The sequence below is a fragment of the Balaenoptera physalus genome (assembly GCF_965194825.1).
Source record: "Balaenoptera physalus genome assembly, chromosome: 16".
Lineage (NCBI taxonomy): Eukaryota > Metazoa > Chordata > Mammalia > Artiodactyla > Balaenopteridae > Balaenoptera > Balaenoptera physalus.
The window spans coordinates 50312039-50383080 of NC_138898.1; the positions used below are offsets into that span (position 1 = coordinate 50312039).

The 71042-nt window shown below is 51.1% G+C and overlaps 3 long non-coding RNA genes across 7 annotated transcripts; 1 reads left to right on the forward strand and 2 right to left on the reverse strand.

Annotated features, from left to right (window-relative positions):
• Positions 1-21201: 21201 nt before the first annotated feature.
• Positions 21202-24880, reverse strand: LOC309645918. The gene is made up of 2 exons (XR_014255123.1): positions 24744-24880; positions 21202-21998 (listed from the first exon to the last, which is right to left on the reverse strand). It is a non-coding gene; the product is annotated as an uncharacterized lncRNA (long non-coding RNA).
• LOC309645911 lies at positions 21486-26873 on the forward strand. The gene is made up of 3 exons (XR_014255104.1): positions 21486-21615; positions 24714-24877; positions 26804-26873. It is a non-coding gene; the product is annotated as an uncharacterized lncRNA (long non-coding RNA).
• A 21498-nt stretch (positions 26874-48371) lies between these two features.
• Positions 48372-64717, reverse strand: LOC309645915. Of its 5 annotated transcripts, none has more exons than XR_014255115.1 (3): positions 63999-64717; positions 55655-55754; positions 48372-55015 (listed from the first exon to the last, which is right to left on the reverse strand). It is a non-coding gene; the product is annotated as an uncharacterized lncRNA (long non-coding RNA). The 5 variants fall into 5 exon arrangements; XR_014255116.1 differs by having other exon boundaries at positions 48372-54595; positions 54897-55754; XR_014255117.1 differs by having other exon boundaries at positions 48372-51274; positions 54420-55754.
• Positions 64718-71042: the final 6325 nt, after the last annotated feature.

The window sequence follows — 71042 nt, forward strand, 5'->3', positions numbered from 1 at the left end:
AACACCTTAATTGGTTCCCTCATTAATGAATGAGTTAAACAGAACCTTTATATTTTGATGAGAGTCATAATTTTACCTTTTTACTCCTCAAATTATTGGTTGACATTATTTAACTCTTGAAGTAAGAAAGAATGGTTTGGGGACTTCCCTGGTGGCACAGTGGTTAAGAATCCGCCTGCTAATGCAGGGGACACGGGTTCAACCCCTGGTCCGGGAAGATCCCACATGCCACGGAGCAACGAAGCCCGAGCGCCACAACTGCTGAGCATGTGCTCTAGAGCCCACGAGTCACAACTACTGAGCCCGCGTGCCACGACTACTGAAGCCCACACGCCTAGAGCCTGTGCTCCGCAACAAGAGAAGCCACCGCAATGAGAAGCCTGCGCACCGCAGCAAAGGCCACGTGCAGCAGAGAAGACATGATGCAGCCAAAAAAAAAAAAAAAAAGGAAGAATGGTTTGGCTTCCTATCAGTCAGTGTTTTGGGGGAACAAGCCACAAAAATCAACTGTAGCTAAACTCGAAGCAAGAAACAAATCTATTGAGTTTATTGGGCAGCCTGCAGGATCTACAAAGAGTCCGAAGTTGTGGGCCTGGAGAGTGGACTGGAGCCATGGGTGGTTTGGTGGTAGGACTCCAGGCAAAGGCATGGGATGGGCTGGCTTGGCAACCACTCCTGGACACTGGCACTGCTGGATGTCACTGCTGATAGCCTCTGGCTTCTGCCTGGGCCACCAGCTGCTGCTGCTGCCACAAAATGAACACTAACTGGTTCCTGCATGTTTTCACCTCTTGCTCCACATTTGGAGTCCTGGGCAGGGGTGTCCCGTCGTCTGGGCCAAGGCCGATGTCCTTCCCCAGCCTCTGGACTAGGAGGCGGGGCCTCCCGTTCACCAAGGTCCACACAATGGGCGCACCTCCCCCCCCATAAGAAAAGGGCTGCCAAAAATGACAGCTGTCTTCCAGTCTCTTCTTGAGACTAAATTGTGAGGTCTGTAAGTGCTCTCACCACAAAGTACACACGTTCCTTTTTTAAACAGTTGGGGGACCACTCAGGGGTCCAGTGGAGTGGCTGGGAGACTATGGAATTAGAGCGCGTCCCAGCTAGACAGGTCACAGAAGCCACCAGAGGAGCATAGGCCCCTCTGGTCCCTCCTGAGGTCACTGGGCTGCCTGAGACAGAGGTTCTGTGTGGCCGTGGATGATCTCAGCCTCAAGCTTTGGGGATTGTCTGTTAAATGTTCATGAACTGGGGCACACCTGCTCCCCCCCCCAAATCTGGTCATTGTCACCGGTGGGAGGGGACAGCCGTTGGCTAATTTAAAACAGAGCATCCTGAGTCGCCTTTGGCCCCATGGCCGCAGACTTCTCTTCCGCGGTGTGTTTTGCTGACGTGGCTGTTGCGGGCAGCCGGGAGGCACGATTTTCTGAGGATCCGTTTGCGAACCTGAACCCTGCCCTTGAGAACCCTCTGCACATCGCGGCTGTGAGGAGATGTGAGAGCAAGGCCGAGGGTGGCCTTCCGGCGGGATCGCCAGCATCCCCGGGAGGCCCCAGCTTTGTCCAGGAACCGGCGGCTGTGGCTGCACCGTGTCCCCCTTTGGGGGAAAGCAGGTCCCTGTCTTCTCTTCGCTGGGGCTCCATTCTCCCGCTCCCGTTTCTTCCTCTTCTCTTTTTTCATCCTGATTTCTAGAAAGGAAGAAACACACCTGGGACTCAGGGGTGCACGTGCGGCTACTGGGCTTCCTCGACCCCCCTGCTTGGGGAGACGACGGTGCCCACACATGGCAGTCGGCTCCAGGCCTGGACCTGGGTAGTCTCCAGCGGGCTCAGGGGGGTCCTGGGAGACAAGGAGCCCTTGGGGTTCAGTGGAGGTGCCCCTGATGGGCGAGGGAAAGTGTCTGGGTCCATTAGTGTCAAGGCAGCTTTCTCCTCTCCATCCAGGCCCCCTCCCAACTCCAGAGGGACCCAGCCCCCTGGCAGCCCTCCCCCGCTCCTGTCTTCAGTCAGACCCTGGTTCAAATCGCCCCTCTGCCACTTCCTATGTGACCTCGGGCAACTCCCTCCCATCTCTGAGCCTTAGTTACTCCATCTGTAAAATGGGGACGATCCCAGAACCAACCTCATGGGGCGTGGTTGCGAGGGTTAGATGAGTTTATGCCTAGAACCACCAAAACTCTACTCTGTTTGGATACACTGTGAATTTCCCCTCTCCCCAAATGACTCTCGGAACAAGAGGCTATTTATTTTCAAGGAAGACTGCACACATTCTTTCGTGTAGTGGAGGGCTCTCAGTTATTATATTTTGAACCACCAAAACTCTACTCTATTTGGATACACTGTGAATTTCCCCTCTCCCCAAATGACTCTCGGAACAAGAGGCTGTTTATTTTCAAGGAAGGCTGCACACATTCTTTCGTGTAGTGGAGGGCTCTCAGTTATTATTTTTTGAACCACCATGTGCTGTTTGGGTGAGATACATTGCCTGATACATTTATGGCCATTTACGGAGGTCATCTGAGGAACTGCTTAAAAGGAGGCTAGGAAGTTTAATCCAGATTTGGAACCAATGCTGTGGCGTCATAGTTTGCAGTGTGAGTGTGAACAGATCTTTTGAGGACACTTAAGAACCCATAGTCAGTGGTTACAGGATGAGGATGAGGCACAGACACCTCTGGATGAGTGGGACCACCAGCTGCCCTAATGTTATGTAAATAGGTGCTGGAGGCTTGGGATAAAAACGCCAGTGAAAGCGTCCTACAGATTCCAAAAATGCTGCATCGCTGAGAACCAAGAGGGGAGGGAAGAAGATGTGCTTAGCAAACTCAGATGACTCAAAAGGTGCCTTTGATGATGGCAGAGACCCTGAGCCCACAGATGCGTTGGAAGGGGTGGCAAGAAACTGAGTCACGGACTGAGGGTGAGAGGAATCTTCTAAAGTAACATCGTTACATGTAACCTGTGATCGTGGGCATGGATGGCAAGTAAGTTACTTGTTATAAATAGATGATTAAATAGTCCAGCTATTTAAAAAGAAAGATTATACATTCAATTATGTCACACATCCTTTGGATCTTTTGAGTGGGGAAATAGGGACTCATCATATTTTGGAGTTTGTTATTTGGGTGCTATTGGTGCCCCTTCACCCCACACATTCCCTTTCCAGAAAGCCCCACTCTGTCTCTTGTGACCCTTTGCCCAGGGCTTCCTCTGGCTGCCTGCACTGGGGGAGGCTGCAGGTGCCGGGGAATTGACCCCCCCCAGGAGCAGCCCTCACGCCGTGACTGATGGGCTGGGGTATACATTCGCCAGCTCCCTTGTCCCACGGTTCCCGGGGAGAGTAAGTGCCGGGCGCCCCAGTGATAACGTGCTTGATAACACACCCTTTATTGGCTGACTTCCAATCTCTGACTCACTTTCCCTATCCCTTCCTGGTGCCTCCAGGATTCCCTCCAAATAAAGTAGGTTGACTAGATACTTGTCTCAGGGTCTGTTTCTGGGGAAATCCAACATACAGCAAGCACATATGATGAAGGAGAGCAGTTGTTATTATTCACACATCATTATTTTGATAAAGATCAAGAAAATGCAGTTCCTGCTTTGTGCCCTCCTTTCCCAGAGCTGGGGGAGACAGGAGAGGTGTCTGTTTTAGGTCTGATCAGGAAGGGGGAGGTCTGACTATATATTTATCTCAAAGTAATCTCAAAGTGATTCATTCTCTCTCTTTCTCTCTGTCTCTCCCTCAATTATATGCTTGAGCAGCTAAGCCAAAAATCGGTCCATCCAGAGCAATTAAAAGCTTCCTTTGCCAAACCTTGGGGATTTCTCTCTGATCAATGAGAAGAACACCGTGGCTGGAAAACAGCCAAAACCAAGAACAGGGCAATTGTGTCCTGTTCAGATGAGCTAGACCACTATTAAAATTTGTTTTTAAAAGATCCTTTTATTTTCCAATATGGGGTGGGGGGAGGGATGTCATACAAATGACCAGAAATTTCTCATTAGTTTTCCAGCCCGTCTGTCCCCAAATGGAATTTATTTGTGAAAACCTGTATTGGGCCCGTGAGCCATGGTATTATTATATTTATTATAATATATATGAAATTTATATAATTATATTTATAAACATTATATTCATACTTATATTTATAATGAATCATACAGTAATAGCAGCAGGAATCATTTCACTCGTAGTTACAATGTGCTGGTCACCATGCTAAGAATGTCACGTGTTTTATCTCAGCTGACTCTAATGATACTATGAAGCCAACACTGTTATTGCTATTTATTGATGCAGAACTCAGGCTCAGAGAGGTTGAGTAACTTGCCTGAGACCACACAGCCAGGAAGTAGCAGAGTGGAGTTACCAACCCAGGCAGTCCAGCTTCAAAGCCTGGGTTCTTCACCATGAAAAAAGCAATCTGGTTTTCACACCGGAAGGAGAGAAGGGACCAGCTGGCTAGGCTGACTTCATTGCCAAGGCCAGGCTCACTCTGACTTGCCTTCCCCAGGGAGCTGAAACAAGGTGGGGTTTGATTCTCATGCCATTCCTCCCTGCTGCTCTCTATCAATGAAAAGTCAGAGAGTTTTGTAAACCAGCTTTCCCCAGGTCCCAGCTGCCTGTGGCTGCAGAAGGAGTCCCTAGGAGACAACTCTGTGTCCACAAACAAGCCGGTTCACACTGGAGCCCATGCTGTGCCGGGAACAGCAGAGCGATTGCTTGTCTAGAAAGACAGGGTGAATGCAGAAAACACACGCACTAGCCAAGCACCATCGTAGGTGGTCCACTTTCAAGAGGGGATCCCGGGAGACTCTGGGGTGCCCATGGAACGGGGAGTGGATGAGGGACAAGGAAAGCTTCTGAGGGACGTGTTGGTATGCTACAGGGAATAGAGTGGTGCCAGTGTCACTGGTCATCATACACTCTGTGACTTTGGCCACATCACCTCTCTGCTCTGTTTCCTCCTCAGTGAAATGGGTGGATGGTTCAGAGGAGCCCCGAGACCCCTCTTACTCTCTGTGAGCATCAGTTCCCGCGGGCAGCTGGGACCCCACTCTTTGCTCCATGCGCCTCTGCTCCCTCCACGTCCTTGTGCCAGTTTGCACGGTTATGTGTCCACCTGAGGGTCCAGCTGGACCACCGTAGACTTGTGAGGTCAGTGAATGGGAAATTCTTTGTCTTTGGATTTGCAGAGGAGGTTTGGCACAGTGGTTCCCAATCAGAGGTGATTTTGCCCCTTGCCACCCTCCCCCGGGACATTTGGGAATATCTTTGGTTGTCACAACGAAAGGGAGGACGCTCCTGGCATCAGGTGGGCAGAAGCCAGGGATGTTGCTACACATCCTACAGTGCACAGGATGGCCTCCCACAGGAAAGAACGATCTGGTCCATAGTGTCAGTGGGGCGAGGCTGAGGAGTCCTGGACCAGAGGAGGCTGGATGGCCCATGGGCTGCAGGCACCATGGGCTGTGAACACCTTGGTTTTCCCTCCTTTTCAAATTCCTTTCCCCCAACAGCCAGGAGAAGACCACCAAATAACTATGGCTACGACAAGTCATAGTTATTCCTTTTAGAAAATAAGTAATACATGTGCGTGGTAAGAAATCCTACAAAATGGTTCAAAACAGCACATGATGAAGAATAATCATCTCACACACCCGTGTATCCTGGTCTCCCAGTTCCCCTTCCCCACAGGTAACAATTGCTCACCTGTTTCTTGTGTTATGTTCATCCTTCCAGGCCAGAGTTTCTCAATCTCAGCCCTAGTGGCATTTCAGACCAAATCATTCTATGTTGTAGGTACAGTCCTGTGCACTGTAGGATACGTAGCAGCAACCCTGGCCTCTACCCACTAGATGCCAAAAATATCTCCAGACATTAACAAATGTCCCCAGGGACCCTGGTTGAGGACCGCTGTTCTGGAAATAGCCTTTGCATATTCTCACATATATTGATACGTATTCATGAAAGCATGTCTTTTGGTGCTGGGCGCATACTAGATGCTCCCTGGATATTTATCAAAAGAATGGATAACTGAGAATAAAGCAACTTAAATAATAAATCAAATCGTATCTTAAATGGCAGGTTACATGTATCCCATCACAAGTGCAGGATATGAAACCATTTTTTCCTGATTTTCACTTATCAGTTTTGCTCTAAAGAGGACCATCTCGTGAGGCTCCCTAAACTCTATTTATCTCACTGCTAAAGGCTGGGATTTGGGGGATGAGTCCCAGAAGCCTTAGCAGCCCGTTCTCAGGAGCAGCTGGGCTGCCCTCAATAATGAGGATGACTTACTACCTGCACGTGAGGGCCACCTTCCCCTCCCCCGACTGACAGGCTGGGGAGGCACTGGGGAGGTGCCTCGTCTACCCCAGGGGCCCCTCCCACCCATCTGTCCTGCTCTGCCAACATTTGGCTTTCGTGACAAGGTGTGGCCTTGGTTCGGAAAAGAGTGCCCTTTCTAAGCAGGTGGGGGCATCAGTCCAGCTTGGGCGCTCAGCCCAAAGTCCATTTTGTGTAATTCTGGGCAGCCTGCCCAGTCTCTTCCTGGAGTGCAGCTGGGCCCGGGATGGTCTCTGGATTTTCCATGTTTCCTGGAGTGGAGTAGGTGGGGGTCTGGGAGCTGGCAGGTGACCTGTGCCCACGACCACTGGGACCTGCTCAGGGTGGGTACCCCGCCGAGGGCCTGCTTGCTTATCACTTACTCTGGGCCCCGGATGGGGGAATAACGCCAGCCTTCCCAGGGAATGCTCGGTGGGGAAGGGGAACGGGCAGGACCTTGTGATCCACCCCAGGAACAAGGCAGACCACAGTCAAGAGCCTTGGCGAGAGGCGCGGCATGGATGTGTTGGCTGGGAGCTCAGCTGAGGCTGGGCCGAGGGTCTCTCTTTGTGGTGGTTTTAGGTTAATCAGACTTATTATATGGTGATCCAGGGCTTCAAAGACACATGTCTCCAGAGACAGAAACCTTCGGAAGCTGCATGGCCCTGTCCAACCGTGAGGTCCAACCACGAGGATGAGGTCACCTGCCGTGGTTGATGCCAGACTCTACTAGTTGAGTCACAAAGGCCACCAGGTTCAGGGTGGAGGGACACAGGCTTCACCTCTTGATGGCAGTGTGTCAAGGTCCCATCGTGGAAGAGCACATGGGATGGGAGATACTGTGTGGCGGTTTTTAGAAAATGCCATCCACCACAGGGCTGTAACGGGTTCCGGCCCCGGAGGAAAGGGTGAGAGCAGGACGCTCCACGTGTAACCGGGCGTCCTCAGCTCCTGAGCTCCCGCGAGGTTTCCATTTTAAGCTTCTCTCAACAGCTAGTTCAAGGCCAAGGACCTGCATGTGTTCCGCACCCAAGTCCCTTCTTTCCTCAGCTCCTCCTGTGCCTGCCCACGTTCTGCCGAGGGGAGGGTTGGGACAGGCAGGGCTGGGAATGTTCCGGTGAGTTTGCTGGGTCTGTGCTTTTAGGCCATCCCAGAATCTCCTCCGCCCACTCTGGGGCCCGCCCTCTTTTTCCCCCTCCTCCCTTCCTCGCCATCATGTCCGTTCTCAGCATCGCCCCAGGTTCCTCCTTGAAGGGTGGTTGGTACCCACATGCAGCCTCTCGCTGACTTGGAATCCGCAACGACTCTGCGATTGCGCTCACGTGGTCACCGGCGGCCCCCTCATCGCCACAGCCTTTCGGTCCTTGTCTTGTTTGCTTGGCCTTCCTTCCTTCCAGAACTCTTTCTCTGGCACCCCCTCCCCTCTCTTCTCCTACCTCTCAGAGGGGCTCCTTCTTTCCAGGCGCATCCTTGGTTCTCGTCTGTCATTTACCCTCATGACTTCGTCTGCCCTCTATTAGCACTGACTGCAGAGTCTACTCCCTTGTTCTCTATTCATCTCAGGAGCTCTGAATCTCACAATTCCAACTGCCCACTAGATATCCCGACCTGGCTGATCCTAACCATCTCAGATCCACTCGACCAAAGCTAACCTCAGTGACTACTTCCCATCTTGACCTACCCCTTCCCAAGGAGATGCTGAGCACCACCACGAAATCTATCAAGACCAACCTCAGCATATCAGCAACGCAGCCGTCTTCTGCTGCTACATTTTAATTGTATGGAGTTCAAGCAAGTCTATTGCCAGAATTTCTTAAACCCATTCATTCATCCATTCATTCTTGTAGTTAGCAAATATTTATTGAGCATGTACTATACTCCAGGCACTGTTTGTTTGTTTGTTTGTTTTTTCAGGCACTGTTTTAGTGGCTGGAGATACAGCAGTAAGCCAAACAAAGTCCTTACATTCTGTGAGGGAGAGAAAGACAATTATGTTTGCCGATAAACAGGCAAACACAGAGCATGACCAATGGTGGTCAGGGCTGTGAGACAATAAGGCTGGGTGCGGAGTTGGGAGAAGAAACAGGTGGTCATTTTATGTCAGGTGGACAGGGAGAGCCTTACTGATCAGGTGACACTTGACTAGACAGCCAGGTGGCTATCGGGTCTTTCTTCTCCATCCCCATGGCCACAGCCCTTCATCCTCTCCCCTGGAACCATGGCAACCACCTTCCCAAAGGGCAATGACCTGTGCCTCTGCTCTCATTCTTCCCTCCCATCCCCTTTCAGTGGCGTTCTGTCTCCCACAGAATCAAGGGCCTTCTCAACTGGGCTGTAACCCTGTTTTCCAGCTAAGTCTTACTGTGGTCAGCAGAATTCTACGATGGCCCCATGATTTCCACTCCCTATATTTAATCGCCGGCACCCCCAACCCCGGCCCCGTATGATCCCCTCCCCCAGTGTGGACGAACTGTGACTGGCTGCTTGACAACAGAATATGGCAAAGGCAGAGGGATGTTGCCCCTGATCAGGTTACCTTATACAGGATTCTGTCTTGGCCAATTTATGGAGTGAGAAGGCCACGGGGAGGGGGCCGGGGGCAGCCTCTGGGAACTGCGGAGGCCTCTAGGAGCCCATGGCAGCCTCCAGCCCACAGGCAGTAGGAGTTGCAAGGCAGGGAATTCTGCCAATCCCCTGGATGACCTGGGAGGCAGATTTCCTGCCTTGAAGCCTCAGGCGTGGGGTGGGGGGGGGGGTGTCACAGCCCCAGCTGAGAACCCAGTTCGTGAGAGGAGAACCCAGCAGAGCTGTGCTCGCTCCTGACTCACGGAAACTGTGAGATAATTAGCGTGTGTTGCTTGTTACACAGCAATGGAAAACCAGCACACTCGCCCTTCATACCCTGTACAAGTCTTTTGGCCACCCCTGCTCCCAAACAAGGCTGCTTTTTCACGCCCTGCTGTGAACACAAGTTCTCTGAGCCTGCATTTTCTCTCTGGTTAAATCCTGTCTGTCCTTCAAAACCCCATTCTAACGCACCCTCTCCCCCTCCACACACGTTTGTCCCGGCGCCTCCTCCCCTCCGCAGTCCCATAGCCCTTGGTCCTCACCCCACCGCCCCGCACTCGCGCCATTGGCTGGTGTTCGTCTGCGTGCCACTCCGCCATCTTCCATCTCAGGGTGTAGCTCAGGGCCCGGCTTCCAGAACATGGAGGGCTCCTCACTTGGGGGTGCTTGTGGGGAGTCCTGGATGGGGTTCAGGCCATCCGTACATTCCCTCGAATTGCTTGGAGGATATTGCCCTGGAGCCAGCGCTCTCATCAGATGCTCACAGAGGCTTGAGGTCCTGAGAAGATGCAGATGGACTGAGGCAGCTTGTCTTGAATTTAAGCCACTGGGTTGTCACCCACTAAGGGAGTTTCCATTTGAAGCCTGGGTGCTAACTGCGGTTTTGCTAGAGGAATGTGAGGCTTCCGGGGCGTTCTGCAGGAGAGCTGCTGTTCTGACACGTGTCAGAGCACAGTCGTGTAGGCAACCCCAGGCTCCGGCCAGACGGGGATGGAAGTGGTCCAGCCTGGGGAAGGAGAAAGGAAGCAGGGGCACAGCAGGGGTGCAGGGAGGCTTCGCTTGCAGACCAAGTGGGCAGGTGGCGGGGTGCCCAGGAGGCTGGCTTATTCTGAGCTGAAGGAGTGACTGCGTTTCTCCTTTTAATTGTGCCAGGTGTCGGATCACCGCTCCCACTGCCGGCTCCCCTGGGCTCTCAAGGGCTGCCTTGGCAGCGCCAGGGTATTTTTAGCCTCCAGGAAGTGGAACAAAGCACCCAGAGAGGCAGTGCTGCGCTCTTGGCTCTTGGCTGGGGCCACGCTCAGCAGCTTTCTGAGAAAGCGCAGGACGCCCTCTCCAGCCGCAGGGGACGCTGGGGACGCAGGGGGCGTGGGTGCAGCTCCTTCGCCTCCCTCCGAGGCTGTCTCCCTCAGGGGTTTGGAGAGGGACATCCTCACCAGCTGGAGGGGTCCGGGGTGTGTGCTGGAGTGGTCTGGGGGAGGGCGAGCCAGCCGGCCTTTCTGCTGGAGGGACAGATGCTTGGCTCCCCCAGCGGCTCACTCTGGGGGAGAAACTGATTTGTCCAGGGACCACCCGGGATGAGGTGGGCAAGGCAGAAGCTGTAGGCGGGGGGCTGGGAAGACGGGTGGGCCCCTGCCCCCAGCTAGAAATACCTATCCCTGTAATGAGGGGAGGCGTGGGGGAGAGCAGCCTGATACCACTTCCGAGGACGCAGTGATGGACTGTCAAGGTCAGCCTTGAGCACTGATATGCCAAATATTTGCTTGGATCACTGACCTGGCTGACCTGGCGCCCTCATGTGCGGCCGGCTTGTTCCTGGGCCCTGTCCCAACCAGATACCCCGCCCCTTGTCCCTGGAGGGGTTGGTGCTGTTTCCTGAAGAGGTCTCTCCGGGCAGGTGTGGCTGGCACAGTCCCCTCATGGGGGGCCTGGGCTGCGGGCAAAGATGGACAGGCTGGGGGCTGGGGCCAGGCGTCGCCACGGACCCTTTGTCTGAAGTGGCTACATCAGCGAAGCTGGATTGAAGTGGCCAAGGTTCAGCGCAGCTGCCCACCTAGAACCAACCAACACACGGCCAGGCCACCCAGGCCTTCTCCCCACCCACCCAAGCCTGGGGAGGAGAGCGGCCTCACCTCCCAGAGCAGATGGAGGAGGCCAAGAGGGGGTTGGCCAGGGCCTAGAAAGAAGGAAAAAACTAATCTGTCTGTCTGTCTGTCTGTCTGTCTCTCTCTCTCACACACACACACACACACACACACACACACACTCCCCACCCCCAGTGAGACACACACACACACCCCACCCCGAGTGAGACACACACACACACACACACACACACACACACACACACACACTCCCCACCCCGAGTGTCCACACCTCAGGGTCAGCCACCGTGCTACACAGGCACCACCCCCGAATCCTGGTGACACTGCAATTACTTTCGCTCTGTTTTACTGACATGGAAACCAGGACTCAGAAAGATGAAGCAACTTGTCTGAGTGCACACAGCCAGGTGTCAAATCCGGGGTGGTGGATAGACCACCTGCTGCTGCTGCCGAGAAGGGGAGGGAGAGGGAGAAGGTCTTGCAGCTGTTCTCTGAGATTCTAGAACAGGGTGGGGGAAGGGCAGGTAGGGGGCAGGGCCATGTGCCTGCCTGGACCACTTACTTCCCAAGATGGAGATGGGGATAATTAAACTTCTGACCTCGCTGGAAGCCAAACTCAGACTAAACACTACGGTGTGATCTCAGCCCCGCTCTCCGCCTTTGCCTGTGCTGCCGCCTCGCCTCTGCTTATTTATCCTTCCAGGCCCAGCTAAAAGGCCACCTCCTCCACGATGACTTAGCTAATCCCCACCTCTCGGGAACTATGAGTTCCTTTCTCTCTGACTCTCTGGTCTCTCCATTTCTTTCCCGTACTGCACTCATCATGTTCTGATTAGTGTGTTATACTCTTTCACTGTGTATCTGTCCATCTTACTCATTAGATTGGAAGAGAAAGTGTTTGTTTTGGCCTAAGGGCAGTGGTGCCCTGCTAAGCCAGCTCTCTGATTTGTAGTGCTTGCCAATTCCCAGGGTGTAAATACTCCCACCGTGGCCAATTTCAAGCAATGGTGGTTTAACAAGGGGCTCACAAAATTCCGGAGTATTTAAGAGTTGGCTGTCGTGCACCAGCATTCATGGGCTCTAGCTCACCACTGCTAAGGCTTAAGGTTTGCACTTCGCAGGTGCACGTCAGGCTGGTGCCACAGAACCCTTGCTTGGATGGACTATTCGATTCCACATTTTTGTTTTCGTCTGGAGCCCCTACTTTGTTCCTAGAAGAATTTAGAAAGGGCATCTGGGAAGATGGTGACAGTCCTTCTCTCCTCCCTGTATCCATGCCCCTTTGTGATGTGACTTTGCAGCTTCTCCCGTGAACAGCTAGAGCCAGTTTCTCAATCCTCAATTCAGGCCTGGCCTTGTGACTTGACTTAGCCATTGGAAATATGGTCAAAGTGACTTTATGACCTTGAGTACTTCTGCTCTTGTCTTGGGATCCTGCCAGCTACCAGGTATAAAGCCCAGGCTTCCCTGCTGAGGATGAGGCCACACAGAGCCGGGGCACGCCACCTTGGCCGAGCCCTCCTAGATCAGCCAGGCCCGGCAAACCCTGCCACTGGCCAAAGATGTAGGAGTGAGCCCAGCTGGGGCCAAAAGAATCACCCAGTTGAGCCCACCCCAAATTGCTAACCTGTAGAATCATGAGCTAAATAAATGGTTGTTGTTTTAAACCACCGAGTTTTGGGGTGGTTTGTTATGCAGCAAAAGCTCACTGATGTAATACCATCCTTGATATCTTACCATCCTTCAGAAGTAGCTTAGCTTCCAACTGGACTGTCCATCTCTGAGTGAGGTAGAAATGGCCTCCTGCTCCCTGCAGCTCATTAGCCATGAACTCAGGTATCAGCACTGCTGACCCCACAGCTCATGAGTTCTGGCAGACTATTAATCCTCCTAGAGGGACCTGGAAGATGTGGACCCCTGGGTCCCAGATGGAACGATTGGACGAGAGGCCTGGATTCTGTGGCCTTGGACCTGAGCTGAGCTTTCTTCTCGTTTGCCTTTGTCTCAGGCAGCCACTGGGCTGGGAGCTGCCCTCTTCCTATTGAGCAGTGAAGATTTAATTGTCTTTTTTTTGGGAAACGTCCCACTAGGAATGGGAAAACTCACAAATTCCTCTTTTCTGCCCTGTAGAATAATTTTGGGGGTGGGGTGGGTGGGGAAAAAAGATCCTAATGTGTTTGGAGTGGGGAGGACGGAGAGAGCTGTGCCTTAAACCATACTTAATAAATTCCTACTTTCTGTTCAAGAGTAAAATCTTGTCTGTAACCTGTGAAGGAGTTTGTGAAAAAACCAACCCAACCCATTCTGCCCTCTAGGTTTGAACCACTGAAACTCTAGCAGCAAAGGGACATTCCAGAGAAGGAGAGAGGAAGCAGGCCATGAAACGGGTTTGCAGCTGCATGTGTGGTCCATGGTTCTCCTCCAGCCAGCTGTGTGACCTTGGGCAAGTCACCCAACGCCTCTGGGCCTGCCTAGGGTAAGGGAGACTGGAATGCTCCACAGCCCCTTCTTACTGGCTTAAAGGGAAAAGCCAGGGAGGGCCAGAGAGGCTTCCGAGAGCTGACTGTTCATTCTACCACCGGGAGAGCGTACTGACCACGTTCTGTTTGCACACAATGTACTCACTGTGATGACGTGGAGGCGGTGGTGGCATCACACTCTGGTGTCTCCCCCAGTTTGTATTTGGCCTTGGGATGCTGTCAGAACGTACACCCCTTCCCTGCCCACCTCGGCTCAGTGCCAGGAGCCTTGAACCTGACTTGACACGTGGGGAAATGTCAGTAGTGGGGGGTTAACTAGCAGCTACTCCATCACGGAGTCTCTCATTGATAAGCTGTGTGACCCTGGGCAGGTTATTCCACCTTTCTGATCCTTCATTTCTTCCTCTAAAGTATGATGTCATGTGAAACATTTACAATGTTGAATCACGATAAATACTGAATGAAAACAGAGGTGGTGCTGATGCAGGCTTTGTTACATAGAACATATGCAGAAGTGAACATTTTTCTATCTACTTAATAGAAAACTATGTTGACCCCAAGGTCTAGTTTGGCCTCAAGCAGTCACACCACATGTGCTCAGACCTTCTGGGAGGTTCCCCTTTTTCAGTTTCAGGACTTTGACTTTGCTCATTTATTTGTGTACACGTGGGACTCACTTTTTAATTTTTTTTGATTATAATAATTTTTTTCCTGGGTTTTATGGGGACACACTTGGTGTGTATTAGAGGTTGTTAAAAGAATGAAATGATACAGCCCACCTAGAGCATGAAGCTTAGCGCCTAGACTCCTAATTGCTTCACCAACAGCAACTGCTGCTCTTATCCCACCCCCCACCCCCCGCCCCCAATGCTGCCGGCGCTCTGCTAAGGTGGAGTCAGGTGCCCAGCTCTGGCCGGCAGGGCCGCTCAGGAGCCACCGTACAGGAAGGTCAAGGGTTGGGATCCAGCGCGCTGGCTCCCCAGACCTCGGGTCAAGGGACCTACAGTGCTCACAAGGTCATTCTCCCACTCTCCCTCCGGATGGTGCAGGGTGACAGCGGCTTCTCCCCCAAGACTCACCCTCCACCGCTGGGTGGATCAGAGGAACCCCGAAGGTGTCAGCAGAGGCCACCTCCTGCCTTCAGGCAGGCACAGCGGCCCTTCTCCGCCCCACCGTACAGCTGAGGTATCAGCTACAGCCATCCGGTCCCCCCTCACCCTCCCCTGCTCCGCGGCGCTGCGGGTCTCGACCCCATGGACCACATTTCCCAGGGTCCCTTGCACGCCGGCTTCCTGTAGGTGCAGCCAATGGGAAGCGGGGAGGGAGGCTGGCGCCGTGGGGGAGGGGAGAAGCGGGTGGGGCTCCTTCCCGTCCCCCTGCCCTGAGTGGTGTCTCCAGAGCGGGCTGTGTTGCTCCGTGGTTCCAGCTCCTGAGAGCACCCTCTCTTCTTCTGTCCCTCCAGCCCTAGGGAAGCAGCGATTTCTTGCAGCTTCTAATGTAGGTTGCTTCACTGCCCCTATTAGGGTTTCAGCTACTTCCTTACATTAATTCACGATTAATCACTTGGCCTGGGCTCTGTTTTCCGGTTGGGACCCTGGCCGCTGCAGCTACCCGGGTAGACATCTTGCAGACAGCGGCCCCGGGCCACCCCTGGAGTCTGGGGATGCTACCCTAGAAGAAGGGGGTGTGTGGGATCGTCTAGCTGGGCATGTCCCCTTGGCCTCACCAACTCCTCACCCTGTAGGGAGGAACGTGGCCCAGAAGAGCCAGGGTTGGGGCTCTCACCAGGGTCAAAGGACAGCACTGCTCTGGGCACCCTGAGTTACCCTTTCCCTCTGGGCCCACTCCCTACTCCTTGGACCGTCGGGGGCTCATCCCCTCTTCCAAGGGATGCCAAGTTCAGGTCATTTCAAGCTAATGTCCAGTCTTCACCCATCTTACAATGTAATGGGCAAGGTCTTTCTCTAAAGAAGCAAAAGCTCTAAATTCAGTCTCTGCGGGGCACCCTCTTTGGAAGGTTACCTCGCTGCAGAGGGGAATCTTTGCCCGCCCTGAGCAGGTCCCCTGCCTTGGTGCTCAAAAGGCACAGGCTTGCCCATAAGCCCCTGTCCCCACACCTGCAGGTACAGTGCCTGCCACCCCCTTCCTGTTCTAGACCTCTTGGAGGCCCTCGGCTCCCAGCGGGCCCCTCCTGTCCCAGGCCCTTTGCTGCTCCACTGTCATCCAGGATACATGCCGGCAGATGTTTCTGGCAAGCCACAGGGCTGCGGTTAACCTGAAGGGGCCAGGAGTGGGTGAATGCACCGCTTGGCGTGGAGGGTCCGTCCCCCAGCCTCCCCTGGGCCACCTGGGCTCTCTGGTGAGTGAGCCACATGTATATTTATAGTGGCAGTGACTGTGGTGGGTGCACTTCAGCCTCTGAATTAAATTTCTCTCCAGCTGCTCATAAGGTCAGGAGCTAAATCTGCAGCGCGAGCTATAAGGCCCTGATGCAGCAGGCGAGGGACGTGCCGAGCTGGGTCTAGAGCTGAGAGGCCCCTTCGTTACAGATAAGGAAACAGAGGCCTACAGACAGGCCAAGCCTTCTGACGGCAAGGGCCTTTCTTTTTCATATTCTTTTCCATTATGTTTTATTACAGGATATTGAATATAGCTCCCTGTGCTGTACAGTAGGACATTGTTGTTTTTCTATTCTGTATATAATAGTTTGCATCTACTGACCCGAAACTCCCACTCCATCCCTCCCCCACCCCCGGCAACCACCAGTCTGTTCTCTATTGTCTGTGAGTCTGTTTCTGTTTCTTAGATAAGTTCATTTGTGTCATATTTTAGATTCCACATATAAGTGATATCATATGGCATTTGTCTTTCTCTTTCTGACTTACTTCATTTAGTATGAGAATCTCTAGGTCCATCCATGTAGCTGCAAATGGCATTATTTCATTCTTTTTTTATGGCTGAGTAATATTCCATTGTATATATGTACCACATCTTATTTATCCATTCATCTGTCGATGGTCGTTTAGATTGTTTCCTTGTCTTGGCTATTGTAAATAGTGCTGCTATGAACATAGGGGTGCATGTGTCTTTTCAAATTAGAGTTTTCTCTGGATATATGCCCAGGAGTGGGATTGCTGGATCATATGGCAACTCTATTTTTAGGCTTTTGAGGAATCTTCATACTGTTCTCCATACTGTTCTTCATACTGTTCTCTGCACTAATTTACATTCCTGCCAAGAGTGAAGGAGGATTCCCTTTTCTCCACACCCTCTCCAGCATTTGTTATTTTATTTTTTTTATGATCAAGATATTTACTGAGGAAGATATCTCAAAAGGCTTATGAGAATATGAAGGAGTACTTAAAATTTTAATAACCATAAAAATACAAATTAAAACAAAAATGAGAAATCACTATATGTCTTAGAATGGTAAACCTTAATAAGCTGAAAAAATATTTTTTATTGAGGAGAAGTGGGAATACTGACACTAGCATGGATTGCAGGTGGGAGTATAGGCTGGTCATCTGGAGAGCCATCTAGTACCATTTTCTAAGATAGCCTGTGACTCAGCATTTTGGATTTTAAGTATATAGCATTTGTTATTTGTACACATTTTAATCATGGCTATTTTGACCGTAAGGTGATATCTCATTGCAGTTTTGATTTGCATTTCTCTACTAATTAGTGATGTTGAGCATTTTTTCATGTGCCTGTTGGCCATCTGTATGTCTTCTTTGGAGAAACGTCTATTTAGGTCTTCTGCCCATTTTTTGAATGGGTTGTTTGTTTTTTGTTGTTGTTGAGTTGTATGAGCTGTTTGTATATTTTGGAAATTAAGCCCTTGTCAGTCGCATCATTTGCAAATAATTTCTCCCAGTCCATAGGTTGTCTTTTTGTTTTGTTTATGGTTTCCTTCGCAAAAGCTTATAAGTTTGATTACGTCCCATTTGTTTATTTTTGCTTTTATTTCTGTTGCCTTGGGAAGACTGACCTAAGAAAACATCGGTATGATTTATGTCAGAGAATGTTTTACCTGTGTTCTCTTCTAGGCGTTATATGGTGTCTTGTCTTATATTTAAGTCTTTAGGCCATTTTGAGTTTCTTTTTGTGCATGGTGTAAGGGTGTGTTCTAACTTCATTGACTTGCACGCGGCTGTCCAGCTTTCCCAGCACCACTCGCGGAAGACTCCACGGGCCTTTCTGTGAGCCCAGGCAGGTCTGACCTTGTGGCTTCCTCTGGGCACATGTGGACTCTGCCAGCTGCACCCACTCCTGAGAGTGGTGGGTGGCTCATCGGGGTGTGGGTCCCCAGGGAGCTCATGGGCCGCCCTTCTGGGTCCTGCTGGGCTTCTGGGTGCTCAAGGGGACGCGCTGGGCCTCCAGCCGCTGTCACGGGGGAGTTGCTCTCTGGAGCTCACACCTGAGATGGCACCTGTGGCTCGTGCTCTGGGGCTGAAAGGCGAAGGCCTCCCTGCTCTTGGGAGGTGTCACTGGGAGCTGCTCTGAGGAGGCCAGATACTACCTTGGGAGATGCTATGACAGGAAAATTTTGCCAAGTCCCATTTTAAAAGTGAAGCAGAATGAGCCTGTGTGTGTGTGATGTTTGTGTGTGTGTGCCCGCGTACATGGGTGTGATGTGTGCATGTGTACAAGAGACTTCTGTTTGGCATGTGTAAATGTACACTTCTGTGCTAGTATATACGCATGTGTGGATATGTGTATGGGAATGTGTGTTTATATGTCTTTCATGTGTACATGTAAGCAGATATGTGTGCATATGTGTTGTGGTTGGGCCTGCTTATAAGAGCACACATGGACTTTCCTGGTGGCGCAGTGGTTAAGAATCCGCCTGCCAATGCAGGGGACACGGGGTCAAGCCCGGGTCCGGGAAGATCCCACATGCCGCAGAGCAACGAAGCCCATGTGCTACAGCTACTGAGCCTGCGCTCTAGAGTCCACAGGCCACAACTGTTGAGCCCGCGAGCCACAACTACCGAAGCCTGCGTGCCTAGAGCTCCTCAACAAGAGGAACTACCGCAATGAGAAGCCCACGCACCGCAACGAAGAGTAGCCCCCGCTCGCCACAACTAGAGAAAGCCCGTGCACAGCAACGAAGACCCAACGCAGCCAAAAATAAATGAAAAAAAAAAAAACCACACGTGTGTTTGTGTGTGTACATTTGTATGTGTCGTGTGTGTGTTTGTGCATATGAGGGGTGGGTGTGTGTATGTGTGAAGAGCAACCGGTGCCATGGCATGCTTTCACCTCCTGGTTGTGTCCCCTCCCAGGGGAGGAGGCCAGTGACGAGCCATCTGTGTTGGCCAGTCTTCCCTCCTGTCACCATCTTTGGCCCCAGCTGTTTTTCTGCTAAAGGCTTCGTCTGGAGCCTTCTACCTTTTTTAGTGATGCCTGGAGATGATTTGTCCTTCCCATTAATGAGGGTGTGCATGTTCCTCCGGGAAAATTTGGGAAGTACAGAAGAGCACAAAGGTAAAAATGGCCCTGTAGTCCCAACACCCAGAATCCTGGCTGTGGCTTCATGTGACTTTCCTCTCTGGGCTAGAGCTGGGACCTAGGGGGACAGAAGAGGAGAAAAACGTGGGCACCGTTGTCACCCCTCGATCCCTGACCCCATACTAGTCAACTGTTTGGAAACTGAAGCCTCCTAGATTGTCTTCTTTCGTTGTTGTTGAGGTCTTCATGGCTCACACAGTTCCTGAGGTGACTGGTTTGGCCAGAGCATGAAGACAGACACCCTGACCTGGGTTTAGATCAGGGCTTCACTGACCTCTGTCTTGGTTGGGTCAGTCACTTAAGTCTCAGTTTCCTCATCTCTAAAACAGGGTAAAAATAACTACCTTGGAAGGTAAGTTGCTAGGGTTAGAAATCTCCTTCCCACCCCACCCCGTGCTTCTGGTGGCTTACGTGGCAGTGGCTACATCTCTGCTGTGGTTCCAGCTCCTGCCAGGTGGCCTGAACTGTGGGCTCTGGTAACCCCAGCTTCTCCCTTCCTGTCCTGGCCCTAGTGGTGGCAGCAGTGACTTTCCGCTGTTACTAAACTCTCTGGTCACCCTGCCATCCCGTTTGGCTCCTCAGAAAGTCCAAGCTGCAAAACAAACCTCCTATATTAAATTCTCTTGGTTGAAAGACCTTGTGTGGTTTTTATGGTTTTTGTGCTGGGACCCAACAGATAGAGACACGACATGCAGGGCAGTGTCTGGAGCATAGAGGACGCTCATCATGTGGCACTCAGGTCTGTGGCTGTGCCCCTGTTGGCTGGTGACAACTTTACCAGCTAACCCATTCTCCACTTGAAGAGGTCAGGAGCCCTGCCTTTTCCGTGCTCTTGATCAAAGCCCTAACTAGGCATGTTTAGCTTTTTCAATAGATGGTCCAGTGGTAAGGGGATGGACTCTGGAGTAAGGCAGCCCTGGGTTTGAATCTCAGATTCACCATTACTAGCTGGGTGGCCTTGAGCAGATCTCTTCAACTCAGTTGCATATCTGAAGCCAGGGGATAAGACTAGTAATTCATACAGAAGGTGTCGGCACAGTGCTCGATGGAGAGGAAGCTACCATGTTTGTTAGGTATTATGATCAGTATCACCACCACAGTCCCTTCTTTCAAGAGCTTGGGCTCTTTTCACTTGGATTTGGGTCAATGGACATAAAAATAGCTCACCCCTGCTCCTCCTCCACATCTCTTGGTATGAAGAGCTCAAAGGTTGCTGGGAAAGGGTGGGCAGATTTGCCTAGGGGCCGAGAATCGTTGTGGGAAGAAAAAGATAAAGACCCGGAACCTTTCCTTTTGATGTTGGCCTCAAAGTATCTTGAGTGGTTTGGGGTGGTCACTAAAAGGATGGGGACCTCACCATGATGGAGGCTGTGCCTGGTGGGGTCTTGAGCACAGAGCCAAGGCCTAGACGGTCACAGAGGGAGAACCGGCTTGGCACACGTGCAGCTGAGGGCAGATGCAAATAAGGGAAGAGCTGCAACCCTGGACACTAATCTGCTTCTCCTGGAGACACTTAGCAGCCGTTCTTGGAATTCACCCTGCCCCTTCTCTCCTCCTCCCTGGCTCGCATGTTTGCTCCTACCTGCAGTGCCTTTCCATTTCTTGTCCATCCAGCGAACTTCACACCCTTCAAGATCCAGCTGAGCCATCACCTGCGGGGGCCTTGGTGACATCCAGGGGCAGAATGAAAGACACCATTCTCTATGCTCAGGGCTTGTACATTCTCCTGTTCTGTGCTTAGCACACTCTCTTCTGTGTCCTCCTAGTAGCTTCTGTGCCCTTTACCATGGTACTTAGCCCATCGCTCTCTGTGCCTGCATCCTAGTTTGTCCGTGCTTCTGTTATGACACTGATCACACGCCTACAGTAATAGTAACAGCAATAATGACAGTTGGTAACTGTTGGGCACCTTATGTAGTGCCAGGCACCGTGCCAAGCGCCTTGCCGGCAGAACCTCACTGAACCCTCCCCCCCCTTCCCTCTCAGGTCCGCATCTCACAGATGGGGAGACAGACCCCTGTTCAAGCCCACCTAGCTACCTGGTTCTGGAGTCTGTGCTCTTAACAGCCATGGTTTTGCTTGTGACACCCACCCCCCCAGGGGAAAGAGCCAGGCTTATCCCCACCTTCGTGTACCCACGAGCTGGCAGGGTGCCTGACACCAAGTGGGCAGCTAACGAACGCCAGAAGATATAAAATCACATTCCATTGTGCTGATGTACCCAGATGTATTAAACCGTTTCCCCTTTGCCGCGGGGACTGCTTCCGGACATCTATCCTCGGTCTGCGTTATTTTCTTTGGGTCGGATCCTGGCAGCGGGAAGTCTGGGCCCGAGGATGTGGCGCTTCCTCGCGCCGCCACGTCATCCTTCGCGTCCCGCCGTCGCCAGCGCGGGGCTGGCCAGGTTCTGGGCGGCCCGCGGGCCCTTCTCACCTGGGCTGGGCTCTAGCGCCGGGCCCGCCGCGGGCCTCCGACCCTGACCTTGGCCCGCGAGGCCGCTTCTAGCTGCGCCCCTCCCTCCCGGCCGCGCGGGCAGCGGGATCCCGCCTCGGGGAGGGGACCAGACCCCCCGCATCCCCATCCGAACGCTCCTCCGGCTCCGGCTTCCTTATTTGGAGGGACGCGAGGTGGGGAGAGAGGCAGCGCTGGGAGGAAAATGTAGGGCGCAGGGGGGCGGGGAGACGGGGCAGGGGTGGCCCTGAGGGTGGGGGTGGGTGGATAAGCCTTCAGTCCCCCCTTCCCATCGCTGCGGGGCTGGGGCGCAGCAGCTCCCGGGTGTCTGCGGACCTCCCCTCTGCATCCTCGGCTTACAGAGGGAGAGGCAAACTCTGCCCTAGCCTGGGGATGGAGCTCTTCTCCGGCCTGAGCATCGAGGGCTGGGTGGGGTGGGGTGGGGGTGAGGAGGGCTGGCAGGGGGATGCTGGGCCCCTCACCCTCCCAGCTGGACCCCCTCCTGCCTTCTCTCCTCCGCTTTCATCTACTTCCACATCTTCTGGCATTTCCACTCCACCTGCAAATAGAAGGCCAGAGGCACCTCCTGGGCCACAGCCGCCCAGGTGAGACCAGAGACACGTAGGTAAGCACAGAGACCCCCAGTTTAACTCACACGCCTAATTAAGGGTGTCCTAACCAGCTGAGACCAATCTAATTGCCTGTATGTTTTAGGGTTGCCAGATAAAATCCAGGATGCCCAGTTAAGTCTGAATTTCAGATGGGCAATGCATAATATTTTTAGTACAGATTTACCCCATGCAATATTTAATATAAGTATGCCCCCAATATTGCATGGGACACACTTATACACTAAAAAATTATTCATTGTTCACCTGAAATTCAAATTGAACTAGGCATCTAGTTTTTGATTGAACTAGGTTTTTATTTGCTGAATCTGGCAACCCTAGTGTATTTCCCTTTTCCTGAATTTTAACCCTCAGAATTCTGCCCCCTTCCCCCACCCCAAACAGCCTCTTTTCTCACCTTCTCAGTGGAGGTTCGGCTTCTCCTAGACCCAGGCGCTTTCTAGTTTCCCTCCTCCCCTGGTTTTTATTTACTTTAGCAAAGTCACACTGGGTCTCAATTTCAAAGTCTTTGATGTTATTAGAGACTCGGGTTGAGGCAGCCTAAGCTTTAGGAGGGTTTCTTCAGGACACTGGGAGGAAATTAAACCTCGGAAAATATGCTTGACTTTTTTTTTTTCCTTCTATAAAGAACGGCTGAGGGTCGGGCTCCTTTATGGTCACGGGAGCACGAACAGTGGAGCTGAGGCCAAAACCCTTATTTCTCAAGCCTCCACCAGCTGCAGCCCCAGCCAATGAGTGATTTATCTCCAGCTGCACTGGCGGCTTTCTCAGGGTTTCCATCCTCAGCTGAAGTCGTTCAGGGAGGCCCCAAACTTGCAGGCTCACAGGGATCTGAGAAATCAGCTAGACCCGGGCTTCCCAAACAGTTCTGTGCACACGAATTCCCTAGGGGGGCTTTCACCAGACCCAGCACCCAGGCTCGTTAACTCAGGATCTCTGGAGGTGGACCCACACATCATGATTTAGAAAAAACTCCCAGAGAATTCTATTTTGAGACCCAGTGAACCGGAGCAGTGCTTCTCTGGCTGGCGGGAGCGGATGCGTAAATACCCCAGCTCCTTTTCCCTCAGTTGGGATAACTCTGAGACACGTGCCCCTCTGCTGTTGGGCACCTCCTTCCTGGGTGGCCCAGCTGCCCACAGCAGCAGCTGGCTCTGTAAAACTCCCTTTACTGGCTTCTTCACTTCCAGGTGCTTTTGGTTGCAACCAACAGAAACCAGGTTTGGGCTCTGGCTTCCGTTTCTCTTCAGTTCTCTGATCTGCCCTCTTTTGTAGGTCAACTGCATTCTCGGCTGGCTTCCCTCCTTTTCCGAGCCTGCACCCTCTAGATTGCCTCTGCATCCCCGAATTTCCATCTTCAAGATAACTGGATCACCTCTGCACTGCTCCCCACCGCATTCCCTGGGAATTCTTTTGCTAAATGACTTCAGTGAGGGTTATTTGTACCAGCCGCTACACAGCGGGGCTGGGACTTACTGAAATTGGCTTTTACCCCAGGGTGGGGTCAGACACACAATCTGCGTGGCTGCCATGTGGTTGGGGGGCGGGGGGGTGGGAAGGGGATGTTTGGGAGCAACCACAAGGCTGAAAGGAGGGTGACATGCAAAGGAAGGGGTGGGGTGTGATGGGAGGGCAGAGGGTTTGTAGGAGCCCCAAGCCTGCTAAGTTGATTGTCAGACAAGGTTTACAGCTCTGAGGCTCTCAAACTGTTGTATCAGCTCCTGGAAAAGTTATTCTTTCCACTGTGGGAGGAGTTGTCTGTTGGCTTGGCCGCGTCTACGGGAGGGTCCTCCAGAACAGATCCTGGGACAAGGACTCGTGTGCCTGTGATTTATTAAGGAAATTCTCCCAGGAGGAACTTCAAAGGGAGTGAAGGAAGCAGGTCAGGATAGGGGGAAGGCCAAGCCAGGGGTGATCTCAGGCAAAGTCCCACAGGGAGGGTGGTGTCAGCCTGGCCCTTGGGAGCTCTGGAGTGTGAGGGCTACTCAGGGTGATCTTGATTCAAAGCAAGGGGGCCGGACTTCCATACTCCTGTTCCCATTAGTCCTTCACCAAGAATGACAGGTGTGGGGCGAGTGTGGCAGCAGAAGGTAAAGTTCTAGGTGCTTCAGGCTCACTGTCTCCAAGCAAGGAAGCTCCAGTAGCCTGAGGGTGGCCCTCCAAAGATGAGCCCCAGGTGCACTCTTGGAAAAGCAAAAGCACTTTTGAGCTGGCAGGGGTCAGGGACACACAGTGCTAAAAGGAGACCTGAGGGGATGGGTGGAGCCCTGGCATTGCCCACTCCAGGCCGAGGTGGCCCAGTCAGCTGGGTCCACACAGCAGCTCTCACCATAAACCAGGGTCTCAAGCTCTGACCCATAGGCCCAGCTCTCAGATGCATTTTGTTGAGCCCACACTGAGCTGACCTGCCAGTGCCTTAAAGCTCCCAGATTAGTTGCCAACATTTAAATCTCAGGCGATTTTTACACAAAAATCCAGATCTCTAGGTCAGATTTGTTAACGGAGGCCCACACGCCACGTGCCACAATTGGTGGATGGCACAGAGTCTGCCCATCCTGAGCAGTTTTACCTGGTGGCCCTGATGCCACAGTCCCCACTGCTCTCTATTGTGTCCCAAACACATGCACTATAATTTTTCTTAATAGGAGAGTGAAGAGGAAAGACATTGTACTCACATCTCTAAAGTGGAGGAAAATACACGGCCCAAGGATGGTTAATGTGGACACAAGATGTGTCTGCGTCTGAAGACTACAGCCCAAGATGCCATTCAGAAGCCCCCGTCATGGTGTCTGCTGGGCCCACTGGGCATGTGAGTTTGCCCCTCCTGCCATGAGCTTTGTGCTCCCACCAGACTCTTCCTTTTCCACCAAGATCCAGCTGCTCGGCTGCCCCTCCCCCCGAGCTCACTGTGTTAAAAGCAGCTGTTTTTCCCCTTCCAGCGCTCCAAGTGCTGATTTCATTTCTTTCCCGACAGAAGTTTGGAGCCAGGAGGGAAATGGTTTGGCAGGAAATCAACAAGCAATGGGAGGAAGAAGGCAGCGTGGGGAAAGCAGATGCCGGGCAGAGGTCTGGGCTGAGGGGTCTGAGCAGGGAGACTGGACCAGGCTCGGAAGACCCCCCAGTGGCAGGAAGCCCCCGGAGTCCAGGCGGAGCGGTGGCCTCTGTGGAATTTGCTTGGTCTCCTGAGTTGCTCTCAACAACTTCAGCTGGGGTGGATCCCTGAGAGTTCTTTGTCCCCATAATTTTTCTCTCCGGTGTAGCTGGACAGAGGGTAAGATAAGCTGCGGGGAGAAGGAGGGGGACCCCGGGGCCCCACGGCAGACGGGGGACGTTTGAGCACGTATGTTGTACGTCAACAGTGCTGGGTGGGCGAGGAGACTTGAGGGGTGATGAGATGTACAGGATGACCAGAGGCTAGAAAGCTGTAGTCTTTGTAGGCAGTCGAGGCTCAGGACCAGTGGCCACTGGGAAGGGTGGCCCAGGCCCGGAGGGGCCCAGTCCCACTCCCCAGGGCCTCACATTGTCCCCTCACCGCCACCCCAGCCCCAGCCGACCCCTAGTTCTTCTTCCCGAAGTCGCCCTCCCCTCCCAGCCCAGCTAAGCCAACATCTTTGACTGAGTTCTGGAAAAATTCCTTTCCCCTTAACTATGCCATAAAAGGGCTGAAAATTTCCAAAAGGAACACTTAGCTGAGACATAGAGGGGAAACCTGGGCGCAGAGAAGCGGGTGAGGTTACAGAGTGCAGACCTCTGAGTTCAACTTGACCACACATCTGGTGGGAGGGCGGCATGGTGAGCCTGGTGCAGGAGCTGCCTGTTCCTTGGAATTCCTTGACTCAGCCCAGCCTGTGTGGAGGCCAATGGACACAGGCCAACGGCTGGACGGAAATGTGGCTGGTGGGGGAGGCGGAGCGCTGCTTCCAGCCTGGTGGGCCTCAGCGTTTCTCAGAGGCTGCTGGGCCCAGGTCCTCGGCTGGGAAGGGGCTCTCCGCACCCCACCTCACCCTGGGCTGAGCCAGGCCCCTCTCAGCAGCACCTCCACCTCCTTGAGTCTTGTCCCGGCCCTGCCTCCTTTCATGAGGAAGGCCCCAATTTCCTTCTCAATTCTTCTCCTGGAGGTTACTGGCTCTCGGCTCAGGACAGCCCACCGCCCCTTTCCCACACGCCCAACCTCTCTCTGCCTGTCCGGTTTGACAAAAGCACATTCACTGAGTTCCAGGCTGGCTCCACCCTGGAGCTGCCGTGGTGCACTGGGCCCTCCAGTGGGTCTGCACAGACTCCCTGAGGCTCCCCATTTCCAAGCATCACTTTTGGGGTCCCCTTGGAGTTTGGTTTCTTTCCTTTTTTTTTTTTTTTAAGTCTGACAATTTTAAAAAAATATTTATTTTTTTATTTGGCTGCGCTGGGTCTTAGTTGCGGTACACGGGATCTTCGTTGCCATGTGCGGGCTCTTAGTTGCAGCACGCAGGATCTAGTTCCCTGAGCAGGGATCGAACCTGGGTCCCCTGCACTGGGAGCACGGGGTCTTAACCACTGGACCACCAGCGAAGTCCTGGAGTTTGGTTTCCGACTTGAAGGATTGAACACATTCAAGAGGAAGACATGGCTGATCTACCCAAGTGTAAAGGCTTTAAAAATATGTTATTTTTCAAAATAGGTAACACATCTGCATATTAATATAATCACACATGAAACATTAGTGGCTTTCATCCCTCTATCCCTTCCCCCTCTCTAGAGGAAACCACTACCTGTGCATCTTCTAGAGATAGTCCATGCAAGCATATATATATGTATATTTTATGCAAGGCATGTATAAAGGTATAATATATACATGTATATAATATGTACATGTATATAATATATACATGTATATATTATATGCAAGGCATGAGCACACGCACGCACACACACATACACACACACACACAGTCAGCCCTCCATATCTGCAGGTTCCACGTCTATGGATTCAACCAATCATGGATTAAAAATATTCCAAAAAAAAAATTCCAGAAAGTTCCAAAAAGCAAAACTTGAATTTGCTATGTGAGCCAACATTATAAGTAATCTAGAGATGATTTAAAGTATACAGGAGGCCAATATTATAAGTAATTTAGACATGATTTAAAGTATACAGGAGGATGTGGGTGGGTCATATGCAAATACTACACCCTCTTATATAAGGGACTTGAGCATCTGCAGATTTTGGTGTACCCTGGAGGTGGAGGGTGGGGCCTGGACCCAATCCCGCTGTGGATACCGAGGAGCAGTGACTGTATATAAATTCATTTAGTATATTTTGGAGATAGGTTGATATGGGCATAGAAAGTGCTTCTTCATTAAAAAAAATGGTTGCTTGGTATCCCTTGTAGGAGTGTACGTTTGTTTAACCAATTCTTTATTGCCAGGCACTTGGGTTGCTCCCAATCTCGCTGTCTCACTAAGCCGCAGTGAGCGTCTTTATCTTCTTAACTAGACTGCTTGGCATGAGTGCCTGTGTGTCGTGGGATGAATCCTGGCAGTGGTATCGCTTGGCCAAAAGATATGTGCATTTTAAGTTTTTATAAATATTGTCAAAACGCCCTGTAGAGCAACTGTACTGATTTTTTAATTCCCATCAACAGTATTTGAGAGCATCTATTTCTCTACATCCTCACCAACACAGAATGCCATCAAATTTTTTGATATTTGCCAGTCCAGGAGCTAAAAGTAATTGGTATGTAATAGTCATTATAATCCTTGCTTCTTTATACAAGTGTGGTTAAGCATCTTCTCATATGTTTAAAAGAGCTTTGTATCCATTTTTATGAGCTCTGCTCTATTCTTTGCCATCTGTTTTTATTGGGTTGTTGGTCTTTTTCTTATCGATGTCTAGAAGTGCTTTATATATTAAGGAAATTGACCTTTGCCAACCCCCATGTTGTAAATACTCTTTGTATTTTGTTGTTTGGACATTTGAATTAAAAATTTTTTAATGTAATTAAATTTATTACTTTATAAAATGCCTTCCAGGTTTTGTGTTATGCTAAGAAAAATCCCACTCTGAGATTATTTTGAATAATTATTCCATTTTTCCTAATGCTTATAGGGTTTCAGTTTTTTTTTTTTTTAAATTAACTAATTAATTTATTTTTGGTTGTGTTGGGTCTTCGTTTCTGTGTGAGGGCTTTCTCTAGTTGCGGCAAGCGGGGGCCACTCTTCATCGCTGTGCGCGGGCCTCTCACTATCGTGGCCTCTCTCTCTTGTTGCGGAGCACAGGCTCCAGACGCGCAGGCTCAGCAGTTGTGGCTCACGGGCCTAGTTGCTCCGCGGCATGTGGGATCTTCCCAGACCAGGGCTCGAACCCGTGTCCCCTGCATTAGCAGGCAGATTCTCAACCACTGTGCCACCAGGGAAGCCCAGGGTTTCAGTTTTAATGTTTAAATTTCTGATCCATCTGTAATTTATTTATTTATTTATTTATTTATTTATTTATTTATTTATTTATTTATTGAAGTGTAGTTATACAATATTATGTTAGTGTCAGGTGTACAACATAGTGACTTGACAATCAGATACATTATGAAATGATCACAATAATAATTCTATTAGCCATCTGTCACCATACAAAATTAGTATTACTTACTATATTCTCTTAGCTGTATATTACATCCCTGTGAATTATTTTATAACTGGAAGTTTGTGTCTCTTAATCCCCTTCCGCTATTTCACTCAACCTCTGATCCCCTCCCCTCTGGGGACCACTGGTTTGTTCTCTGTATCTCTGAGTCTGTTTCTGTTTTGTTTGTTTATTAGATTCCACATATAATTAAAATACTGTGTACAGTATTTGTCCTTCTTTGTCTGACTTATTTCACTTAGTATAATACCCTCTAGGTCTGTCCATGTTGTTGCAAGTGGCAAAATTTCATTCTTTTTAATGGCTGGGTAATATTCCATTGTGTGTGTGTGTGTGTGTGTGTGTGTGTGTGTGTGTGTGTGTGTGTATAAACCATATCTTCTTCATCCATTCATATATTGATGGGCACTTAGGTTGCTTCCTTATTTTGGCTATTGTAAGTAATGCTGCAATGAACATAGCGGTGCATATGTCAAATATTTCAAATCGAATAATATTTCAAATTAGTATTTCTTTAAGTAAATACCCAGCAGTGGAATTGCTAGATCATAGGGTAATTCTATTTTTGACTTTTTGAGGAACCTCCATACGTTCTCTAAAGCGGCTACACCAACAGTGCACGAGGGTTCCCTTTTCTCCACGTCGTCATCAGCATTTGTTATTTGTGGTCTTTTTGATGATTGCCGTTCTGACAGGTGTGAGGTGACATCTCACTGCGGTTTTGATTTGCATTTCTCTGATGATTAGTGATGTTGAGCATCTTTTCATGTGTCTATTTTGGGGTGAGGAGTAAGCTGGGGAACCAGCTTTCTTTTTCCTAGATGACCGCCCAGTTGTCCCAATGAATCAGGGTCTTGTGAAGGATCCCTCTTTTCTCCATGGATATAAATTATGAAACTGCTTTCTTTGGCACCTATTTAGCGGGGAGGCTGAGGGGAGGCGGGCCCCATTTTCCTGAGTAGTTCTCCTCAGGATCCAAACTTGCAAATTCCACTCAGGGAGGCAGAAGCCCTGCAGTTCGTCTCTCCTCTCCTTGGAGGGCGGCTTCTCAGCCCCACCTTCCCTGCCCTCCCCACAGGGTCACCGAGTGCTCCTTCCACGCTCCCCTGCGCTTCCCTCCCTCCGCAGCCACAGCGGCAGGAGGGGCCCCAGGGATGCGGTCTCCTCCATTGCTCAGTACATCCGGTACTGGCCAGGCCTGGTCCCGCGGAGCCCGTCTGAGCCCAGCTCTGGGGGCTACCACGTCCACGTCTGCTCTGTGCTCATCCTCTGCTCTGAGGCTTGAGACGCTTCACCTTGCTTCATCTTCAGAGCATATACCTCTTGGTGGATCCTCACCTGCCCGGTTTAGGGATGAAGGTGATGAGGCTTGGAGAGACTGAGCCACTTCAGGATCTCAACCTGAATCTGAATACCTAGGGTGCTGTCATCAGAAACCTGCCCACCCCGGGCCTCACAGGTGCTCCAGACAGCCCTGAGAGCCTGGGGTCAAGCTCAAGACCTGTCCCCAGCACCCCCAGTTCTCCACACCGCGTTAGAGCTCAGGATTCCCCACCGCAGGCGCTGCCCAGCCAGCCAGGACTCCCTGGGGGCCCACCGCACCATCAAAACACTCTCTTCAGATGCCCACCAGGGCCAACTCACTGCTGGGCAACCGTGGACAGTAATGAGTTTTATTTCTCATTATCTCCAGTTTTACCGTAAACGCAGCGTGGTGGCCAGTCCATACTCTGGATTCGTGGTGAACCGACCAGCACCTGCAGGTGGAGGGAGGGGCGTCACTGGGTCCAATGGACCCAAGTCACCAGTCATCCCCCTGCCCCCTCCTGCAGCCACAGAGCTGGGAGCCCCCATGATCACACTCACTCTTTTTTTTTTTTTATTTATTTATTTATTTATTTATTTATTTATTTATTTATTTATTTATTTATGGCTGTGTTGGGTCCTCGTTTCTGTGCGAGGGCTTCCTCTAGTTGTGGCAAGTGGGGGCCACTCTTCATCGCGGTGCACGGGCCTCTCACTATCGCAGGCTCTCCTGTTGCGGAGCACAGGCTCCAGACGCGCAGGCTCAGCAATTGTGGCTCACGGGCCCAGCCGCTCCGCGGCATGTGGGATCCTCCCAGACCAGGGCTCGAACCCATGTCCCCTGCATTGGCAGGCAGATTCGCAACCACTGCGCCACCAGGGAAGCCCCCACACTCACTCTTTAAAGGCCACCTGGGTAATTTTCTTTTTCTAAACCTGAGCTTATTCAAAGAAAAAGGACTTGGGCTTGGCCTGTGAAAAAGGTCGGGTCATTACACTGTTGGAAATGTCTACATGCTTGAAAAGAACTGGGAAGTTTCTGAACGTGTAGCTTCCTCAGCCCCTTCACCGTGAGGTGTTTCACCTGTTTTGTGGAGTCAGAGTGTTTTTAAAAGGGCACATGCAAGCAGGAGCATTTTAACTGGTTATGTTACTCGCAGAGGGGATAGGTCAGGTGGCCACCACAGTCCGGGGGGGGGAATTCGTTTTTGACTAAAATAGGAAAAGTTCCAACATTCATTCTGAAATCTGCCAACACTCATTTTTTTTTTCCTTTCATAGGCAATCGTTTAAAAAGTATTTTTATTTTATGTTAATTTTCCCCTGACTTTTCATTTGAAAATTTTTAAACCACAGAAAACTGCAAGAATAATAACTGTTAAATTCACCAGCAATCAACATTTTGCCACATTTGCTTTATCTCTCTATAGAAACATAGACATTGGCGCCCCCCAAAATCAGTAATATTTCCTTCCTCCCTCCCTCCCTCCCTCCCTCCCTTCCTTCCTTCCCTCTTTCCCTCTGCGCCTCCCTCCTTCCTTCCTTTCTTTCTGCTGGACTATTTGAGACTAAGTTACAGCTGTCCTGACATTTTGCTCAGATATGTCTGCATATCTATTCTAAGATGGTGAACATTCTCCTTCATAAGCACAAAACCATTATCACACCCAGTGAATTTTACATAGATACACATCCGGTCTCTCTCTATGGCTTATATGCAGATTTTGCCAGTTATCCTAATCCTGGCCTCTCCCTTTTGATCTAGGACCCAACCAAGGCCCATTGCCACCCCCCGCTGTCGCTGTCGGGTCTCTTCAACCTCCTCTCATCTGGAACCTTCTCCCACCTGCCTTGTCTTTCGAGACACTGATATTTTAAAGTGTTCAGGTTGTTCGTTTGGCAGAATTCTCCCCGATTTGGATTTGACGGATTGCTCCTTATGAAGAGATTCAGGCTACGATTCTTTATTTTGGCAGTAGTGATCTTAATTTTTATTTTACTTTGGAATAGCTGATGTGCTCACATGAAATAAAATCCAGAAGATATAGAAGAATCCATACTCAACAGTCTCCCTCCTTCCCCTGTCCCTTCCTGCAGGCAAACCACGTTCCAGATTTCTGTATCTCCTCAGAGATAACACAGGGCAATGTCTGATGATGACACCCACACCTCTACCTGGGCAGTTCAGTGGGTGTCTGTCTGTCTGTCTGTCTGTGTTACTCACTTGCCTAGAAACCTCGGAAGGCCGTCTAAGATGCTTACATAGCCCACAGGAGCTGGTGCCCTGGCCCTGCCCCTCTCTGCTCACCTCGCTCCACTCTCTTGCCTGGAGGGGCCCCGTCACAATGGCCTCCCTTCCAAGTGAGACAGGCTGGGACCTGGGACCCTCTACCTGAGTGCTTGCATCCGGACAAACGTCTCCTCCAGTAACAGATACAAAGAACCTATAAGGGACAAAACTATAAGGGACTATAAGTTTCTTAAACTATATAAGAAACTGTAAGGGACCGCACATGTGCAGTCTGGGCAATTATGAACAATAAGATACAAAAAGGCCACAAAGCAGCTGCCACTTCTGAGGTGCCAGGAGCAAACGCAGGGTCCTGGGTATGCCACCTGCACACGGCACCACAGAGGGGAGGGGGGGCAGACCAACTAAGCTACCCCTCCGGCCTGACCCACCAAGCCGCGCACACCCTCACCGCATTTAAGGAACCAGCCCACCCTCCTCGGGGACGAGCAAGGGCACCTGTTACTTGTTTCTCTCCCTCGTGGTGCAGCACGAGTCCCAGTAAAGCCTGCCTGAACTTCTGGTCTGACCTCTTACCAATTTCTAGCCGAGTTGGTCACACAAGGAGACTGCCCTGCCTGCCACAGGCCCTGGGACGTGCTGTTCCCCCTCGGGGACACTGCTGGTCCTCTTCATCTACCCGCTTCTCGTCACCCTGCATGGCCCGTCCACCAGCCCTTCCTCCAGGCAGCCATCCCCAGTCCCGGGCAGGGTTATGTCCCAGTAAGGGCCCCTCGGGACACCCTGTTCTGTCTTTGCTCCAGGAGGGAGAAACCAGCTGTAACTCCGGGCACCAGGAGCTGCACCTGCTGTAACAGGCTTTCAGGGAACGTTCGTGTGGAGTGGCTGTGCTGTGAGTCCTTCATGTCGTGGCAGGAGGCATCCGAGCCAGGGCTGGGGGCCAAGTGGAGGGAGCCCCAGGGCCGGGTGCTTGAGAAGTTTCTCTGTGATGCTTCAGCAGCAACAGGCCCTACCCAGGGCCATGATAAAGAAGCCACGTGTCCCAGCGGTGGGCAGTGGTCGGCAATGGGACCAGCGGAGGTGGGCCCGCAGGTCACCGGCTCCTGCTCCGCCGGGTCTGAGGCTTGGCATTGGCCTTGGACCTGGCATTGGATCAGGAACCAGGGACCCCACCAAACAGGGAGGAAGACCTGGAGTCCTGGGGTCAAGAGAGGCCGGGGGCTTGGGCTCCGCTGAGTGTTCTGGAGGATTGTTAGACCGATACGAAGGCTCAGGTGGTGTCACGCGGGGTCCCAGCTCCGCACGGCTGGGAGCCATGGCAGACAGCGTGTGCCGGCCTCTCACAGAGGGGCAAGGCGAGGCCCAGCCAGGCAATGAAAGTCTCCCTCCAACGAACGCCTGGAGCCCACTGAGGCCACAGGAGGCATAGGATGTGACCTTTGACCCCAAGTGTCCCTAGGAAAGGTTAAAGGAGGAGCTGAGCTACCTCTGCAGATAAAGAGGGTTCACACGTTCAGCCTGAGGCCAGAGGGAAGGTGAAGTTTACGACCAGCACCCCAACTCTCCCTGCCCACTTCTCATTTGATAAGGAGCAGGATGGAAGCTGGCAAACCTCGGGTGCACGACTCCTTGGGGAAATAGGTTCATAGAGAAAAGAAAATCCCAACGGGGTAATAGTGCATGGAGGTGGTGTTTTTTGTTTTGCTTTTTTAGGTTTTTCTGTGACTTTCAGTTTTTTCCTACAATAATGCCAGCTATTTTATAGTTTTACAATAAAACCCACAAGCCTTTTCAAAGATTCCTTACACACTCCCTGAGAGTACTGGTTCTAACCCTTGATTGCACATTGGAATCTCTTAGGGAGCTTTAAAAATACTGATGCCGGGTCCCACCCCAAAGTGATTCAGATGTAGTTATTTGGGGCTGTGGCCTGCCCAGGTGGTTATAATGTACAGCCAAGCTGAGAGCCACTGCCCTGAAAGGAGTATACACTGGAGAGGTCAAATGAAACACATATTTACTAAGCATCCATATCCAGGGAGTCCATGTTCAGTTGTGTGAGCTGTGCACTGCGTAACTCCAGGGGTACCATATACACAGCCTATAGTGCGAATGGGGCCTCCCAGGAGTTATGCAAGGTGGCAGCCTTGCAGATATGGCTGTGTAATGTATATATTCATAGATACATAATTTAAACACTGATTGCATTTATTAACTACAACCCTCCGGGGGAGGGCAGAGTGACTTCCACTAAAATGTACAGAGCGTTTTCTAGAAGACTTAGTTTGTGTCATCTGGGGCTTTAAAATCTGAAGGCCAGGATACCAGTAAAAAATCAAGAACCAAGGGGATCACATCAGTCTGGGACCACGGGTGGCACTGCACTCAGATGACTGAAAGGACAGGCCCGAAAGGGCTGGGACCGTGCAGAAGCACAAGCGCAGGTGGGAAGTCGCCAGCAGACAGTCCGTCCAGGTGTGGCCGGTGGGAGCACTGCTGGGGCGAGGGGCAGCGGTCATGTGAGGGTCTTCAGCCTTTGCTGTGAAGCTTTTTTGTCTCCGCCCATTGGGATGACCACGATTCTTGGCCACTTCCTCACACTCAGAGATGAGATCTAATTCCCTGCTCTTAAGTTTGGGCTGGGCTTTGACTTCTTTGGGTAAACAGAACACAGTGCGAGTGATGATATGCAAGTACCAAGGCTGCAGAGACCTGTAGCTTCTGCCTTTGCTTCCTGAATTGTTCCTTCTTGGAACCTAATCACCATTCTGTGAGGAAGCTCATGCAGCTGATTGGAGACACACACACACACACACACACACACACACACACACACACATACACACCACACAAACATACACCACACACACACATACCATACACCATACACACACCACACACCGCATACACACAGAGGAACGGAGGCTTCTGGTCAGCAGCTCCCCTGAGCTCCCAGCCAGAACCACCTGGTCAATCCACAGAATCGTGAGAAATAATACATTTTTATTGTTTTGAGTCACCACATTTTGGTTTTGTTGTGACACAGAATTGGGTGGTGGAAGCAGGGCCGTTTCTGCTCTGCAGGGTGGGAGTGAGCCAGGCTCTGGAGGGATACAGGGTTTGACTGGCTCTGGGGCCTTGGAGGGATAGAGATAAGGGCAGAGAAAAAGCAAGGTTTTTATATTTTATTTATTTTTATTATTTACTTATTTGGCTGCACTGCACGGCATGTGGGATCTTAGTTCCCCGACCGGGGATCGAACCCATGCTCCCTGCAGTGGGAGCATGGAGTCTTAACCACTGGACCACCAAGGAAGTCCCCCCCCCCCCCAAAAAAAGGCAAGGTTTTTAAAAATATATTTATATTTATCAAAGCAATGTATTATGTGGCAACAACTCAGATATGTCAGAAAAAGCTTAAAACGAAAGCAGCTGCATCTCATCTGCCGCACTTGCCCACCTGTCCCAGCCCCCAGAGACAGCATCTTTTGGAAGTTCCAGTTTATGTTTTTCCTCCAGACTCCAAATCACAAACTTATACCTCCCTTCCTCAATTACCATCGTTAGACAATAGCTATTCACCCCACGATAGTTAAGATGGGGATTCAGCTCCCCACTCCCAATGTGTCAACTTTCGATGACTATTTTTGGTTTCTATAGGAGCACCTCCTATTCCAACACCAGTTGCCGATGTAGCTCTCGATTCCCAACTTCGTAGGAAAAGGATATTGGCACCCCCTCCCGTTCTTCTGCTCTTCTCCTCCCTTCTGTAGCTCCTATTCGGGCTCTACTTGGACCGCCCCATAGCACCGCATTGTTTAACTGAGGGTGCAGTGACTTCCTGGAGGAACATCCATGAACTCCTCAAAATTAGGTGCAGAATGGTGTGTGAGTTCGTTCCATTTCCCCGGGGAGAGTTCAGAACTTCCATCAGATTCTTGAAGGGATAAGATCCAAAGGTGGAGTATTGGGCCCTACACTGGTTGTCTCCCATCTGCCCCCAGACCCACCATCACCTTCCCCCCCAACCCCCCCACCTTCTCCCCTCCCCACCCCCTCCCCTGTGCCCTAGGGGCTGACACAGAGCATCAGTAGTTCTCACGCACTTGACGTCTGTCTGGGTTCAGCCAGTGGGAGCCCTGGCAGGAGTCAGAGGGGCGGGGAGAGCAAGGAGGTCACAGCTGCCTCTCAGCAGGGCCATCTTGGGCTGGCTGTGTCTCGCCGAAGGACGCTGCTCCACACGCCCACTCTCCCCTGGGGCGTCCCGCATAGGGGTGACAGCAGTCTAGGTGCTCCCAGCCCCTGGTCACTGCCTTGTCCCTGTGGTCCCACCCCACCCCACCCACGCTCCTGTACATTGTCCCTTTGGAACCCACCTTGAATTTTCCTAATCTGACGGTGGCCTTTGTTTCCTGTTGGGACTCTGTCGTTGATCAGTTTCCTTGGACGCAAACCCTGAGTCTGTGGTCGTGTGCTCTTGGCAAAGGGAGAAGTTGAACTGCGATGCTGTCTCCATGGGGGTCTGAGCTGACCCTGTGGGAGATCTGAATCGGGGAGGCCTTTATTGTTATCCCAAACCCAGGCAAGGGGCCAGGCCCTTACCCACACCCCCAAGTGACCAGCCATTAGATGCCAGGAGGGGGTGCAACCTTAGGCCAAGTGGATGCCTTCGGGTGAGGGCAATTTCCGGGAAGGGCCTGCCAGCAATGGGTACCAGCCCTCCCTGGGACAATGAGAGCCTGTTGTCCAAGGGGGATGGGGGAGCGCAGGGTGGAGCCCACTGCACACCTGACGCTGATCTGGCCTTCTAGACTGGGGCTTTTGTTCCCTGCGTCCCCGTTGCTAGCCCTGTCTGGCATATAGTAGGTGCTCAGTAAATGCTTGTTGAATGAGATAGTTGAGTAACAAGCTTCTTTGATATTTTAAAATTCATAACCACAGAGCTCCTGTGTACCACTATTGTTTTTCTTCTTAACTCTTTGTTTTGAAATACTTCCACAGAAAACTTATAAAAACAGGGCCAAAAAGTCATCAGATTTCCTAATTGTTAACATTTTGCACTGTCCTCTCTCCATATATATAAAAAACATATATAGTATATATGTATCACATTCACATGCACATATAACACTCATGCTGTTATTAATTTCTTTTTTGTTTTTTATTTATTTCTTTTTAAAAATTTTATTATTTATTTATTTATTTATTGGCTGTGTTGGGTCTTCGTTGCTGCGCGCGGGCTTTCTCTAGTGGCGGCGAGCGGGGTCTACTCTTCGTTGCGGTGCGCGGGCTTCTCACTGCGGTGGCTTCTCTTGTTGCGGAGCACGGGCTCTAGGCACGTGGGCTTCAGTAGTTGTGGCACGTGGGTCTAGAGCACAGGCTCAGTAGTTGTGGTGCACGGGCTTAGTTGCTCCGTGGCATGTGGGATCTTCCCGGACCAGGGATCGAACCCATGTCCCCTACATTGGCAGGCGGATTCTTAACCACTGTGCCACCAGGGAAGTCCTGCTGTTATTAATTTCTGAAACATTTGAAAAAGTTGGAGAGTCCTGCTGCTTTACTCATAAATACTTCAGTGTGTATCTCCCAAGCACAAGGGCATCTTCCTACACATGCTCAGTAGAGTTTATCAAATTCACGAGCTATGGCATGGACTCAGAGCTATGATCTGCTGCATGATCCACGGACGCGTCCCCCGAGCTGTGCCTAGAATGTCCTTTATAGAAACCCCCCCATCCCTGAGCTAGGCTCCAATCCCAGATCACACTGCCTTCAGCCTGTATGTCTCTCTAGAGCCCTATGCCCTTTATGACGCTTTTGAGGACCACAGACCGATTGTTCTGGGGAGCGTCCTTCTGCTTGGGTCTGTTTCCTCGGGGATGAGATTTGGTTGTGGCTTTTGCCGGGAAGCTGATCCTGCCTCTCATTCCTCAGCCCCGGACGTAGCAGGTTCAAAGTTCACGGCACCTCTCATCCCACAGGGAGGAGCTCCCATTCCCAGTTTCTATTCTAAGTCAAGGTCCAAGGGTTAAAGAATTCATCGAGGTCACACACTTACTGAGTGACTGAGCTGAGGTGACATCGGTGCCTTTAGTCGCAGCTCAGAATCTTCCCCATCACAGGCGATGAAATGAGTGACAGTGACAAACACGTTTTTCCCTCGGACTTGGCTGGCCTTCCTCACCGAGCCTTGGTTGTGTTCACTGGGTAATGGCTGGGGAGGCATCCAGAACACGCTGGAGGCCCAAGAGGCTGCACTGATTTTCCTAAGAGAGCACTTAGAGCTACTGTCAGAGGGGAAGTCTTCCGGAGAAGGGAGGTAGGAGAGAGCGAGCGGGGAGGAGGGGGCGAGGCAGGCAAAGAGGGCTGCAGAGCCTGCAGGGCAGAGGCGAGAGCTCGCCTATGCTGTGGGACTCTGCGGAGAAGGAGTGGTGCGCTGCGGGTTTGGAATATTCCCTCTCTTCCCCCCCCCACCCCCCAACCCCTTCTTCTCCTCCTGTGTTTGCCTCTTCCAGATACTTTAAAAAAACACTTTCAAGGCTTTGGGAGAGGACCGTGTTTCATGTGAATTCAACCCTGTTCGCCTGGTCCCGAGGAGGCCGGGTTGTACTCTGGTTGCACACGAATGGAGGTGGTTCCGTTTGGGTCACCGTCAGGGCTCTTTCTACGCAGTAAACATGCGTAAAACGTGTTGTCCTGAGGGGTTTCCAAGGGCTTCTTCAGACCCAGCATCGTCAGGGTTGTTGAGTTGAAGACGACTACAGAAAGCCTTCTCTATTCCTTCTGATTATTTCACGGGTGCGAGTTTTCTGTCCCCAGACAGGCTGGACACCCCAAGGCCCAGCCCTGGGCAGGGAGGGGCCTTTGGCCTCCTGCATCCTGCCTGCCAGAGTCTCTCACCTCTTTGGACCTCAGCTTCTCCACCTGTTAAGTGGAGCTATAAATACCGACTCTCTGGTGGGATGTGTATGACGATTAAAGGGGACAATGCGTCATAGTGTAAGGGACACATGGGGCTTTGGTGGCTCTTCATGTCCACCCTCATTTAGGATGACACCAGGCTGGATGGAGCACGATAGGGCTGAGGGGTGGCCCACCAGCCTGACCAGGGCCCAGGCGTCTCATGCGCAAAACAGACTCTTGGCTTTCCCTGTCCTGCCTTCCCTTTGTCACTGTGGGGACAGGTGACCAAGAGGGGCTTGAGGCCTTGGAGGGTCCATGAAGGATGCTGGGCCTCGTGCAGGTAGGCCTTGGAGAAGCCCCACCCCCAAATTCTCCCCTACAGCCGCCACTGGAGAGCCCCTCATTCTTTGTCTGGAAGATGGAACTGTTTTCAGGAATTGGCCATTAACTTTTCTCATTTCTCTGGGAGAATAACTCCTCAGAGCAAACTAACAAGTCACTGCAAATCCCCAGCTGTAGCCTCGGAGTCTAGGGTACCACGGCCCTTGGCCATCTGTCCCTCGTGTGAAAGCCGAGCTGGCTGTGCAGCTGGGGCTGCTCCTTTCCCTCCTCCCCCCGGCCGGGCTCCCCCTGCACCCGGGCTGCCTCCACCTGCTCCTGCTTCCCCGTCTGGATCAGGTCAGCCCCTGCGCAGAAGCCCTCACGGCTCCCCGTTGCCGAGTGAATGAAGTCCTCAGCTCTGCTTTCAAGTCCGGCTGCTTTGCCTTTTCCAATCAGATCTTCAACCATTCTTCTCCATGTGTCTCTGGCTGGGATGGGTCTCCCATGCGCCCTGGGCTTTCCCAGCCCTGGGTCTTTCCCCAAACTGCCCCTCCTGCCTGGGAGGTCTTCACACATCTCTTCCCACCCCCCAAACTCACCCCAAACGCCATCACCTTCAGGAGGTACCACCCTTCATCCCACCCCAACCGGACACGGTCTCCCCTGCAGCTTGTTCTCGGCATTGACCACACCCGCCTTGTTTTTACCCTTTGGAAACCATCAGTGGGGACCGGAGCCAATGCGCACCAGCTTAGGTTCAGTAAAGTCACGTTGGCTGTTTGAAATCCACCACTGGGGAAGGATTCATGCCAGGGAAATCAACAAACACTACAAATCTGCCCCCTCCCCGAGAGCTGGCTTAGCAGCACCCCACTGGATGTATGTCTTCCTTATTCCCTTCACTAGCCTGTGAGCCTCACAAGAGAAGGTGGAGCCTCTCTGCACGTCCATCTACCCTCCCATCAGCACCTCATGACACACGTCACCCTCGGTAGGAACTTCAGTTTGGCCAAGTGGATCAACTCACGCAAGGCAAGGATCTACTGAATGGGACATGGGGTGGGTAAGGGAGAGGGGTCAGGAGAGGGAGAGAGCCTTCAGAACAGTACTAAACATTAAGGCTCCAAAAATCATCTTGTTATACTTCAAGATGTCATAGACCAAATGGCCCCACCACCTTCTGGCCTCCTATTTTACCTCCCTTGTTTGAAAAATTATAATAGTTATAATTTTTCCATCTGTGATAAAGATGGCTATAAATCCTTTGCTGTCCTTCCCATTGAAACGCGGAGCCTCTGTCCCTTCTCGCTGAATTAGGTGAGGCTCTGTGGCCACTCGACCAGCAGAAAATGATAGCAGTGCTGTTGTCCTAGTTTCCGGGCCCAGGGCTTATGTGTCTGGGAGCTTCCATCTCCTGTCTGGGAGCCCTGACCCGCCATGAGAGAAGTTTGACCACCCTGAGCTCATCATGCTAAAGGAGCCAGAGGTGAGCATGCTGATCAATAGTCCCAGCGGAGACCAGCCTTCCAGCTGTCCCCCCAACGCACCAAAACATGAGTGAAGCTCCTTCAAACCAGCAACCCACCAGCTGGTCACTGAGTAACCAACATAGATGCCACGAGGAGCAGAAGAATCGCCCAGCCTAGCCCTGCCTGAATTCTTCACCCACGAAATCATCAGAGATCATGGAATGGTGTGTTGCCTGGGGTCACTAAGCTTTGGAGTCTTTTGTTATGCAGCAGTATTTACTCACTTACTACATTCTAGACACTGTGCTGGGTGTTTTACTTGCTTTATCCTGGTCAACCTTCACACCACCTCCGTGGAGCAAGCCTTATTATCATCTCCTTTTTACAGAGGAGGGAGCTGAGGCATAGAGAGGTTGAGAAAATATCCCAAGGTCACATCAGTAGTGGCCTAGACCTCAGCAAGGGAGGGGGACACTGCCTTGGGCCCTGTACTTTAGTGGGCTCTGCTCTGGCCCTTCCCTCCTCTGCCCCTCCCCAGGGGGTAAGGAGGCTAGCGGCTGGGGGACATGCCTACCCAGAGCCTGAGGCCTCCAGGACCAAGCCCTGTGTATCTGGGACCCTGGATCTCTTGCCCCAGTGGCACGAGGCCTCTTCCCAGGGCCCACGCGGGTCTCCTCCCTGATGCTAACCACATCCCCAAAGGCAACCCAGGACTGGAGCAGGTGCAGGGGTGGCCGAGGGGCAGCTCTTTGTGGAAGGGTTGGTGGAACCTGGACTCGGGGCTGGGAGGTCGTGTGCATGTGTAGGAGGCCTTTGCAGGACAAGACAGAGAGGTTGGGGGCAGGCCAGGGGCCAGGCCTTGGCCTGGGTCAGCTCTCCCCACCCGGCCACGTCCTGCAGCGGATCTCCATGGAGCCCTAGAATGCTGAATTCAAACCTGGCCTCCTAGCCCTTTAGAAAGAATACAGTCAATGTAGGGACATGGAGCATATTTTACTGAACGGCTCCTTAGCTTGAGTTATAACATTTAGATATTCAGACACATGGTACGTGGGCCTCCATTTGACCCCCGTGACTCAGGCCTGTGAGTGCAAGGGACAGACCAGCAGGCACAGCTGACAGTGGCCGAGCCAGGGCCAGGGCCCAGGGCTGACTGAAGCCAGGACAGCCTCACGACATCCCTCTGAGCTTATCGCCCAGAGAAGAGTACAGGTGGGGATGGACATGCTAAGAGAGAAGCAAAATGGTCATGCTTTCAGGAGCGCGGCTAATAACATGGGACCATCTCAAACTCATTCCCAGCTTGGACTAAATGCAGGTGGTGCCGAGCCAGGCAAACTGCGAGGATGCTGGATTTAGGGAATCCAGTTGCTGGAGGAGCAGGTGGTGGGAACTTCTAGGAGGGAAAGGAAGTGCCTTCAGGGCCCCGCCCTGACTGCTTAACCAGAGCTAATGATGGGGCCGAGACTAGTGGACAGCCAGCCCTGTTTGTGGGCGCAGCTCTGGCGCCTCCTCCAGCCTGGGCATCCCTCCCCCACTGGGCCAGCTGCAGCTTCAATTCCACATGTAGGGGGTCTGTTTGCCCCGTTGCCAGCTAACAAGGGGCCCGGACGGCTGGGGCCCAGGCCAGAGGGGTGGATGGGGCTGGGGTGCTGGTCAGGAGGCCTGTGTTTCTTGGCCAAAGGAAAAATTCAAGAAATATTTGGTTATGATTTAAAGAAAGAATCAAAGGGAGACAGGAGCTCGGGACATGGGAGATTCTTTCCGAAGTCAGCCTTGGGGAGAGGCGGTAGGCATTTGGAGCCCCAGCTTTTTCCAGCCTTCTGGGGAGCCACGTGGCAGTGACGCTTGCCCTCTCTGTGGCCAGAGGTGGACTCCAGATCGTGTTCTCCTCTCTCGGTAGGACATTCTGAGCGCATGAGGTAAAGCGTGTGGAGCGGGGCTGCCAGGGCACCGGCTCCGCCAGGGACCTCATGGGGGGAGCCTCTGCCCCTGCTGATGCGGCCTCCTTCTGGCAGAATGGAGAGGGGGGCGTTCTTGAGAGGCTCCGAGCTCATTCTTCTTGATTTTCTGGTCACTGTGACGCGGTGGCTGTGGCCCCTCCTAACTCAGGTGCCCGGGCCTGAATGAGCGCGGGTAGACCCAGCCCACTTGGCTGAGCTGCAGAGACCCTAATTCATGCCCCCGAAGGGGAAGGGGGCAGAGACTAGACCAGACGGCGGGGAGACGGCTGTTGGCGGCATCTAAGAACAGCTGGAGTGAATCTCCTTCCTCCCGTTTCTCAGCCACGGAGAGAGGCCTCCACTGGACCCAAACCAGCAAAGGCAGGGCCAGGCGTCCAGGGAGGAGCGACCAGGCGGCAGGCCCTGTTCCCTGCGGGGCGGGGCAACAGTGGCTGCGGTGTCCCTGGCAGACGGCACTCGGCTTCCGTTCGGGTCGGTGGGCTAACAGAGCCGGACCCTCACCCTCTTGCGACATGCAGGGACTCTGAGGGGGTTGCCACTCCTTTTCCTGTGGGGGCTATGGAGCCCACCCAGAGAATGTGGCCTGGGAATTCCAGCCCTGGCCTTCTGGGGGCCCGGAGTTGTCTCCCAGCCAGCTCTCCAAGAGCCACGGGGTCAAGTGACTTGGAGGAGGCTGGGATGAGGGTTTCTAGTACAGGAGACACCACCTCGCCGTAGCTGGGGAGGCTGGCTTAGGTGTGAGACGCACAGACATAGGTCAGAGCTTTTTCTCTACTACTCATCACCTTCAAAAGCATCTTCCCCTTCTCCCTTTATTTTTCGGCCAACATTTATGGAGGGTGTATTCGTTTCCCGGGGCTGCTATAGCAAATTGTCAGAAAGCTAAACACACACACACACACACACACACACACACACACACACACACACGTACGTGTATATTTTTTATTGTAGTAAAATATACGTAACATAAAGTTTATCGTTTTCCTGGTTATTTTTCCGTTTTATTTATTTATTTATTTATTTATTTATTTATTTTTAATTTTTGGCTGTGTTGGGTCTTCGTTTCTGTGTGAGGGCTTTCTCTAGTTGTGGCAAGCGGGGGCCACTCTTCATTGCGGTGCGCGGGCCTCTCACTATCGCGGCCTCTCTTGTTGCAGAGCACAGGCTCCAGACGCGCAGGCTCAGTAGTTGTGGCTCACGGGTCTAGTTGCTCCGCGGCATGTGGGATCTTCCCAGACCAGGGCTCGAACCCGTGTCCCCTGCATTGGCAGGCAGATTCTCAACCACTGCGCCACCAGGGAAGCCCCCTATTTTTCCGTTTTTAAGTGGCATTAAGTACACTCATTGTTGTGCAACCATCAGAGATGGACCAGGAAGGCTCATTCTCAGGCCCCTGGGCCTCAGGGCATCATTCACGGGGAGTGGGGGAGAATCTTGTAGGAGGTGCCTTCACCTCACCTTCCTCCATTCACCTTTCCTTACGGAGCTCTGAGGAACAGGACCCCAGAGGGGGAGGCGGGCAGGACTGAGAACTGAGCGAACCCAAAGTAAGAGCCCAGAACCGGCATGACCTAGTGACCTTGAAGAGGATGGCCACCCAGCTGCCCCCACTGCAGGCTCTACCCTGCCATGTTGCCATGACATCCACCCATGTTCTCCTCTCCCTCTAGACCAGTGGTTCTCAGAGTCTGGCCCCTGGGCCAGCAGGACTTGTTAGAAATGCGAATTCTTAGCCTTCACCCTGGATCCAGTGGAGCAGAGATGAGAGGTGGGATGCAACACCTGTGTTTTAACAAGCCTTCCAGGTGATTCTGATCCACACTAAAACGTGATCACTAAAATGCTCTGGGTTTTCAGAGAAATCCTGTTTTGAAAGAACTTACTACCTCCTCTACAAAGCTACCCTTTATTTACCAAAATTTCCATGAATCAGTAAAACAAGGAATCTGACAGGTCCAGCAAGATCCTGTGACTCTGATTGCAAATGAGCTGCCGAAGGGTACTTCTACACTTGGATTTGTTTGGCCTGCGCATATTTAAAAAAATTAGTTAGTTGCCGTCATTAAAGAAATAGAAGAATTCACATAGAAATCCGTATTTCAATATTTCTGGAAAAAAATTGGTGTGTCTGGCACTCCTGGTGCTGCATGTTCTCACGTGAGAGTGGATTGGGGCAAAGCATGGGCTCCCTAGTTAGCAACAGTCCCCACTCCTCCTCAAGGTCAGGAGGAAGCCCCACCTGACTACTTCCCTCATTTAGTCACTGCACTGGCTGCTGCAGGGATTTTGAGTTTTGAGACCCTCTACGTGAATGGAAGCCACAAACTGTAGCCCACTGTGATGGTTAATTGTGTCAACTTGGCTAGGCCATGGAGGTTGCAAAGCAAGTGAGAAGTCTTATAATATTATTACTAATTCATAAATAATAAAAACAACAATGATGTTATTAACAATAACAATATTTGTTGGGTGTTTATTATATGCCAGACACCATGCTAAAGGCTTTCTTCTAATTAAATATCATTCATCTGATACAAGTATTGCTACTCCAGCTTTCTTTTGATTTCCATTTGCATGGAATATCTTTTTCCATCCCTTCACTTTCAGTCTGTATGTGTCCCTAGGTCTGAAGTTGGTCTCTTATAGACAGGTCTTGTTTTTGTATCCATTCAGCCAGTCTATGTCTTTTGGTTGGGGCATTTAATCCATTTACATTCAAGGTTATTATCGATATGTATGTCCCTATTACCATTTTCTTAATTGTTTTGGGTTTGTTTTTGTGAGTCTTTTTCTTCCCTTGTGTTTCCCGCCTAGAGAAGTTTCTTTAGCAGTTGTTGTAAAGCTGGTTTGGTGGTGCTGAATTCTCTTAGCTTTTGCTTCTCTGAAAAGCTTTTGATTTCTCCCTCGAATCTGAATGAGATCCTTGCTGGGTAGAGTACTCTTGGTTGTAGGTTTTTCTCTTTCATCACTTTAAGTATATCCTTCCACTCCCTTCTGGCCTGCAGAGTTTCTGCTGAAAAATCAGCTGATAACCTTATGGGGATTCCTTTGTATGTTATTTCTTGTTTTTCCCTTGCTGCTTTTAATATTTTTGCTTTGAATTTAATTTTTGTTAGTTTGATTAGTATGTGTCTTGGTGTGTTTCTCTTAGGGTTCATCCTGTATGGGACTCTCTGTGTCCTGGACTTGGGTGACTAGACATTTCACCAAAGAAGACGTACAGATGCCCAAGAAGCACATGAAAAGATGCTCAACATCACTAATTATTAGAGAAATGCAAATCAAAACTACAATGAGGTATCACCTCATACTGTTCAGAATGGCCATTATCAAAAAAATCCAGAAACAATAAATGCTGGTAAAAAAGGAACCCTTCTGCACTGTTGGTGGGAATGTAAATTGATACAACTACTATGGAGAACAGTATGGAGGTTCCTTAAAAAACTAAAAATAGAACTACCCTATGACCCAACAATCCCACTACTGGGCATATACCCTGAGAAAACCATAATTCAAAAAGAGACATGTACCACAATGTTCATTACAGCACTATTTACAATAGCCAGGTTATGGAAGCAACCTAAATGTCCATCGACAGATGAATGGATAAAGAAGATGTGGCACATATATACAATGGGATATTAGCCATAAAAAGAAACAAAATCGAGTCATTTGTAGTGAGGTGGATGGACCTAGAGTCTGTCATACAGAGTAAAGTAAGTCAGAAAGAGAAAAACAAATACCATATGCTAACACATATATATGGAATCTAAAAAAAAAAGGTACTGATGAACCTAGTGACAGGACAGGAATAAAGACGTAGACATAGATAATGGACCTGAGGACACAGAGGGGGAGGGGGAAGCTGGGGCGAAGTGAGAGTAGCATCGACATATATACGCTACCGAATGTAAAATAGTTAGCTAGTGGGAAGCAGCAGCATAGCACAGGGAGATCAGCTCGGTGCTTTGCGATGACCTAGATACGTGGGATAGGGAGTGTGGGAGGGAGGCTCAAGAGGGAGGGGATATGGGGATATATGTATGCATATGACTGATTCACTTTGTTGTACAACAGAAACTAACACAGTATTGTGAAGCAGTTATACTCCAATAAAGATCTATTTTAAAAATGTCATTCAATCTTTGGAATAGGCTTATAGGACAGGTACTACCAACATCACATCTTTGACTGACGGAACAGTCACAGTGAAAAGTAACTCATTCAAGTTTACCTAGCTCATGAGTGTCAAGAGCAAGGTTTGAACCAGGAGTCAGATTTCAAAGCTCATGAGTATAACCACTATACCATACTGCTATGCCAGAGCATGAGCTTCACCTTGAGTTTCCAAATAATATTATGCAGTAGAATCCCCTGGGGTAAAGAAATCAGAGGCTCTGTCTTGTAATTCAGGTAGTCCTTGGATCACAGTTTGCCACGTCCAGTTGCACAGGTCGTGCACTGTACAACTGTACTCAGTGCACCAACCCCAAAAGTGCTACAGGCAATGGAGAGGGAGATGCTGATGCTTCCCATCTCTCCTAGAGGTAGAGAGAAGTGGTGGTATATTTATACAATGAAACACTCTACAGCAATGAAAAGGAACAAATAATACCTGCAACAATATGGTTGAATCTCAAAAACTTGTTATTGTATTGAGAAAAAAAAGCCAGGCACCCAAGAGTATATCTTATGCAACTTCATTCATAGCAGAGAAACCTGGTAGACACAGTGTATAGCCTAGTGATCAAGGTTAACATCACCAGTATTAGGACATATTGGCATCATGAACCCTTTGACATGATGCCACAAGATCATTTTAATGGAATTCTTGCCAAAAAATGCATAATCTCACTCCAACTATGAGACAGCATTGAACAAACCAAAGTTGAAGGACATTCTACAAAATAACTGACCAGTACTCTTAAGTGTCAAGGTCCTTGGAGACCAGGAAACACAGAATATCTGTCCCAGACTAGAGGAGACTAAGAAGAAACAACCACTGAATGAAATGTGGGATCGCGGATAAAATTCTGCACCAGAAGGACATTATTGGAAGAAAGGTGAAATTTAGTACCGTCAGCAGCTCAGTTACCAGATGTTAACTTGAATCACTGATGCTAATTTTCTGTCCTTAACAACCATGCTGGGTGATGTGAGGCGCTAACGTGGGAAGAGGCGGAATGAGGCACATACGGGAACTCTCTGTATTATTTTTTGCAACTTTCCTCTAAGTCTAAAATTAGTTCAAAATTCAAAGCTAAAACCCAGAACAGCCCAAAAATCTAGGCAGTGAGCTGTCCGTGCCGTTGACCCAGCTCCTCCCACAGGCCACTCTGGAAGCAGGGACGCAGACAGTCTGGAAAAGTCCGTGGGTGACCAGACATAACAATGCAGCTCTGCAGCAAGAGGAAACCCTGGGTTCACTGAATGCTTTTGCAGAAACACCAAAATGTAGCCGACGAGGACAGTTTTATTTTATTTAAAAAATTTTTTATTGGGGTATAGTTGATTTACAATGTTGTGTTAGTTTCTGCTGTACAGCAAAGTGAATCAGTTATACATATACCTATATCCACTCTTTTTTAGATTCTTTTCCCATATAGGCCATTACAGAGTACTGAGGAGCGTTCCCTGTGCTATACAGTAGGTCCTTATTAGTTATCTATTTCATACACAGAGGACAGTTTTAGGCTCTCACTTCTGCATCAGATGACGGCTGCTCTCGAGCTATGGATGCACCTGGTTAGGAGGCCTTTCTGCCAATTGCCAGCCTGCTGTGCCCTGGGGTGCAGGCGTTTGGGGGTGTTCTGACCCCACCCAGCAAGGGGGTCGTCTCTCTGTGGAGAGGAGACAGGGCGAGGGCAGCCCGCTGGCCCCCCTGCACAGGGACCAGGGCAGGGCGTGGCCTCCTTCCTTCCCGTGACCCCCTGACTCTGGGGCTGCACTGTCCCGCGTTTGGCACCTGTCCCTTCTGGGTTCCAGTGAGTGCTGTGCCCACGGAGGCTCGTGAGGGTCTCCCCTAACCTGGCTGACTGGACCTGGCTCGGTGGGCTGGGCCTCTGCTAGGGATCTGGGCCCCTCATGGGGAGGGCGTTTAAGCTGATCCTCCAGGGCAGACGCATGGGCCCCTTTCTCCTTTCAACCCCGTGGAGTGTCTAGAAGGATATATTTGAATCTCGGGGATCCCCTTGAGCCATGGGAATCCCAGATGATCGGCTCCTTCGCTGAGAAATCGCTCAGAACTCTGTGGATTCTCACCTCCCCCTTCCATCTTAATCACACGTTTCTCTCTTGATTCTAGAACTTTCTGGTGCTGCTCTTGAACTGTTTGGGGATTTGGTCTCTGCCTTAGGTTGGGCTCTCCAGGAGCAGACCCTGAAACAAACGTTTCGTGGGCAAATCGTTTATTTGGGAGGTGATCCCAGGACAGAGCGGTAGGGTTGTGTGCGGGGAGACAGAGAGGGAGGGAGGTGACGAAGGGGGTGGGGTTGGTCAGTGACCAAGGTGGGCAGCTGAGCTCAGGCACGCTGGGGCATCTGGGACGGGTCCACAGAGCTACACCACCACCCCCAGCCCAGGGGGCGAGGGCGCGGGGTATTTGCACGACTGTGCACTGTTGAACATTTGTACACTTCTGATGGCCACGCCTGAGTGTGGGTGGAACGGGCTTAGCCAGAGACATCGCTCAGCTCAGCTGGGCTGGTGCTGGCAGCTGGGTGTGGCTGGAGCTCCCAGGGGTGGCACAGCTTGAGGACGCCGACAGCACCTACACGTCCCGAGGGAGGAACAGACCACATCTGAGATCAGGATTAGAAATCAGGATTCCCAAGCTCCCTCAGGAGAAGGTTGGAGAAGCAGAGCTGGATCCATCCTACTGTCCAGGGGAGCCCCAGCGTGTCCGGGTACCGCTGAGAACCTGGAGCTGGAGCCAAGAGAACCTGGGGCCCCAGGGAGGATCTGGGGACGTCCGGAGGCCGTCTTGGCCCCTGAGCTGTCGGGTGGCTCAGCGTCCTCACTGCTTGGAGCCGCCCTTTCTCTTTCCCTCCTGTGAATAGCACCAAACCATTTTGAAAACAGATTCCTTAAAATATTTCTGTTAAAAAAAACAAAAGCACCACCTCCTTATTGGTTGTTTTTTTAAGATCAGTCAACCCGTGAGCAGAAGCCTCTTTCGGCTTCGGGGCCTGATGCTTGCAGGGGTCGCCAACCTCACCCACCCGGGGGTCTGCTTGCTCATCCCCCAAATGTGCCAGACACGAGATGGCACTTCTGTAGATTTTTGTTTTCAAATAGAGAAGGTGCTGTCGCAGAAATGAGAGCACAAATCGCCACCAGAATCCTTCACTGTCTAGGGGCTGTCCTCTGGGGTCCCGCTGAGCCACTAGGACGGCTCTGAATAATGGAATCTTCTGGGATGGGGGCAGGGTTGCATCTGTGCTGTCCACGATGGCAGCCACATGTGGCTACTGAACATTTGACATGTGCTCAGTGCAACCATGGAACAGAATTTTTAAATTTCATTTAAATCGAAATAGTTTACGTTTAAATAGCTACATGTAGCCACATGTGGTTACAAAATTGGACTGTGCAGATCTTGAGCAAAGGAAATCCTGAACTCTGGCGGTATTCCCGGCCGCATAGGTAGAGTCAAATGTGTGCACACACGTGCAGGGCTGGAGCCCAGAAAGAAAGCATCTTCTTCCCAGCTCATGTCTTCTCGAAGAGCCAGTTCAAGTCGACGAAGTTACCATGTCCTGCCCTTTGCCTGGGGTAATGACCTTGATCTCAATCAACTAGCATCTCCGAGCCCACCTGTGTCAGGAGTTTGCTCTCCATGACTCCCTGCTAAGGAGCCGGGGTCACACTATTTACCCCCATTGTCTTGGAGGGGGAAACTGAGGCTCGGCAAGCTCCACTGCTCTGCCTGAAATTCACAGCAAAAAAGTGGTCAAGTCAGGGTTTGAACCCCGGTCCACAGACGCCCATGATCCCTGGGCATTTGGGTTTTTCCCTAGAAGGAGGTGGTGTTGCCCTGAACTTTCTAGCACACTCTTTCTCAGATCTCCTGACAGGCATTCACTGAGGAGGGTCCAGCAGACGCCCTGGGGTTGAGATGGTCAGCGCAGGAAGCTCTCTGCTCCCTCGGGCCTCACAGTCGTGGACTCCTGACCACTGGCGGCATCTCTACTCTGACCCCACCTGCCCCCCACCCATGAACCTCATGGTAAAAATACCAAAGAATAACAAGAACTGGATCTCTGCAGTCAGAGGGACAGCATGTGTTTTCCATTTTCTTCTTTCTCTTCCCTGATTCTCTAGACGTGGATTAAATATAAAAATGAACTTCCTCTTCTCAATACACTGTAATGACCTATATGGGAAAAGAATGTAAAAAAGAGTGGATGTATTATACGTATAACTGATTCACTTTGCTGTACACCTGAAACTAACACAACATTGTAAATCAACTAGACTCCACTAAAAATTTAAGGAAAAATAAAAAACCAGAGGGGCTTCCCTGGTGGCGCAGTGGTTGAGAGTCTGCCTGCCAATGCAGGGGACACGGGTTCGAGCCCTGGTCTGGGAAGATCCCACATGCCGCGGAGCAACTAGGCCCGTGAGCCACAACTACTGAGCCTGCGTGTCTGGAGCCTGTGCTCCGCAACAAGAGAGGCCCGCGCACCGCGATGAAGAGTGGCCCCCGCTCGCCGCAACTAGAGAAAGCCCTCGCACAGAAACGAAGACCCAACACAGCTAAAAATAAATAAATAAATTTTAAAAAACAAAAACAAACAAACAAAACAACAGAGAACCTCCTGACTGAAGGGCTGGTAGACACTGTGAAGGGTTGTCCAATGGAGAGATTAGTCTCCAGAGAATTTCTGTAAAGCCATTTCTTATTTTAAATAAACCCAAACCCCCAAAACCCTCAATGATAAAATTCACACATGTTCCTTACAGAAAACTTGGAAAACAGACAAATACAAAGAAATAATATGTACTGTCACTCTGCTGCAAGAATTTTCACTAACCATTTGTTGTATTCCTTTTCAGCTCTTTCTTTCCTTGCATGATTTGTTTTGTCTGTTGTAGTTGTGGCCGCAGATTTTAGGGGGACTTAGAGATCATGGTTCGGTAAAGGTTAAGGAGGATTTGGATCCTACCTGAAGTCAAAGGAATAATTTAGATCACTGCTTTTCAAAACTTCTGGGGTGAAGGACCAGATTTTAAACATTCCAACCCATCACCCGCCCCTGACCACAGGTGGCCCTCCCTCTCGGGACCGGAAGCAGCACGTGCCGCGTGAGCTCACCAGCGTGTTCGCCATCGCCCCGCCGGCTGCTCAGAGCCCTCCACACTATGCCTGGATGCCACAGCAACTCCAGACTGCTCTGAAAGTTTCTAAACTCCTGCTGTCAACATCTACACGTAATTCTTCATAGTAGCTCTGGTCTAGAGCTGGGGTCTGCAAACTACGACCCTTGGGCCAAGTCCTGTCCACCACTTCATTTGTGCTCAGGGTGATTTTTACTTTTGAAGTGGTTGGGAAAAAAATTTTTTTTTAATTTCATGACATCTAAAAATTCTATGAAATTCAAATTTCAGGGTCCATAAATAAAGTTTACACAACAGTGCCACCCATTTCTGCATCATCTGTGGCTGCTTTTTTTTTTTAAATTAATTAATTAATTAATTTATTTTTGGCTGTGTTGGGTCTTCGTTTCTGTGCAAGGGCTTTCTCCAGTTGCAGCAAACGGGGGCCACTCTTCATCGTGGTGCGCGGGCCTCTCACTGTCACGGCCTCTCTTGTTGCGGAGCACAGGCTCCAGACGTGCAGGCTCAGTAGCTGTGGCTCACGGGCCCAGTTGCTCCGTGGCATGTGGGATCTTCCCAGACCAGGGCTCGAACCCGTGTCCCCTGCATTAGCGGGCAGATTATCAACCACTGCGCCACCAGGGAAGCCCTGTGGCTGCTTTTGTTGGACCACCCTGCAGACTGAGTGGTTAAGACAGAGACCCGTTGGCCTGGGAGACCTAAAATATTCACAGTCTGGCTTTTGACAGAAGAAGTTTGGTGATCCCTGCTCTAGATCAATGATTCCTGAGTTTGCTGCCTCTCGGAATCACCGGGAGGTTTAAAAAAATACGCAGTTTGCCAGGCCTTCCCCAGCTCTGTGGACTCGGGGTCTCCAGGGTGGAGCCCGGGACTGTAGGTTTGGAAGGCACCCAACCCCCAGGTGGTTCTGATGATTCAAGGATCTGGACACTCCAGCCAGGTGTGCCTCGGAGATGTGCTTCACGAGCCCCCAGGCTGAGTCACTGGGACGGTCCAGCAGCTTGACTCAGAGTCTCCTAAGGGACAAAACCTCTTCTGTCCTGAGCTGCCTGAAATGTGGGCTCTGCAAATACATTCTGGCAGGTCCAGACCTTCCCAGGACACAGCTTGGATTCACACGTCCTGGCGGGGCCTGGCCTGGAGCCCCTCCTGCCATGGTGCAGCCCTCTGCACCAAGGCCCTCGGCTGTCCTGATGTCCCCTTGGCTTCTCCTGGTCTTGGGAGACTAGAATTCTTGGCCTACCTCAGGGGCAGCTGGAGAAGAGCCCCATGGCCTTGCGTCCTCTGTGCTGGGCGCCCGGCCCGCCTCCTCTGGGCCCCAGCCTCTCTCACTCTCTGGTTTATGTTTCTGGCACCAGAACTGGAGGCCCGAGCCAACTGCACTCATGGCCTGAGCCAGTTCTGTGGGGGAGTTGAGAGGCATGAGCTGGAAGGGAGACTGACCACGAAGCAGGCCTCTCTCCTGCCGGCTCTTCTCTCTCCCCAAACGTCCTCATGACCGTCTTTATACAGTCATCCCTTGATATCTGAGGGACACTGGTTCCAGGACCCCCGTGGATACCTAAATCCGCAGAAGCTCACGTCCCTTATATAAAACGATGTAGGACAGCTGGCCTCCGTATCCGTGGGTTCCACATCCGCGGACCCACCAGCCTTGAATTCCGCGGTTGGCTGAATCTCGGAAGCAGAGCCCGAGGATATGGAAACCCGCCTATATTTCCCGCTCTTTCTGGTTTTAGCCTCAGCTCTGCCCTCTCACTCTCTCCTTCTTGCCCCTCCTCTTCTCTCTGTCTTTCCCTCTTCCCCTGAAATATGCTTTCTCTCACTCCCTGGTTCCTCCCCTCTTGCCTCGAGTTTTCTAGCCAGATCCACTGCTTCCAGGCAGAGCTGAGCCACTGCCTTGGAGGGCTGGTGCCTCCTCCAGAACGAGATGATGCTGGATCAGCTCTTTGCTGGCAGTGGCTCAGGCCTTTGGGCTGGACATGTTCACAGAGTTTATTCTGGGGAAATGTATTCAGGCCCTGCCCTCAGGGAGTTCACAGTTTATGGGCAAGCTGGACAAGCCACAGGCAATTTTAACAGTGTCCTAAAGGGTGATCTGGGGATCAGGATGGGACACTGGGTAGGACAGCACTCAGCAAGACACTGCAGAGTCAAGGAGAGTGTCTGAAGGAGCTCACCAGCTCTGCACGGTGGGAACTGGAGCTGGATTAGGTTCAGAGTGGAGAGCATCCCAGGAAGAGGGATGGCATGTATTCACAGAAGTCCCTGGTCATGCCCCAACTGAACCCCACAGAAGGATCACAGGTGAGAGAGGGCTATGATCTGATGTGCACTTCAGACACCTCACCGGCATCTAGAGAGAAAGGGGTGGTTTAAAAGCAGGAAGGCCACTGGAAAAGAGCTCTAGTGCAGAGAGGTGTGCCCTGGTCTAGGGTAGAAGGGTTGGAGAGGCTGGGAGGGCTTGGAGGAGCATTTAGGGCTTGGGGACTGGATGTGAGTCATGAGGGAGAGGCAGGAGAGAAGGGTGGCATTCAGGTTTCCTGCACAGCTATCTGAATGGATGGTGTATGAGTCAGCCACTTCTGTGATGATGCTGCATAACAAACAACCCCACAATCTCAGTGGTTTACATCAACAACCTTTTAACTTCATACCCATGAGACAGTAGTTTGGCTGCAGTTGGTTAATCTTTAGTGGGTTTGGCTGGGCGTGGTTGGGCTGAGCTTCTGGTTGGGTTCAGGATGCTCCTCTTGACTTCATTGCAGATCCCAACCTAAACAGCAAACTCTTATCACGGAAAGTCACAGGAATGCAATCATGCAAGCATCTTTAAAAATCTCCATGAGTATAACATTAAGTTCAAAGGCAAATTCAAGGCCACCAGGAGAGACAGGAGATAAGGCTTCTGGGGACTGAGAGCTGAGGCTGATTTTCTCCAGAAAACCTAGCTCTTGCTCTCCCTGGGCCAAAAACAAAGTCACTCTTGTGATACATTTCTCAAGTCCTTAAAAGGATGCCAGGGAACAGAGGTGTGGTGACCAGAAATGGGCACAATTGATGTCTACAGAAGTCTTTGTCCATCTAACAAATATAAATTGCACATCCACTCTATGGCAGACCCACCTTTCCCCCTGTGGTGTACACATGCCTGCTGGAATCAAGACCTTACTGTAAAGGCTCTGTTGCCCTAGGATGGAATATAGACTTTTGGTGTCCTAAGATTTAGTTGTACCATCAAATTGTAACTTCAATTAGAATTTAACAATCAATTATGTAAACTTTATAAACTTGAAATTGTAGTTGACTGTAACAGAGATCTAAAAAATAATGACTTAAATCCCCAAGCATTTGTTCTTTCACTTAATAAGAAGTTTAGAAGTAGGCAACCCAGGGCAGAACCCAAGCTTGTTACGTATTTCTGCTCCACTGTCTGTAGAAGTAGTTTCTGCCCTCAGAGTGTCTTCGTGGTCCAATATGGCTGCTGGAGCTCCAGCCATTGTATGAACTGTAGTCTGGAAGAAAGACAAAAGGTAAAAGAGGTATTTCTCTTAATTGAGACAGGTGTCTTTGAAGCAGGTTTCCTGGAAGCCCCACCAACACCCACGCTTACATCTCACTTAGTCACATGTCCACACCTAGCTACAATAGAGATGGGGAAATGTGAGTTTGTCTAGATACATTCTTTCCCTGAATATAATCAATGTTTTGTTATTGTGCCAGAAAGGGAGAACAGATATTGAATGGCAACCAGCACTTTCTACCACACACTCCAAATGTTATTTATGTTTGTTTTTTCCAAAACAGAGAAGCAGTATAGCATAGTGGGAAAAGGCCCTGGCTTGGACTCAAGGCCAATCCCTCTACTTACTGGCTATGCCATCTGGGCAAAGTCACATAATCTCTCAGAGCCTTTGGCTCCCACATCTGCAAAATGGACTGTTGATCGTATTTCCCTTCCAGAAGTATCAGGAGGGACCCAGTGGGATCGAGAACTCTATGAATTATAACCCACTACATAAAAATTAATAATACTGGTAGTAAAATTAAAAGTAGACCAAATACATCTTTGGACCAGAAGGGAACACCTGTTGGTTAGCTTCTCCCTGGACAGAAGTGATTCCCCTCTGTTCTCTGCGTTGCCCCTGCCCCAGCAGGCTGTGGGAGTGGGCGGGATTCAGGGTGTGGACGGGGCTGGGGCCCCGTAGATGCAGACGGTGTCCTCCTGCCCTGGGGACAGTAGGTATCTTAGGAGAGTGTCTACCTGTGGATGGCGCCCCTTGATTCTGTGGTTCTCAGTGGTTCCATCTGACCATTGCTGTTTGGCAGACGGTAACCCCAAACCTACTGGCTTCAAATAATGATTCATTCCCTCTCACGCTTCTACAGATAGACTAGGCTCAGCAGGGCACTTTCACTTTCGTCTTGTCAATGTCAACAGGGACTGCGGGCATCTGAAGGCTTGACTGGGCTGGACCCCCCAGAGGGTTGCCCCACGTGGGTGGCAGCTGATGATTAGCTGTCTCCTTGACACCCCCTCCCCACCATGTGGTTTCTCTGTGTGGCTTGGGCATCTCACAGCATGGCAGCCGGCTTCTGAGTGGGAACCGTCATAAGAGCAAACATTCCAGGGGGAAGAAAGCAGAAACTGCCACTTCCCTGGTAAGCTAGACCAGGAGTGGCATGCATCACTCCCGCCAGGTTCAGGGGTTGGAGGAACACGCTGCCCCTCCCTGTGGGGGAGCTGTGTGAGGAAGGGTGGGGACTGATGGCAGTGTCTTAGAGACCAGGCACCACAGAGACCTTGGCTGTACGTTGAAATTGCTCAGGTGGTAAAGTGCTGCGCCCCGAGTGCACACCGAGACACTGCTGGGTCTGGGAGTCTGCAGTGTGGGTATCACGATACAGAAAAGCTCCCGAGATGATGTTAATATGCAGTCAATGTTGAGAACCATTGGCTTAATCCAACCCTGAAAAAAACCCAAAAGACCCTCAGGGAGGGAAAGACCCCAAGGCTTTGTCCACAAGGACTGGCATGTTCCTAATCAGACTTTAGGAGGCTCTGCTGGCCACACTGGTTTGGTTCCCATGAGACTTTCTGCTCATATGGTGGGAGATAGAGGAACAGCATGAAAGCCACGGTGGAAAGGGTTGTTATTTACTGGGGAGGGAAGTGGGGTGGGCAGTAGAGTTTATAAAACTACCTGGAAGCCTCCTCGATCCAGATTTTTGATCTGAAATCAGTAGTTTGGCCAGTTTTTTCCACTGCATTTGCCAGGAATTAACTTGTGTCAGAAAGTGGTACAAGTTCTAACGAAAATGTCAGAAATCCTGTTTATAGAGCATTTTTGGTCAATCAGCCTACCAATAGTTAATATCTTTCCCCCAAATGGGCGGTACCTAACCATTCATTCCAACACATTCAAATGAATGAATTCCAACACATTCATTTCAGGATGGAGGGGCAGGGAGATTGCTCATGAATATTCATGGTTCTGCCCACTGGCCTCACACATTAGAAAATACTATTTATTCCTAAGGCTAATGAGCTCTTAAATTTCTTTTGTGCGGGAGAAAAAGGTTTTATTTTTCTGCATACTTTATTTTGGTGCCTGTCCAATTTTTGGAAGGGATCTTTCCTTTAAGACCCTGGGCGCATTTCAAGAGCAGAGTGGAGTTTTAAATAAGCCCCGCACACAGAGAAGCCCGTCAGCCTAGCGATGACATTGGTGAAGGCAGCACCAGGAGACAGGTAGGCAGTAGGATGAGAAGTTCGCTGTGAGCCCAGTTCCCAGGGAGATCGGTGTCTACTGGGAGCCAAATAATCACCCCCCCCCCCACACCCTGTGAAAAGCATAAAACGTTGCCATGGAAGACAGCCGTGGAAACGTGAATGTGGATAATACATAATTGGAATTTGAGACTTTTATGCATTGAAGGGACCTTATAGGACATCTTGTCCAATGACCTGTGAGATGTTGGAACGCCCGTTACACAGCACGGAAGAGCGGGGTTGTCCTTTCTCTCTCTCTCTCGCATCCAGTTCTGCCATTACACAGCGTTCCTTACATCCACCCACACATCCTCTCTACACCTTCCGCCCTGCTCTGTGAACCACCTGACGCTCCACGTCCAAGGGGCTGGAATTCTGCAAGTGCCATTTCCCAGGCTCTCTTACCGGCAGGCTTCTGCTGAGTTTCCTCCAAGGGGAGGCATGGACAGATACTGAAAAGCAGCCGAAGAGGAAGCTAATCTTATTCTTTCTGTTGCATACTGAGCCTCCAGCAGAAGCAGCAATAATGCAGGTTCCTACTCAGGTGGCTCCAGGGGCTCTGGGTTATCCCATTTTCCCTGTTGTTCCTCCAGCCCCAAAGGTAATCATGGCTTCCTGCAGGTATTATTCTCTGGGTATCCTGATCTCTCCCTGTTTGCACTTCCAGCCTTTCCAATATCTTTGTAACAAATTCCCTGTATTAAATCTCTCCTGTTGGAAATACCTAAAGAGGTTCCTGATTCTCTGTCTGGACACTGAGTATTGAGACCAGAAGAGGACAATATAGCCAAGCCCAAATATTTGTTGTCACCGGGAAGAGGCATAAATCTTTGTATAGTTCCGGTACCTGCACTAATACAGTTTTCTCTTCACTGTGCCCTCCAGCAGATGCCTATTCTCCTGTGATGCAGCATCCAGGTCTGTCTTCATCCTGACCACTCTCCTCTGAGTACACTCCATTTGGTTACTGCTTATTTCAAGGGATGCCACAGGTGGTGCCCGATCCCCAGCTATGCTAGTCCAGGACAAGGAGCACAGGACTTTCACTTCTCTCTGTCTCAACATCATCCTTTGTGGGGCGAGCCTGTGATCTTGGTGGAGACCGGCAGCCGACACACGGAATTACCCCTATACCTTTGTCACTGTGTTCTTGATAAGCCTTCACTTTTCCATCCAACACTTGTGTTTTTGTGTTCTTAGTTTTTGTTTGTTTTTGGTTTTGGCCGTAGCTACAGGCAGTTACACTAACTCCCACTAAAACTCACTAACCCCACTAAACAGTCCATCATTCTGTAAGGTTCATGGAGGCTCCTTATTCTCTTGTGCAGCACACTTGCTACACCTCCTGGTGTCCTGTCTTCCGTAAATATTCCAGGCGTGACTTCTGTGTTATTGTCTCAGGCACTGATTTAAAACTATTGAATAGAACCCGATGTTGCATAATTGCCCACTCAACAATCATTGCCTGTTCTGTTCATCTTGCTCACAAAACCCTGATCTGGGTTTGGGGGGCAGTGAGCCCAACTTCAGGAGGCATAACTGTCCTGCTTCCCTTTGTCAGATTCTGTTTCAACTCCCCCTGGGGCAGCTGGAGGCAGGTGGGGGAGGCGTGTGACCCAAGTCTGGCCAAGGGGAAGGCTACCAGGGGATTTGGGGGAAGATCTTCCCTCCCTGATAAAGTGGGAAATCTGTCTCACTTTGGGGAACCCCAACATTCCCTGAGATTAGAACTGGAGGGAAAGTAGTTTTGCGGGTACAATAATCACAGGAAACATTGGTAGGCGGTCAGGGAATTGAGTCAGGGAAGGGAAGGTGTCTAACAAAGGGTGTATTATAGGCACTACTGTGGGTGACTGGAGCTTGATCATGTAGGGAAAGTCTTGGAAAAGGTGTAAATCATTTGCTTTGGAGTCATCCCTCAGAAGGACCAGGAAACTAGGGTATTTATATACTAACTCCTTCTCAATCATTGGTTGGGGGTGGCTTTGGGGGATATGAAGTTTTTGTCACTTCTGATCTGATGCTCATGGGTATAGTAGCCTTCTGTGGTTTTCGGAAAAAGTCTTCAGGTAAAGGCAATTGGAAACTGGCTGGAGTTCACTAAAGTGCTAAAGTGGAGGGAGACTGGAACACCTCGAATACCATCTGCTGTATTGTCCCTCCCCCACTTGTATGTGGTTATGATGTCTGGAGCTGCAGCAGCCATCTTGTGATAAGCAAGAGGATGATAAACCAACACTCTGAGGTTGGTGGTACAGGAATGCTGGGAAAATCTATGATCTTTCCTGATGTCAGTGGGCTGCTACACCAAAACTGTCACATCCACAGAATTCTTATTTTATGAAATAATTGTGTCACTATTTCTTAGGCCACCATTACTTGCGTGTCCTGATATTTGTGGTTAAAACTGTTCCACCTGAAACAGCACCAAGGAATGAATGGTTGAGAAGTTCAAAGGCAGAGCTGGCCTGTGCAAGTCACCAGAAACCACCCTCTTGCATTTGAATCCTTGTCTCAGGGTTTGCTTTGAGGGGACACAAAATAAAACACAATCCAAATAACACCTTTAAATAAATATCTGTTAATAAATAGATGAATGGGTGACTGAATGGATATACAGATGGGTGTAACTTCAGTCTCTCCATGTTAAGTAATTGATGATATCCTTATCCCTTGTGGCTAATGGATATCTATTTTGGGTTTTCCTGGATTCTCTCTTTTTGACCTCTGATTGCACATTAGAAGGTTACTTGGCACTAATTGTTTAACTTCTCAGATCTTCTGTCTGCGGTTCTGCAATTGTTTAAAGATCCCTAATAAAGTATTGACTAATTGACTAGATAGTTGATAAATTCCAACTTAGCTCTGAGCAGTGCTGGAAATTAAAGGACATTGTTTTCCTCCAGTGCCCATTAGTAGGAGCTGGGGCAAGGGGCACAGGGTAATGCAGAACAGCTTGGCTTTTGTCAGGAAAAGAAATCCTTCCAGGTGAAACTGTGAGTAATGAGTCAAATCCATTTCACCTGCGTTCACTAAGCAAGGTCTTTTTAAAACTTGCATGTCCTCCAAACGGCATGCAGCCTAAACAATAAGATGTTTGCAAGAGTTGTTTTTTAGAAACTTGGGGTCAGCTGCGTCTAGTTCTAGCAGAGCTAGTTAAGACTGGAAAGGACCACCGCCGTCCAACCAGGCATGCACGAGTGTCCGGCTCAGTGACCTTTTGACATTGGAGGGCCGAAAACTCCACCCTCAGAATGTGCATAGGCCTGTAGCTTAGTTACGCCTGTGGAGAATGACAATTACTGCACCTTTTCCCAATCGCCTTTCCCCATGCTCCCCATGCCTCAGCCCACCCTGCCTCCTTATTCGTTATCCCATAAATACCCCGAGCCCCTTCCCTTCAGGAAGGCAGATTTGAGATTTGTTCTCCTGTCTCCTCGCTGGGCTGCCTTGTGAATAAACATTCTCTTTGCTGCAAACCTCAGCATTTCAGCGTTTTGGCTTGCTGTGCGTCAGTCAAGACGAACCTGGTTTGGTAACACAGGTAGGCACAGCTAAAAAATGTTTCCCTCTTGTCCAAAACCTTTTGGTTGTAAGTGACAGAAATCCAACTCAAATTAAGCAAAAAAGGGACTATGTTTGTTCTAGTAACCACAAGGTCCAAAGACAATATGGTTTCAGGTACAGCTGGATCCAGTGGCTCTGGTGATGTGGGCTGTCTCTCATATCTCAACTTGACTCTATTTATCCTCATTCTGCACACAAGCTCTCTTCTCATGGCAGGTGGAATCCCAGGCATCCCCAACTCCAGGGGTACCTTCTCAGTTTACAATTCTGATTTGCAAGCCTTGTATCCAGTCTCTCTCAGGATCCCATATTAACCTCAGGGAGGATTCTGATTGGACTGGCCTGGGCTCATCAGAGTGTCCAGGAGGATGAAATGTTCTGATTGGCTACCCTGGGTCACATGCCCACTGCAGTGGCTGAGGAGGAGGGGGGTGGTGAAGGGATTATCAGCCCCACCAGGACCATGGGATGAGAGGGAGCTCCCAGAGTAACCATCAGATGGAGGCTAGGAAAGCATGCTGAACAGCAAAAGCCATGACTGCTACTGCCCACTTCAGCTTCCTGATCTTCACTGACTCTGATAGTGCAACATGGGATTTACCAGGTGCCCCCCACGGCTGCCCACAGGGCTTAATCCTCTCACCCCCTTCCTGGTGTCAGGGTGGGGTCGGGGGCACACACATTCTCATGCCAGCCTAAGGATAAGTGTGTCCCCGAGACAAGGATTTGGGTATAGGTAGTTAATTTGAGAGATGACCCCAGGACACATGGGGAGGAAGGGAATAAATGGGACAGAAGAGAAGAGAACCAATGAAGGGTGTGTTCATGACAGAAGGAAATAGGGCTCAAGCACCCCTGGGGACCTTCTGAGAGACTGTTTAAAATTCCACACACCAAACGATTCCACAGAGTTGTCTACTGAGGGGCGAGGACGCCGGGGCCCTTTCCATCATTCCTCGTTGCTTGGGGGCTGCACCTGCGGGCGGTCTCTCCCGGGCTCTTCTGGCTGCACGTGCTGGGGCAGGGCAGAGGGAGCCGTGGGTGCTGGAGGGAGGAAGTCTTGTCCGCCGAGGCCATGAGTGACTCTCAGAGCGGCCCGGGGGTGTGGGCTGATGCCACAGTCTGTTACATCTTTGACCACTGTAACGGCCACAGGGCTAGTATTACTCCATTTACCAGCCAAGTACACTGAGGCCCAAACAATTTCAAAGCTTTGATACCAGATGTGCAGTAACAGTGGCCAATCCGCTTTTTAAATAAAATAACCTCGTTGACAGACTTCGGGGTTGTAAAAGTTTCTTCCAAAAGTTCGACCTGCATCCTGTTTTGAGTTTGTTACTGCAGTTGCTTACTAGCTGGCATTAATAAAGACCCTGTCTGTTATTATCTGATACTCATAACCGTTTAGAATCTCAGGAAATAGACCCACGGGTGAGAAATACCAGAGTTTGATGTTTCAGAATGTTGATGTGGGCTCAAGATCAGCCTCAGCCCAGCAGGGACCACAAGATAGTGGTCCACCTTGTGAAATATTTCCTGCCAAGAAGGGAAACCACCGCTTATCATGGGGGCCACTTCATGCCCCACTATGAACAAGGACCCTGCAGGCAGCGCTCCATGGGAGTGGCTTTCAATGTTTCAAACATCACGAATTTGATGTTTTGATGGGTGTGAAAGCCCCCAGAACGTCGATTCTCACAAATCAAGGACTAGCTGGGGCCTGGGCTCTGTCACTTAGCTCTCAAGAGGCCAGGCTAGGAAACTTGGTAGAAAGGGGCCTCGGGGAATTCTTTGGTTTAGACGTGAAGATGAGACAATGGGATAAACGTAACTTGCCATTCTGCTGCAGAGTAAAATGAAGAAACCGGCTGAGAAGCAACTCCCTTGGACTTCCCTGGTGGCGCAGTGGTTAAGAATCCGCCTGCCAATGCAGGGGACACAAGTTTGAGCCCTGGTCCAGGAAGATCCCACATGCCACGGAGCAACTAAGCCCATGCACCACAACTACTGAGCCTGCACTCTAGAGCCCACGAGCCACAACTACTGAGCCCACGTGCCACAGCTACTGAAGCCCACGCGCCTAGAGCCCGTGTTCTGCAACAAGAGAAGACACTGTAATGAGAAGCCCGTGCACCACAATGAAGAGTAGCCCCCGCTCGCCCCAACTAGAGAAAGCCTGCATGCAGCAACGAAGACCCAACACAGCCAAATAAATAAATAAATGAAAAAAAAAAAAATAAGCAACTCCCTTGGGTTTAGCTGTGCAGCCTTGAGCAAGTCACTTGACCTCTCTGGGTCTAGCTATTCACATATAAAATGCAGGAGTTTAGTTAATCAAGTGGTCAATACAAGGCACTGGGGCTACCACTGCCCCCTCCCTGCCCATGGCATAGGATGCTATTCAATTATGACCCTTTACCTCTGAGCTGAGTGTTGGCCTCAGAATCCTTCTCAACACAAGTGTGCCAGGAGCCACGACTGAGAATCAGAGTCAGTAGGTGGGCTGAAGCCCATCTGCCATCCCTGGACTGAATGGCTAAGTTCCTTCTAATTTTAACTTGTTGGATTCTGTGAACATGTAAACCAGGGGCTGGCAAACTGCCTGCAGGCCAAATCAGCCCATTGGCTGTTTGCGTAATTAGTTTTCTAGAACCCAGCCAGACCTACTTGTTTACATATTGTCTGTGGCTGCTTTTGTGCTCCAGCGAGTGGCAAAGTTGGCTGGTTGTGATAGACTCTAGGGCCTGTGAGGTCTAAAATAGTCCCCATCGGTCCTTTGCAAAAAAAGGTTCGCCACCTTCTGATTTAAACCCGACTCCTTCTCTCCAGTCTTTTCTTCCAGATCATGAGTGAAACTCCTCATCGTCCCTGAGGGTCGTTTGTGGCTGAGCGTGCTCCAGGTGCCTGGGGGCTTCGGCATCCCTGAGTTGGAAGGAGAGAAGGACAGAAGCCAGAGGGAAGATACAGGGGATGGAAACCTCCCAGGGGGCGGCGGGGGCGGGTGGTGAATGGAGGTTGGGGGGAGCTGGGTTTAGTGAAAGAAAAGATAAAGCTGCATCCAGACGAGAGAGCAGAGGTCTCCCCTTTGTGCTGTCACTGAAGGGCCACCCTTGTGAGCTGGGCCGGGCATCCAGGTGGACCCACCTTCTGAGGCTCTGGGCTCTGAGAACCCTGGGGTGGCCGGCTGCCCACTGGCTTCCATGAGTAGTTTGGCATGAAACGTGCAGCCTGGGCCCTTGTATTGTTTCCTGAAGGAAACAACCACCTTTCCTGGTCTGTGGACAACCCCCGTCACCTGCCTGGCCGTTGGCAGGAGTATTAACGGCACCCCTGACGGCCGCCCGGGAGCGGGGACCTCGGTGGTGCTCCTACAGCTACACAGGACGGGCTGCACGTCCACTCTCAGTCCGTGGGGTCCGAGTGCATCACCGAGGCAAGTCTTCCGTAATTCTCGGGGGTTGAAGTAAACTCTACAGCCTCGTCTCTTTTCCCACCCCGCCCTGGCCGTTGGGATCCCTTTTCCAACACATGTGTGCTTTGCTGCTAATACTCATACCCGCGGCTTCAGGCGCCTGCCCTGGGGCACTGCGGCCACACCGCCCCCCGCTTAGAGCCTGGAGGGCCTGGGGGTCTAAGTCTCGGTGCTGGGCAGCTCCCCTGCCTTCAGCTGTAACTCCTGCCCAGTCCCCTGCGGGTCTGCTGAGGCTGGGCCTGGGTCAGGCTCTCAAACACACGGGCGGGGCCAGCACCAAGCCCTCAGGGACTGGGTTAATGAATACACAGCCACCCACTTTTAGATTCGACAGTTTATTACTCACATAGACAGCGAGAAGAGAAGCCAAAGGTGTTAGCCTCCCGGGCCCTTGTCCCACACACCAGAAAAGGGGGACATCAACACCAGAGGCCGGATGACCGCAGTGCGACTTGCTGAGGAGCCACTCCTGGGCTGCGGACCCGGGACCCCAGGAGGATTGGCCTCAGGACAGCCTCCTTCCGGGCCTCCGCCCTCTCCTGCTCTGAGGATCAAGGCGTCCCCTAGGCTCGGGGTTAGATTCCTGTTGCTGCTCTCACAAATTATCGCAGACTTGGTGGCTTAATACAAATTTATTACCGCACAGCTCTGGAGGCCAGAAGTCTGCCGTGGGTTCCTCCGGGCTAAAATCGAGGTGTTGCAGGGCCGCACTCCTTCTAAAGTCTCCGGTGGGGGGGGGATCCTTCTCCTGGCCTTTTCCCACATCTGGAGGCCACCTGCGTTCCCCCGGCCCGCGGCCCCGTGGCCATCAGGCCACTGCAACCTGTCTTCATAGTGGAATCTTTCTCCTTCTCACAAGGACCCTTGTATCACGTTGGGCCACCTAGATAATCCAGGATGTCTTCCCATCTCAGAATCTTTATCTAATCCCACCTGAAAAGTGCTTTTTGCTGTAGAAGGCAGCATATCCACAGGTTCCATGGATTGGGATGTGGACACCTTTGGGGGCGTTACTCTGCCTTCCCACCACGTTCAGACCAGCTGTGGTTCAAGCCTCTGCCTCCATGGCGCTTGGATACGTGCGAGGTCGCCAGGTGCCTCAAGGAAGCTCCCACACACCCAGATGACGTGGAGCTGACGTCCATCCCTGCCAGCTCCGCCCCTTCCCCGTCCTGCTCCTCACGCCTGACCAGTTTCCCTGGGAATGCTTCCCTATTCAATCACTTGCCCCACATCTTTGGCACAGGGGAAGCTGCCCTCAGACAGTGGGTCTCTCCGTGGGTGGAAAGGAGTACTTAGCAGGGTAACAAAACTGGTGTCCTTTTGCTCCTGTGTAGCATTATAACTAGGGGATCTCCTTATATTAAGATCAGTTAACGAAGGCGAAGGCTGGCTGAAATTCCCCAGGGTTTATGTAAGTCCAACCCCAAGGGAGGGAAGGCAGGGTGGGTGTGTCCTAGATGCCGTGCATCTCTGTAAGGTTCAGCAAGGCCTTCAGCGAGCCCTGGTGCCAACATGGCCCGCAAGAGGGTCCCATGTGCCCCAGGAATGGGCTGGGGGCAGCCCTCAGGAGGCAGTGACTCTGCACAATGAGTGGCGGTGGCTTCAGAGCCCACATCCGGGGCCCCCTCAGTTGTGCGGACGTCTCGAGGCCTCTGCAGAAGGGCACGGCCAATGGACATAGGGTTTGAACTTAGTTCAGGTGCCCTGGGGGACCTCTTGGGAGGATTTTAAGCAAGGGGAGGGACACAGCCTGGCTGACATTTATGGGACAATCACTGGAACTGCCGAGTGGAGAAGGGATGGTGGTGGGGCAGAGAGGAGGCAGGGAGGCCGGCGGGGAGGCCGGTGTGGAGGCTGTGCGTCGTCTGGGGAAGATGCTGGTGGCTGACTCAGCCCACTCCAGGCCTCAGGGGCACCCGGGAGCGAGGGCGGAGGACACCTGGGCTCACTCACTGCCTCATGGCAGCAAAGTCGGCCGCCTCCTCTAATCTGTCTTCTCAAATCCCGTGGGGTCTGCGCTTACTGCCCCGCCAACCCCCTCCCCTGTCCTCTGCCTTCCGCCGGCCCCTCGCCTCCCCAGGCCCCTCCATGTCCCTGGTCCCTGCCCCTCTGCTCCCAGCTCTGCCCTGAGAAGACACTTACTCCGTGTCCTGAGGGTCCCCCATCCCCTGCCCCTGCCGTAAGAAGCGCAGGCCCTAGAGCCCCACTGCAGGCCTGCCGGGGGCCCAGAAGCCTGTGTTCGAACAAGTCCGCCAGGTGATCCTGATGCTTGAGAACCACTGAGGCCGCGCACTGGGCCCACCTGGGGAATTCGGAAAGCCCAGCCAGCCCAGACCCACCGAATCAGGATCCCCGGGAATGACCCGGCTTCAGTGCCTTGTTAAGCTCCTCAGGTGCTTCCACCGTGTAGCCGAGGCAGAGGGCTGCTGTGTGTGATGTGGGCCGTGTGTGTTGTGCTGTGTGCGTGCATGTGTGTGTGAGCGTGCGTGTGTGTTGTGTGTATGGTGCACGCGCAGTTCAGTCAACAGACATTCGCTGAGCCCCGCCCGTGTTAGGTGGTCTCTGGGGATGGAGAGCTGGGGTCTAGCAGGGGTGACGGCAGGTAAAGGGGTGGGTTGCGGGGGGGTGTTCCCTTGCGAGTGGAGGCGAGAAGGGATGGGGCGGGTAGGAAAAGGAGACCAGGACAGGTTCCTTAAAGAAGTGGGGAGTGACCACTTTGGTGAGGTCAGCACCCTCAGGCCCGGGCCCTCCATCAGCCTGGCCCCGGGAAGGGCGGTGGGCCCAGTAAATGCCTGGAAGACCCCAAACCGCGAAGCCAGACGTGACACAATCACACTGTCCTGGACCCCTGAAGCTTGGGGACCTGGAAAGCGGGTGGGGGCAGGGCTGGGAGGCAATCAGGATCCTGCGGGGGAGGAGGCAGAGGGAGGGGGCGGGGCGGGCAGCCAGCTGGGGCCTGCGGGGGGTTTTAGGCTGTAGCCGCTCACATATCCGGGCTGTCGGGCTGTGAGGACCCTCCCGGTTTCTGGAGGCGGAGTTCAGGGCAGTCCCTTGGTCTGAGTCATGCACATCTGGACAAACGTGAGTAAACGGAACCCTGGAGCAGGCAGAGTGCAGCCCGGGTTCCTCCTCCAGTGATGTCTGCGCACAGGGAAGGTGCTGGGGGCAGAAAGCCTTGGGTGTCCGGAACTGGAGAGCGTGATTTCATGGAAACTCAGCTGCCCGTGTGTTCTTGGGAAAGGAAGAGCCTTGAGGTGGAATCCTTGTCTTGGGTTTTGGCAACATCAGGATGAACTGGGTGATTTGCTTTCTCTTGTGATGTGCTCGGAGCAGAGGTAAGAGGCCCCTCCTGGCCTCCAGGTCAGATATCGCGTCAGCGGGGCGGTGGCCTGGGCCTGGAGTGCCCGAACTGAGGCCCCTGCTGTGGATGCTGACGGGAGTCTTTGTCCGGTTCCTCGAAAGCAGAGTTGAGCTTGGACTTGGTGCAGGTGGTTTATCTGGTGGGGATCCCATACACAGAAGGTCACACAGTGTATGATTCCATTTATATGAAACATCCAGGGACTGGGGGCAGGGGGACTAGGGGACAAATGCTTAATGGGTACGGGGTTTCTTTTTGGGGTGATGAAAATGTTTTGGAATCAGAGGTGGTGGTTACACAACGTTGTGAAAATACTAAATGCTACTGAATTGTTTGCTTTAAAATGGTTAATTTTGTGTTATGTGAATTTTGCCTCAATTAAAAAAAAAATTTTAAAAAAGAGAGAGCACATAGGTAGATGCTAGTACCCCAGCCAGGGAGCACGCCAGCCAGGTGTGGTGTGACCTGCCCGGGAGCTGGCAATATTCCCGTCCCCGTAACTGGAGCCGTCGTGGTTCCCACGCATTGTTCTTGGCCCCGGGACCATTCCCATGTGCCCTATGGGGCCCCAGGAAGAAACCTCTAGCTGGTGTCTGCTCATCTGCTCAGTCTTAGGTGACAAAATGTCCTCTGGCCCCTTTTCAGATGGAAGAATTGACTCATTTTGACACCTGATATGCCCAGTGCAGTGTAATCACCCAAACTCTGCATGTGGTGGTCCCGCCCAGCTCAGGTGGGCACTGCCAGCGGTGGGCGAGCGGGTAAGGGAGGCTCTTTCGCTATTTCTCAGACCTGAGCTCCCACCCTCCTCACCACTCACCCGGCTGTCCCTGGAGCTTCCACGTGGGAAGTCCAGAGGGGAGAGGTGAAGGCCAGGGAGGGGCCGGGTCCCGACAGGAGCTGAAGTGGCTCTGGTCCCAGCCTCTCTCACCCTCACGGTGGGCCAATGGCCACAGCCTCCTGCCTTCAGATTCCCAGGTGTGAGGCGAGGCGGCTGCATCCCCACTCATTCCCAGGGGGGCAGGCCTCCCACCCACTGGCCACTTTCTTCAGAGGACTCTCCGCCCCTCTGGCCTCTTGAGATTCAGCCCCTCGTGACCTTGAGGTGGTTGGGAGACAGAGGATCGTGCACCTGGTTTCTGTGCATCTGGTCCAGGGCCCCTCGCTGTGCTGGCATCTTACCACCTATTTTGTTGGCCTTGGCTTTTGGGCCTCAGTCAAAACGAAGATGGAAAGAGTCCCTTTAAAAAAATCCTGTTACATTATTATGTTTCAGTTTGTATTAGTCTCCTGGGGCTGCCATGACAAACTACCACAAACCAGTGACTTCAAACATTGGAAGTTTAAAAATAGAGTTGCCGTATGATCCAGCAATCCCACTCCTGGGCATATATCCAGACAAAACTCTGATTCAAAAAGATACATGCACCCCTATGTTCTCAGCAGCACTATTCACAATAGCCAAGACATGGAAGCGACCTAAATGTCCATCAACAGATGAATGGATAAAGAAGATGTGAGATAAATATATATACACATATATATATATATACATATACACATAATGGAATACTACTCAGCCATAAAAAAGAATGAAATAATGCTATTTGCAGCAACATGGATGGACCTAGAGATTATCATACTAAGTGAAGTAAGTCAGAAAGAGAAAGACAAATACCACATGGTATCACTTATATGTGGAATCTAAAAATGACACAAATGAACTTATCTACAAAACAGACTCACAGACAGAGAAAACAGGCTTGTGGTTGCAAATGGGGAGAGGGAGTGGGGAAGGGAAGGATTAGGAGTTTGGGATTAGCAGATGCAAACTATTATATATAGGATGGATAAACAAGGTCCTACTGTAGAGCACAGGAAACAATATTCAATATCCTGGGATAAACCAGAATGGAAAACAATATGACAAAGACTATATATATGTATAACTGAGTCACTTTGTTGAACAGTAGAAATTTACACCACACTGTAAATCAACTATACTTGAATAAAGTATAATTTTTAAAAATCGGAAGTTTATCATCTCACAGATCCTCAGACTAGAAGTCCAAAACCAAGGTGTTGCCGGGCCTCGCTCCCTCTGGAGGCTCTGGGGAGAAGCCCCGCTGCTTCATACGGCTTTGGGCAGCTCCCGGCGCTCCTTGACTGGTGGCTGCATGACTCCATCCTTGCCTCGTCCTTGTGTGGCCCTTCCTGTGTGTCGTCCTCTTCTGTCTAATCTCCCTCTGCCTCACTCTAATGGGGTCACCTGCCATTGGATTTAGGACCCACCCGGTTAATCCAGGATGATCTTGTGTTAAGAGCCTTAAGTTAATTTCCTCTGCAAAGATTTTTTTTTTGCCAAATAAGGTCATGGTCATAGGTTCCTGGGATTAGTCATGTTGAATGGAGCCACCATTCAACATAGAATTTCTTATTTATTTTATTTTAGCCCCGGTTCCCTATTCCTGTATTCCTTCCCCACCACACAGAACGGGAGAGGTTTAAAAACTTGACCACAAACTCTGACACTCCTCCCGTGAAGGAGCAGGGTCTATGTCCTTCTCCCTGAGTCTGCGTGGGCTCGTGGCTGCTCCCACCAGTGGAGTGTGACGAAAGGGATGCTC